A 72,089-nucleotide genomic window follows, 5' to 3' on the forward strand; every position below is an offset into this window, starting at 1 on the left:
ATGTCAAGGGTGTCCAATAAATTAATTTTAATTTGTCATTTTATGCAAATGAGGGAGATAATCCACGATTGTGAGAAAGCAAAATTCTAGGGGTTCAGTTGATATTCACAATCAACCTGAATTAGCCTTTTTTGTTTTCTAATGTTTTCTGAAATACTAACATAAATTAAGGTCATGTTCGTTACATTTAACCATTCATCATTCACCTTCAGGAAAACTATGGTGTCAAAAGCAAGCTCAGGCTTGGCGGCTTCCCTTGTACTTTAATTAGCATTAAACGAACTTTTTGGATCTGGCAACTTTTTCTCTAGGACAATTAAAAATATTTTTTGGAAGAATGTAGTCGTGTCAAGAATGGGCATTTCTGGGGGTGATGTATTATATGAAGGAAACGAGACAGTAAGAAATACCACTGAAGTTAGCTGTTTTTATTTTCAAAAAGTGTGGCACATAAGTGGGTTAGATTTCTTTACCCAAATGAATAAGTGTCTTACTTGAAATGGGCAAGACTAGACAGCGCCTGGAGAAATGACAAACATGTTCACATCAACTGCTTCTGTTCCGCATTAAGAAGGAGGAAATGTGCAAGCAGAGATGGCAACTGAAATATGTGCCAACAGGCATCCCAAAATCTTCACAGGAAAGCAAGTAGCACCCTCTACAGAGGAGATTGGAAATGTGCTGCTTTGGGACAATTACTTCAATATAAACAATAAAATAACTTTGTTTTAATTTGATATTTTCGGAAAAGAAAATTTCTGAAATGCAAGTTTATCATAAGGTCTGAATGCTAGGAAAAAGAACTAATAACAATGTCTGCAAAAGAATTAAACAGAAATGCTAGATAAGATCCAACAAAAAAAATGACTGTGCTTTACTATTCAATTGTAATTCAAAATTGATCAATAAATGATCATTTTGATTTTCCCTGGGATTTCAAATCGTAAGAATAGAGGTGGATAAATTACAGGAATCCATCACAACTGTAAGATGAATATTCTGTTAAAAATCTGTGCAAAGTAATAGAGGGTCACTGTGCAGAATAAATATGAACACAATATCTCATTCTCTAAGGAACTTTCACCCAGACTGCATCAAGGGAAAATAATAAATTAATTCTTTAGTTGCTGAAGCACTCTCACCTTATCCATCATATAATCAATCAAAATTGTGACACACTGTAAAAAGGATTGAGGATACAAAAGATTTCATATAAAATGAGTTATTAACAATATTATCTATAATAAATGGAGAGCTCTAACCAAACCATTAAAGTGTCATAAAGTGCAGAAATGGTGCTGCAGGCACTGTGAAGAATACAAGCCCATGGTCTAACACTCAAATATCAGACAAGAGAAAGATGGAGTTATATGCATGGTATTGTCAAAGCTATTTCAGGATGCAACCATGAGAGTGAATCCACCTGATATGAAGAGAGATAAATGCAGGGAATCTCCTCAGACACAACATAACATGTTTAGTAAGGAAGTAATCATGCCTAGCTCAGAGAAAATGCCATAAGGTACTCTCTACATAACATAATGGGACGGCTGGCAAAATGATTTATATTCCATGTCGCACTTGTATCTTTAAGATTACAATAGACCCATTTCTGTCTCTTGTTCTGAAATCAAGTAAATAACTAAAATTACATTGCCCCTATTTGAATTACTGCAATTACTACAATCTGGTCATTTTTCTTTTAAAAGATGCTTGCATTTTATTGCTGCGATAAGTTTACCAATGGCCTCATTCTGAGTGTCTGAGGAAACAGAAGCTACAAGTGGACTCATTTTTACAAGGCAATCTCTGAAGAGATTTACTAATAATTTATGCATACATATGCATCGTCTAAATATTAATAATGCCATACATCACAAAGTTGTTAGCGATACCACTTGAAAGGTCACAAGGTAACAATATTCACAACATAAGGATCACAAATTGATTATTTTGCACATCCTGATGTGTTAAATTTAAATTACATATATATTTTAGAGTAGCGATTCTTTTTTCTTGATTTCTTGCACAAGGCGCATCGTGCTGTTGCCATGGCACCAAGAACCTGCTAGAAAAACCGGTGCCCCATTTTAGTTACAGCACCTCCATATTTGCCAAAATCTGCATATGATCAAAGGCCTCTGCCATTGGACCTTCCTAAGATGACAATTCTCAACAGAGTTGTAGTTAATTCTGTTTCTATTTTCACAGATGCTCCCTCTGCTTTTATTTAAATCTCAAAATGTCCTGCTTGCTTTCAATACCATGCATCTGAATTTGATTGTATGTACCCTCATAGCTCATAAAAAGGAAATAATGGAGTTAGTAGGTGGTTGTTAAATCTTTTCCACCATGTTTTGCAAGTGCATTAATGTTCCTAGTATCTGCAGCGCCAGCATGGATTTATATAGTATGATTGATATAACAAAACATCCCTCATCGGGTTGCGCAGACTAAACAAAAATCTAACTTTGAAGGAATTGTCAGAGCAAGTGCCCAAACAATTAGCCAGCGAAATAGATTATAAGCAACTTCTAAAAGGAAGAAAGAAAGGTGCATAAGTAAATGGCTTTCAGGAGCTTTCTGGAATCCAGAAGTTGGATTTTTTTAAGTTGAAGGCTCTGACATCTTTTCTGAGTTTTCCATTAATTACTGTCACATGCTCTCTGGCTGTATATATATTTAACAGAAGCTGATTGAGTAGTTTTGTTCTTTAATCGAGGTGAAAATAAAAAAATTCTTACCACATGTGCAATTATCAAAAGTATGGAAAACCTGAAAGAAGTTTCCTGAATCAAATGTTAATGGAGACTAATTAAAATGAATAAATCAGTGCTGGCAATTGGAACAGAAAAGTTGGTCCATTGTCATGATATAATGCAGACTTAACGTGATTAAGCAACCTCGATATTGGTTTTATTATTGTCACTTGTACCAAAATACAGTGAAAACTTTGTTTAGCATGCATTCCAGCCAATTTATATCATACACAAGTACAAAAGGTAGGGCAACGAGAAAGGAAACAGAGTGCAGAATATAGTCACAAAATGCTGGAGTAACTCAGCGGGACAGGCAGCATCTCTGGAGAGGGGGAATGGGTGACGTTTCAGGTCGCGACCCTTCTTCAGACTGAGAGTCAGGGAAGGGGGGCAGAATGTAGTGCTACATCAACATGGAAAGTGCAGATTAAAAAAATGCAAGGGCCACCACGAGGTCGGTTAGATCGGAAAAACATCCTCAGCCTGCATCCTTTCCATAAAAAATATCATCTTCAGGAAAGGTGCATCATTGAACAGCATACTTCCTTGCAAGCTATTAGTTACATTTCCTTTGGTATTATTAAAAAATATTTGGTGCTTGAAATTCTCAGGTTGAGACCACAAATTAGGAAAAGGAAGCTGGGGTGGAATTTGCACCTGCCACTTTTCAGCTGCAATTCCTATCCATCCATCAGAATTCCTGACCTTATACATCCTCTTGCAGCAAACCACTTCTCATCCTCAAGCCTCCATTAATAAATTGAAATAAATCTGGATGTTCCAGAGGAAAATCGCACACCAGAAAAGTTATCATTCAACCAAAATCCACAGAGCAGGTCCGGGTTTGGTTGCTAATTTCGCAAAGATGCAAGGGGTTAAGGCAGCGCATCCATGCCTGTCCTCTGATTCTCTGCTGGGGAACAGCATTTTTATATCCTTAGCTTTTTTTAAATCTCTGTTTCTCCTAATCACCTGTGTTCCAAAATTAGAATGGCAGCTTTTTCATGTTCAACGATAACAATGCATCATCGTTAAAATTTGGAACAAAAACACAGCACAGACGTTCAGTTGGCAAGGGTCCTGGAATTCTAGTAATGATGATCAACAATTCAGTTATCTGGTTCTCTTGAGGTGGAGAGAAACACAAGTTTCCCATAATTAGTTACATACTTTGTAGTACAACCATTTTATACCCCTGCAAAATACTTTCCAGAAAGCAATACCTGAAAATAACACCCATCACACATTTCAATTCAAAGTTTTCATTTAATCAATAATTCTATTTGGTTTCCAGCACAATGAATTATGTAGTAAGGTCATCAAGGAACTTGACCAATCAACAGAGCAAATTTAAAGAAAACTTCACATCTCTCTGAAAACAGGGGAAGCCCAATGCATAATCCTTTTTCAGTGTAAAATACATTTGTTGGTTATCTAAGGTCATCAGAAGAAATGCATTATCTGAGATTAAACCCTATTGTCTGCCAACTGGTCAGCCGACATCTAACAGAGATGAAGAAATGACAATATTTTCAAGTCTTAACATGGGCACTGCCCCAAAAAGGCCACCAGCATCATCTCGGACCCACACCACTCTGCCCACGCTTTCATTTCACTTCTGCCATTGAGAAGATAGAGGAGCCCAGAAGAAATCCAGGTTCAGAAACAGCTTCTCCCCAACAACCATCAAGCTCCAATAAACTTCGAACAGCCTTGATTGCACTGGAGACTCGGTCTTTGTTTTTTTGCATTATTTTTTTTAATTGAACTTTTTGTTGTTTATTATGATGACTGCTGAGCACTGTATTTACATTTCTGTTGAGCTGCTGCCTTTAAGAATTTTGTTGTTCTGCTAAACACTCTTGACTCTTGAATTCGCAGGCAAGCAGTGTTTGTAAGTTGCCGGTTGCCCTTAAGTAAGTGGTGGAGACAAGGAGTTTGGGAAATTATGTGGAAAATGTAGTAACCATCTGCAGTGCAGATTGGTGTTAGGGACATCATTCACGTGCAATGGAATAGCAGCCAATTAATATAAACAACAACACAAGAGATTGCATCACCAGAATCTTGAATACAAATGAAATCCAGTTTTGCAATTTAGGAAAGGATAGCTGCTTGAATAAATAAACTTATCTGCAGAGATAAAGGCTGGTTTATGTGCCTGGATTCCAAACAATGAATGTGCAGGGTGTTCTTGGCAGTTGAGATGTCCACCCACTGAAAACATGCAGAGCCATTTGATCACAATCAAAATGTTGCCAAAACAGTATTTAATAGGTTGCTATATCTTTGAGTTTAAAAAATATAAAACCTCAGTGTTTTTGAGTTCAGTGAGTTTCTTCTGAGATTCTTCTGAGCTGGGGAAGCGACAGCAGGAGTCTGGAATTATCAGAGCTTGGGATCAAGGGTGATCAACGGGTATGTACTTGTTTGGACAGGTACATGAATAGGAAAGGTTTAGAAGGATTTGGACCAAACGCACATAGTTGGGACTGTTGGACACAGGGCATCTTGGTCGGTGTGGGCAAGTTGGCCAAAGGGCCTGTTTCCATGTAGTATGACTATATATCTAGGTTTCTTTTAGAATGTCTGCGTATCAAGCTGAATAAAACTTTTTACGTCTGCATTTCCCGTCAATTTGGCTCTTTCAAATTTACATCAGTTGGTATTACTGACAGTTAAGAGAATTGTTGTTTAGGACACAAAGTGCTGGAGTAACTCAGAGGGTCTGGCAACCTCTCTGGAAAACATGGATGGGTGATATTTCAGGTCGGGACCCTTCTTCAGAGATGTTGATTCTGGTTGATTACTGCGCAAACACCTCAAGTGGTTATCTCGCGCGGGTTGGAGTGGCCTGAGCCACTGAGTTACTACAACACTTTGTGTCTTTTTTTGTAAACTGGAATCTGCAGTTCTTTGTTTCTACTCTATGAATTGTTTTTTCCGTGTGGTTATGAGATGTTATGCAAGCAGGGTGTGGGGTTCTAATTTTTTTTAAGGTGTTGTTAGAACTGCACCCCATTCAAGTATGTGCACAGTATTCCATCACACTCCTGACTTGTGCTTTCTGATAATGGAAAGGCTTCATGGACTCAGAATGCAAGTCACAATGCAGCTTATAGCAGCTGAATTTGCCAAAACAATTAAATTTCTCGCTGATGATGAGGATGTTCATGGATTTGTTAAATATTGAGAGAAGATAGTTAACTTTTCTGGCCAGAACGAGAAGTTGAGCAAGCTAGGAGTCTATTCCTTGGAGTGCAAGAGAATGATGGGTGATCTTATAGAGGTGTACAAAATCATGAGAGGAATAGATCAGGTAGACACACACAGATTGCCCAGATTAATGGAAATCGAGAACCTGAGTTCAATGGTTTCAGGTGAGGGGAGAAAGATTTATTAGGAATCGGAGGTGTAACTTTTTTTACATAAAGAGTGGTGGGTGTATGGAACAAGCTGCCAAAGGAGGTAGTTGAAGCAGGTACTATCGCAATGTTTAAGAAACATATAGACAGGTACATGGATAGGACAAGTTTAGATGGATGTGGACCAAATGCAGGCAGGTGGGACTGGTGTAGATAGAACCTTTTGGCCAGTGTGGGCAAGTTGGGCCAAAGGACCTGTTTCCACGCTGCAAAATTCTAACTTCTCTCCTGTTGGGAGATAGTGATCTCACACAACATTGTGGTCCACATGTTAGGAAGGATATGTTAAACAGATCAGAAGCGGCTTCACGAGTTGCATGAAAGAAGAAAAATGAGCCAATCAGACATGGATTCCAACAAGGGCTTTGATAAAGTTCCAATTGACATTGTAAAGACAAAGAATAGAAAGAGGTGTGGCAAATTGGGTCTGAAATTAACTCAATGGCAGGAATCAAATTAAATGGTGTTTTTTGACTGAAAGACACTGATGGGGTGCTACAAGGTCCAGTGCATGGTCCCTTATTTTTGTCATCTATATTAATGAATTAGACTTAAGGTAGAATAACACAACAGCACAGGAACAGGCCCTTTGGCCTACAATGTCTGTGCTGAACATGATGCCAACTTAATCTCTTCCGCCTGCTCGTGATCCATAAACCTCCACAGTGGAGTGTCTCCCATACATATCATATCTTATCTAAAAGGCTCTTGAGCACCACTATTGCCACTAAATTGGGATTACAATAATGCTGTTTGTTTATGACAAAATGTGGCAGAGGTTGACAGGGAAGAGGAAAGCTTTTGACGTCAGGAGTACGTTGGCCCAGTCAGTTGCAGACAGAAGCAGCAGTGCATTTGAAGAGGTGGAACATGTTAAAAGAATCATATGATAAATGCAAGGATGTTACAAAATGCAAAAGAAGAAAGAAGTCCTAGAGAGAGTTCATTGATTCTTAACAGTAGCATACATGGATGGGGTGCCAACTTCATCTGTTCCGTCTGCTCATGATTCATAAACTTCCACACCCTACTTATCCATGTCTTATCTATAAGCTTCTTAAACGCCACTATCAGAATCAGAATTACCTTTATTGTCATCCAAAAAAAACAAGTCTTTTGGACGAGATTTCGTCACCCACAGTCCAACAGTAAGAGCAATAAAATAAGCAATTACACACACAACCACAAAACAACACAAAACAAAAAAAAGAAACATCCATCACAGTGAGTCTCCTCCAGTCACCTCCTCACTGTGATGGAAGGCCAGAATGTCTTTTCTCTTCCCCTGTCGTCTTCTCCCGCAGTCAAGCTGTTGAAGTTGCCACTTTCCAGGCCGCGTCGGACGGTGAAAGGTCCGCAGCGGGCCGACCCAAGCCCCGCGATCAGGGGCGGGCGAAGACGCTGCCGCTGCATGTCGGGGAGGTCGGGGCTCCCGACATTGAAGCCCCCGCCGAGCAGAGAAAAATCTTGCGGCCTATTTCAGGCTGTGCCGGACAGTGAAAGGTCAATAGACAATAGGTGCAGGAGTAGGCCATTCGGCCCTTCGAGCCAGCACCGCCATTCAATGTGATCATGGCTGATCATTCTCAATCAGTACCCCGTTCCTGCTTTCTCCCCATACCCCCTGACTCTGAAGAAGGGTCTCGACCCGAAACGTCACCCATTCCTTCTCTCCCGAGATGCTGCCTGACCTGCTGAGTTACTCCAGCAGTTTGTGAATAAATCCCCCTGACTCCGCTATCCTTAAGAGCTCTATCTAGCTCTCTCTTGAATGTATTCAGAGAATTGGCCTCCACGGCCCTCTGAGGCAGAGAATTCCACAGATTCACAATTCTCTGACTGAAAAAGTTTTTCCTCATCTCTGTTCTAAATGGCCTACCCCTTATTCTTAAACTGTGCCCCCTGGTTCTGGACTCCCCCAACTTTGGGAACATGTTTCCTGCCTCTAACGTGTCCAACCCCTTAATAATCTTATACGTTTCAATAAGATCCCCTCTCATCCTCCTAAATTCCAGTGTATACAAGCCTAGTCGCTCCAGTCTTTCAACATATGACAGACCCCCCATTCCAGGAATTAACCTAGTAAACCCACGCTGCACGCCCTCAATAGCAAGAATATCCTTCCTCAAATTTGGAGACCAAAACTGCACACAGAACTCCAGGTGCGGTCTCACTAGAGCCCTGTACAACTGCAGAAGGACCTCTTTGCTCCTATACATAGTACACAACCACAAAAAACACTACATCACATCTATACACTACAATTAAGACAAAAAACAACAAAAAACACAAAAGACAAACAGACCGCAGGTAAGCCGCAGCTGCTAGGGCAGCGCTGCCATCAGGTGCCACTAAATAGGGATTACAATAATGTTTATTTATGATACAATATTTGGCTGAGGTTGATAGGGAAGAGGAAAGCTTTTGACTTCAGGAGTACATAGGTCTGGTCAAATGCAGAGAGAAGTGGCAATGCATTTGAAGAGGTGGAACTTGTTAAACAAATTATATGATAAATGCAAGGATGTTACAAAGTGCAAAAGAAGAGTCCTCGAGAGTTCACTGGCTCTTATTGGTAGCTTACATGGATGGGATGGTTAAACTGACACACTGGATAGTTGAGCAAAAAACAAACTGCTGCAAGAACTCAACAAGCCAAACAGAATTTGTGAATAAAGAGACATTATGGGCCAAAATGCTGGAAAGGAGAGAGAAGAAAGCTGGAAAAGAGGAGAGGGTGTTGGGGCAAATGGATGAGAGAGAAAGGTGGGAGCCCAGGTGGGGCACAGGGAAGGGGGGGAATAATCTCCCAATACACCCACCCCTTTCTTCCTCCAAATCCCACCCTCTTCCCTCCCGTGTCTCACCTATATTTATTAGTTAAGTGGTGGGTAAGGCAAAGCAGTGCCTTTACCACCTCAGACAGCTGAGGAAATTCAGAGTGTCTCTGAGGATCCTTCAGTGCTTCTACTCTGGGGCTGTAGAGAGCATCCTGTCCGGCAACATTACAGTCTGGTTTGGGAACAGCTCTGCCCAGGACAGCATGGCCCTGGAGAGAGTAGTGCGTTCGGCAGAACGCACCATGGGAACTACACTCGTCCCCCTGCAGGACCTATACATCAGGAGGTGCAGATCCAGAGCAAGCAAGATCATGAGGGACCCCTGCCACCCCAGTAACGGACTGTTCCAGATGCTACGATCAGGCAAACGCCTCCGCTGTCACTCTGTAAAAACGGAGAGGATGAGACGGAGTTTCTTCCCACAGGCCATCAGGACTGTCAACTTTTATAACCACAGAGACTACATTTTTGTCTACACTATAGTAACTTATTAACTTTATTTATATGCTGTAACTGTAATTCTTTTTTGTGCACAATCCACAGGCATTACCACTTTCATTTCACTGCACATCGTGTATGTGTATGTGACAAATAAATTTGACTTGACTTGACTTGTATACTTTCCAGCCTCACCAAGCAGAGGGGTCAGCCCCCTATTCCTTGCAGGGTGGTTTTGACAAGCTGGGCAGGAACTTACAGCACGACAAACCATTTCAGTTCAGAAAAAAAGACTGCTGAAATATGCTCAGACTGATTCTAAGTCTGTCTGAGTCACCTATTATTTTTCTCCAGAGATGCGGCACGGTAGCGCAGCGGTAGGGCGGCACGGTAGCGCAGCGGTAGAGTTGCTGCTTTACAGCGAATGCAGCGCCGGAGACTCAGGTTCGATCCTGACTACGGGTGCTGCACTGTAAGGAGTTTGTACGTTCTTCCCGTGACCTGCGTGGGTTTTCTCCGAGATCTTCGGTTTCCTCTCACACTCCAAAGACGTACAGGTATGTAGGTTAATTGGCTGGGTAAATGTAAAAATTGTCCCTAGTGGGTGTAGGATAGTGTTAATGTACGGGGATCGCTGGGCGGCACGGACTTGGTGGGCCGAAAAGGCCTGTTTCCGGCTGTATATATATGATATGATATGCTGCCCGACCTGCTGAGTTACCCCTGCAATTTGTGTTTATTCAGGTGGAATACAAGGTGGATGGAGTCCCATTGCGTTCATCGAACAAAGAGTCCAGCACAGGAACAAATCCTTCAAGTTCTCATCCGCCTACACATGATCCACACCCTTCCATTCCCAACATACCAATCGCGTTGGCACATCCAGACTGGTTGATACTTCTGCCTGACACGTATTGAAGTTCAAACCGGGCAACTAAATCTCTGGGAACAATTTCTCACCCACGTTCCTCCCACCTACTTAAGTCCCGTGGGCTGAAGAAGATTCCTCACCGAAACATCACCTATCCACATGTTCCCCAGTCAGAGATGCTGCCGGACTCGCTGAGTTACTCCAGCATTTTGTGTATTTCTTTGAGTCCCGCGTATCCCGGCTCTCAGAGCAACCTGTTCTCTCCCTGAACTGTCTATAAGCATAAAAGGCAGCGCATTTAAAAGACAGGAGGATGTCCTGGTTTACCAGACAGCCGAGTGCTGACACGGCCACAACGGGGCGGCGGCAATGCGCAGGCGCATCGGCAGTTTGTGGGGGGGAGGCTGCCTACTGCGTATGCACACCCCCGGCACCGTGCCTGCGCGGGCGCAGTGAGGCCCCGGAGTTCCCTGGGAACGAGCGGAGGGCCAGGGGCGCATGCGCAGTGGGCGGGCCGGCCGGCCGGCAACTTTGCCCGGGTGATGACAGTTGGCCGCCGGTGAGGAAGTGGCTGCGCCGCCAGCCATTGCTGTCCGTGAGGAGGACGGGTGTTCAATGCGTTCACGATGCGGCTGTGAGGCGTTCGCCAAAGGCGGCGAGCTTGGCTTTGTTTCCTTGCGGTTTATTGCGGCGACTCCAAGCCTGAGGCCTGCGGCAGCGAGCGGGCGGGTGCCGACTGGATGGCGGAGATGAACGGCTCCAGGAAGCACATCTCCATTACCGTCCCCGACCAGCCCGACACCATGTCCCCGCACATCAAGTCGGCGGAGGAGCTGCGGGTGATCGGTTTCAACCTGAGCGATTTCACCAGGCCCATGCAGTTCGTCATCTGCGTGATCGGGGTCTTCGTTTTCTATCTCGTCTATGGATATCTGCAGGTCATTGGCAAGTTTAATCTACAATTGCCGCATGTTGTTCCGTACAATCCTGTGCCACGGTGTCACATGTCCGTGCCGATTGCGCCTGTTGCACTGCCCACTGTTGCATTGGCATTAATATCCCTTCTCTTGGTTCCCAGGAGCTCATTTTCTCACTGGAAGGTTTCAAACCCTTCGGGTTGTACCTAACTCTGGTGCAGTTTGCGTTCTATTCCACGTTTGGACTGATCGAGCTTCAATTTACGCAGGACAAGAGGAGGAGGTAATTGATTTGGAGTTGTGCCCCTGTTTGGGTGATCCCCATTGCAGTTTTAATCGGCAGACGTGAAATATTAAAAGTAAACAATAGTCATGTAGAACCACGTTGTTGAGAGTATTAAACCTGTTTGGCGTTTTGTGTAACATGGCAGTTCAAAATATATTCAATCAAACATTTTAATTCCAACACGGACTCGATGAGCCGAATGACGTACTTTCGCGCAGTTATTATTTTTGATTCTGCAACATCCGGTGATTGGATTATGTTCTTACTTAATGCATGGACATCTTTCATATCTATTATGTTTTACATCTATGATGGGTGGTGAATCTGGAATGCACTGCCACAGACGGTGATGGGGGTCATCCAAAGCTTCGCCTGAAATAGTTTCTAGTAGAGTTTATGTCCTAATTATTGTTTAAAAATTCAGTGGGTAAACCAAAATTTCACCGTTTCACACTGGGTAATTTCTGGTAGTTGCATTTGTGGACAATAAACATCATACAGTCATAGAATGATACAGTGTAAACAGGCCCTTCGGCCCAACTTGCCCACACCAGCCAACATGTCCCAGCTACACTAGTCCCACTTGCCTGAGTTTGGTTCATATCCCTCCAAACCTGTCCTATCCATGTACCTGTCTTAACTGTTTCTTAAACATTGGGATAGTCCCAGCCTCAACTCCCTCATCTGGCAGCTTGTTCCATACACCCACCGCCCTTTGTGTGAAAAAGTTACCCCTCAGATTCCTATTAAATCTTTTCCCCTTCACCTTGAACCTATGTCCTCTGGTCTTCAATTCCCCAACTCTTGTCAAGAGATTGTGCATCAATTGCACGTGAAATCCATTTTCAATAAGGTAATGTGCTTGTCATTAAAATTTACAGCAGATAATGACAATTAATTTAATGCACATAAGAATATTGTGAACTAGATGTGTTGTACTGCCTTTTAAAGCATTGAAACAACATTATAGATCACCCCAACACCATAAAAGCCAGATAATGATTGAGATCTCCATTTGCAAGATTCATGAAAAAATGTATTTGGTTCTTGCATTTCTTTCCACAAACGCTGTCTGACTTACTCAATGTTTCCAGCTTTTTCTTTTTTTTATTCCCTTGTAATGCAAAGATATGTCAATACTAACATAGTGTTTTCAATTCATCAATTGCAAGTTCTCACAGCTGCCAGCATTGATCCTGACAGGTGCGATGTCTGCAGCCAGCATTTAATGAGACATGCCACAATACAAGCAATGCTTTTCCAGCCATATTACAGTGCTGATGCTAAATAAATTATTGTTATCATAGGCGTGACAAGTTTTTTAGGCAGTGGCAGATACTATCACAGTACTTTTTAACCCGATACAGTGGACCAGACTGAAGTTGCACCTGAATTGCCTATTGCTTTTGCACTGACTTGGTCAACATTAGGAGAATTACAATTTAGACACAAGTACAATTAGTGGAAGCTCCAGAACAAATTCAAAGCATCTGCCTAAATTAAATCAAAATTGGCTTGGCAATAAGAGGTAGTGGTGGAAGGATGCTTTTCTGCTTGTAAATCTGTGAACAATGGTGCTACTCAAGGATTGGTGCTGGGACTATTAAGTTGATAGCAAGCTTGCAGAAGACATAAAAACTTGTGATGCTGTAGACAGTGAGGTAGGTTGCACAAAGTTAGTCAGATAGGGAGGGGGAAAGGTGCTGGCAAATTGAACTTTATTTCAACAGTTGTGAGGTGATCTGTTTTGGGAAGTCTCACTGGGTTAGACCTGGGGTAGTAAATGGTCATGTCCTAAGGTTGTTGATGAACAGAGGGATTTTGGGTTTAAGTTCCATAGTTTCTTGACAGTGGCAACATGAGATGGGTAGATAAGGCATATGTCACACCTGCTTTCATAGGTTAGGGCACAGAATAGAAAAGTTGGAATGTTATGTTGCAATTTTACAAAACACTGGTTGGACTTCACTTGGAGTATTGTGTACAGCTCTGGTTGCTACACTATAGGAAAGATGTGGTTGTGTTGAAATGAATGCAGGGGAGATTTCGCAAAATACTGCCTGGAATGGAGGATTTTTGTTATGGAAATGATTGAAGGAATTGGACATGTTTTCCTGGAGTGATGGAGGCTGAAGGATGACCTGATAAGACACATTTAAAATGATAAGAGGCATAATCTCAATCTTTTTTTCCACGGTAAGGGTATCGAAAGAAATCGGGCACAAATTTATGGCAGACAAAAAAGGTTTCAAGAGGATTTGAGGGAATTTGTTTTTCAAATGAGTGTGAGTGGAATATACTGCCAAAGGATGCAATGGAATCAGATACAATCGCCACGTTTATGAGACAGTCACTTAAATCACAATCATACATTATTACCCAAGTATGTTTTGCAACATACGAGGAATTTGTTTTGCCATACAGTCATTACCAATTAAAAGCAACAGAACACACAAAATACATTTTAACAAGGACATCCACCACAAGTGACTCCTCCACATTCCTCCCTGTGATGGAAGGCAAAAAAAAGTTCAATCTCTTCCCTTCTTTGTTCTCCCGTGGTTGGGGACCTCGAGCCTTCCGTTGACGGGACGATCTTTTCCCTTTGCCGGCGGTCAGGCCCTCTGTATCGGGGCGAACATGCTCCTGCATCGGGGGGAAATCTCATCTCCCCTGCGCTGGGTGATCTATCCCAGGACAGGGCTGGTCGAAAACCTTCTGTGATTTGGAGCTCCCGACGTCAGTCTCTACTCGAGAGCTGCTTTACAGCGAATGCAGCGCCGGAGACACAGGTTCGATCCTGACTACGGGTGCTGCACTGTAAGGAGTTTGTACGTTCTCCCCGTGACCTGCGTGGGTTTTCTCCGAGATCTTCGGTTTCCTCCCACACTCCAAAGACGTACAGGTATGTAGGTTAATTGGCTGGGTAAATGTAAAAATTGTCCCTAGTGGGTGTAGGATAGTGTTAATGTACGGGGATCACTGGGCGGCACGGACTTGGAGGGCCGAAAAGGCCTGTTTCCGGCTGTAGATATATGATATGATATGATATGAGAGTGCAAGCTCCTCGATGTTGAAGTCCGCAGGTCGTGGTTGGAGCGTCAACCCCAGATAAGGGATCACAGGCTCCGATGGTAAGTCCACACCCTGCGGTGGGGCTCAAAGTCAGTCCCAAGCAAGGCCTCCAGCTCCATGATGTTAGGCCGCAGAGCGACCGGAGATACGATCCGGAAAACAATCGCATCACCAGCAAGGTGAGAGATTGAAAAACAGTTTCCCCCGATCCCCTTCCTCCACCCCCCACATAAAACAAACTAGAGAACATTAACACAAACTTTTAAAACATGCTAAAAATAACAAAAAAGACAAAAAACAGACAGTTGGCGAGGCTGCCATCGCTGACAGTGCCACCCAGTGGTCACTAAATAGGAAATGCGTAACAGAATATTGGCCTGGAGCAAGCTACTGGGATTAGTCTAGATGAGCAAAAAGGTCAGCATGAACATGGTGGGCAAAAAAGCTATTTCTATGCCGTGCAACTCTTCAATTCTTTGACTGTGATCTTCCTGAGTTTTGTTTTGATCAGTTGTAAATGATATGAGGAACAGTCATAGGGGACAGGAATAGAATTAGGCCATTCGGCCCATCAAGTCCACTCCTAAATTCAATCATGGCTGATCTATCTCCCTCTAGACACCATTCCCCTGCCTTCTCCCCTTAACCTCTGACACCTGTACTCAAAGGAAATTGGTAGCATTTTATTTTAAACATTAATTACAGATATTTATATTTGGAAATCCATTGAATTTTGTGTTTATTATTATGTATGCACTTAATTTCTTATAAAGCATCGTTGTGGCCTTGTGGATGTCAGTAGATATATTTTCCTCAAATAACCTAACGAGTCCCTAGGCCAAGACTCCTCAAACAGGGGGAGAAGGCAGTAGGTTCTTCTGACCTGACCAGTGAGAGCATGCAGAGACCTAGCGCAAACAATCATACAGCAACTCAAATTATGCAGGTATCCTTCCATGCACGATCTACCCTCCTGTGGTCTATAAGTCTCCCAAGGGACTTGGAATGTAATTAGAAGCAAAGTACTTAACCAAAGGTCTGTCAAAGAAGTATTTATTACATTTTTTCTCAATTTTCTACATACTATACAGAGTGCTTAAATATAATCTAAATTTGTTAATTTTAATATTCACATTGTTTCAGTTTGGATCAATATTTGCACAAGACTGTTCGCAATTAATTTCAAACATAAATAGGAGCAAGAATAGGTCAACCAGTCCGTTTGAGCCTTCTGTAAGACTCATCAAGATCATGTCTGATTTTCTATCTCAGATATATTTTCTTCAGACAAGAAAAACAACTCCCTGCATCGAGCCCTATCAGAATTTTATTAGTTTCAATGGCATCACCTCGTACTCTCAAACTCTAGAAAACTCAGGTCAAATTTACTCAATCTTGCACAATTTACACAATCTTGCTTCCATGAACAAGTTTAGTGAATCATCCAGGCACTCACAATGCTGAGATTCTCTAGAAGAGAAGACCTAAATACACAAAATTCTAGGTGCAGTCTCACCAAGACCAACATAACGTTTATCTTAATACCTGGCTGCTTGTTAAAAGGACACCTCAGACCCTTTTGAACATCAGCATTTCTTATTTTGTCACCATTTAAATATAATTTACACCATGTCCTCTTTATTTGCAGGAGCACAGAGTTCCGATTGATACATAAAATTTCAAATTCAGTAAGATCACTGGTAATTGCACCTCCATAGATATAACAAACTCATTAAGTCAGGACAAGCACTGCAAACCCTGGCCCTGGTTGCATGGTCAGTCCACTCTCTGGTCCGTATTTCCAATCAGCACTTTACACTCCAGTTCTAACTCAACCTCTGGAGCCCAGTTCTGGACACATCAGCCCGCATTCTGGATCCCGGCTCCATCTATGCTTCTGATGCAGACCCGGGACCAATCTCACAACATAGATGCCCTTTAGTGCCTTTGGAGCAAATTTTAAATTATATCCGAGTTTGAACATGGAAATGTGCAGTTCAGATCTAGTAAGTTAGCAGATAACAGGGACATAGTGTTCTTGCAATTAGAAAGAAGACATTGGACTTGATTCAAACCTAAAAAGCGATTGTGAAAAAAAATGGAAACAAAAACTTTGAATATGGTCCAATGAGGATGAACCTAAAATAAACAGAATGCAAAAGATAATATTTTATGATTAAGTGTGATTTATGTATTTGCAGATTAGAATTTTTTACTGAAGCATTTTTAATTAAAGTCTAAGTGAACTGAAAATTACTATGGGATGACATTGTTCTTTTCCTTTACTGTAATATTTAAACATGTTAAGCAATGGTTACATGTTATGGTTTACAAACAAAGCATATAAAGTACCAGAATGTGTGCCTTATTTTACAGAATCCCTTGGAAAACGTATATGCTCATAGCATTTCTAACAGTGGGAACGATGGGTTTGTCAAATACCTCGCTGGGTTATCTGAATTATCCAACTCAAGTAATCTTTAAATGCTGCAAGCTGATTCCTGTAATGATAGGAGGAGTCTTCATACAAGGTACACAAAAGAGTTGTAAATTCTAAAATATTACAGTTCCCCAAATGCAATGTTATCTGAGAACTTTTGTTATCTTTTGAGTTTTAGTCTGAAACAATTCTCACAAACATGTCTCCAGTTTACACCAGTGGAGAGTAAACTATTTTAACACATTCTTGTGAATGTGGCCTTAGCAATTCTTTGCAAGCCTTTTAATTAAAATATCAATGAATGTAGATATTTGTCAGATTAGTGGAGTTAATAGTCAATTTATGCTTACCACTATGAAACAACTCCTCTTGGATTTTAGAACCTCTCACAGCAAGTAAAATATAAAATATATGGTGGGCCTTCATTTTAAATTTACACTGAAGTCTGCTAGTTAAATAGATGAGTATTGTGAGGTGTTTTTTACAGACAATGGACAATAGGTGCAGGAGTAGGCCATTCGACCTTCAAGCCAGCACTGCCATTCACTGTGATCATGGCTGATCATCCACAATCAATACCCTGTTCCTGCCTTGACTTCGCTATCCCTTGACTTCGCTATCTTTAAGAGCTCTATCTAACTCTCTCTTGAAAGCATCCAGAGAATTCCACAGATTCACAACTCTGAGTGTAAAAGTTTTTCCTCATGGCCTACCCCTTATTCTTAAACTGAGGCCCCTGGTTCTGGACTCCCCCAACATCAGGAACATGTTTCCTGCCTCTAGCGTGTCCAATCCCTTAATAATCTTATATATTTCAATAAGATCCCCTCTCATCCTTCTAGATTTGAATATTACACATAATTAAGACAGCCCTTCATCTTATCACGTCCATGCCAGCTTTTATGCCCATCAATACTAATAATATTTGCCCACTTTAGAATTGCATCCTTCTATGCCTTCCACATGCCTGTCTAAATTTCTTGCGAATACCAACTTCTATTTGACACAACCACAAGTGAGTTTCAGATATCGACAACTTCCTGCATAAAAAAAAGACTTGCCCCTTTAAAATCCCTGTTAAAACTCCTTCCTCTCAGCTTTAACCTGTGCCCTCACACTGATATCCCTAGCAAGAGGAAAAAAAGATTCTGATTATTTACCCTACTTATGCCTCATATGATTCTATATGCCTCATAATCTTATGTACCTGAAGCACATTACCTAGCAGCCTCCTGATATCCAGGGGAAACAAACCCAGTATAACCAGTCCCTCCCCATAACTAAAGTCCTCTAATCCTGGCAACGTTCTTTCCTTTGCACTTTTATATCTGATGGTTAAGTAAGAATGGGGTAAATGAGACAGTGCAGGTTAACATACAAGCCTCAGGAGATGAGTTACTATTATGAAAGCTGATAATGAGAATGTTGGAGAATGTGGGTGGAAGTTGGAGCTGAAAGTAAGCAGTCTTTATTATGAAAACATCATGATCTAAATATTCATCATGGGTTGAAACTTTGCTAGCCCGTTGCCAAGACTGATTATTCAAAAGAACAAGTGAGCTTGAAGCAATATGCACATGTTTCACAAAATACTTCCTGGACAATAAAGTCATAAAAAAATATAGTTATTGAGATTAATGCAGCAAGGTCTGCAAGTAACATTGAGTTAAATGATCGGGAGTTACATGTTGGCAAGATGCCAGTAAAAGAGTGGAAAGATGCAACAGTTTTTAAAACTGTTTCTATCCACTTTTCCATTGATATATATTCTATATATTTTAAGCTGGATAACACTTTACATACAATTAAAGTATCAATAGTTCATTAGTGCTTTATTTATCACATATGCAACTGCACAATGAAATTCTTTTTGCATATGTTACACATGTGGGCGCCACCAGTTTTGGCGCCCTCATTCAAAGTCCATTTGGCCCACACCCTCGGTGTGTGGGGCAGTTCCTGCGAACCAATGTCCTTCTCTCCATGTCTGGCCATCTTTCTGTCCTAGTGGCGCCTCCTACAGCCTACCTTGAAAGCGCTGGAAGCATTACCCCGGTTCTAACTCCTACCGGCCCTTGCTCCTCGTGTCTGACTTCTCCAGCTCCTTCCTGGTTACATCGTTCGCCAAGTCTTCGGGCAGGTTCCTGGTCCTGTGAATGAAGCTTCGGACGGGTTGCCAGTCCCGCTGACCGACGAGCTTTTGGGCAAGGTCCCAACGAGCTGATATATGGGGGAAATGTTACAAAGGTGTGGTTAAAAGTTGTTAGTATTTTTAAATAGGCTGTACGAACAATTATTTTTCAAACTGATCCTTATCTCACATACTTTGTTTGTGTACTTATTAGATATTGGTTTTGTTACGTTTATGATTAGAAGAATTTTTGTTATATAAAACAATGCACCAATGTACATTTCCTCTGTGATCTGTGTAACCTGTTATTTCACTCTAACAGGAAAACGCTACAATTTCACAGATATATCCGCTGCACTTTGCATGAGTTTTGGTCTGATTTGGTTCACTTTGGCTGATAGCAAAGTGGCACCTAGTTTCAATTTGGCAGGTAAGGCATGTTGAAAAAATACTTTTATTAATTACTTGACTCTTGCTGTTCTTTATCACTTCTGAATATATTTTCCCTCCAGGGTGCCATAACATTTGATATTTAATAGTTGTGAACCTGTGTACAAAACCACTTGGGTCTAATTTAATTCATTTATATTTAAAGTAGCATCTTTTGAACTTTCATGCTATTGATGAAAACCTTGAATTCCTTTAACTGTCCAATTCTCATTATATGTATTTATCTATCATTATATAAATTTTAAAACTACTGTTTTAAATTCAACGTGGAATATGATACATATTCAAAGCAGTGATATGTGAACATTTTTTATCATATAAACAAAATTAGAGTACAATTAAGGCATGTAATAATTAATTTTCATGCAGAAGGTGTAAATGTTTTCTTTAATCCACATTTTCGATTGAAAAAACAAGCCAATTTATTATTGACTGAACCTTCCTGGTTGCTCCCTGGAATTGGAGATTATTCATGTAAACTGTTTTGATATACTGAGTATTAAGTTTCATATGGTGAATACACGAGGTCAAGTGCCTTAGGGCAGATAAAGTGGCTGACAGTCACTTCAGAGACTAAATTTACTTTCCGAACATATATTCGCAACTATTTTTTGTATCTCCGGGCACACAAAATAATACAGAAGCACCTGGCTTTTCACTGACCAGCAGTTTCCTTGGAGGAGTAAAATGTCTTGACATTCATATAATCTTGGCTAAATCTCATTTGTTCTGGACAATTTTGCCTTGAGAAGCAAAATTCTGTCTTCAAAGTGCAGTGGTGAAATAATAATGAAGTAAAAGTAGCCTTCTAGACAAAAGTCAGTTGAAGCAATCGAAACTGGTTAAACTAATGGGTTAGGGAATTGCAGTCACCCAGTGGCCATGAGCACGACTCTGTAATGGCTTCTCCTGGAATTCGACACAAGACTTATTGGGGCAGAAGCCCTTGTCTTTTGATAGACAATAGATAATAGGTGCAGGAGTAGGCCATTCGGCCCTTCGAGCCAGCACCACCATTCAATGTGATCATGGCTGATCATTCTCAATCAGTACCCCGTTCCTGCCTTCTCCCCATACCCCCTGACTCCGCTATCCTTAAGAGCTCTATGCTCTCTCTTGAATGCATTCAGATAATTGGCCTCCACTGCCTTCTGAGGCAGAGAATTCCACAGATTCACAACTCTGACTGAAAAAGTTTTTCCTCATCTCCATTCTAAATGGCCTATCCCTTATTCTTAAACTGTGGCCCCTTGTTCTGTATTCCCCCAACATTGGGAACATGTTTCCTGCCTCTAACGTGTCCAACTCCTTAATAATCTTATACGTTTTGATAAGATCCCCTCTCATCCTTCTAAATTCCAGTGTATACAAGCCTAGTCGCTCCAGTCTTTCAACATATGACAGTCCCGCCATACCGGGAATTAACCTAGTAAATCTACGCTGCACGCCCTCAATAGCAAGAATATCCTTCCTCAAATTTGGAGACCAAAACTGCACACAGTACTCCAGGTGCGGTCTCACTAGGGCCCTGTACAACTGCAGAAGGACCTCTTTGCTCCTATACTCAACTCCTCTTGTTATGAAGGCCAACATTCCATTGGCTTTTTTCACTACCTGCTGTACCTGCATGCTTCCTTTCAGTGACTGATGCACTAGGACACCCAGATCTCGTTGTACGTCCCCTTTTCCTAACTTGATACCATTCAGATAATACTCTGCCTTCCTATTCTTACCACCAAAGTGGATAACCTCACAGTTATCCACATTAAACTGCATCTGCCATGCATCCGCCCACTCACACAACCTGTCCAAGTCACCCTGCAACCTCATAGCATCTTCCTCACAGTTCACACTACCACCCAGCTTTGCATCATCTACAAATTTGCTAATGGTACTTTTAATCCCTTCATCCAAGTCATTGATGTATATTGTAAATAGCTGCGGTCCCAGCACCGGGCCCTGCGGTACCCCACTAGTTACTGCCTGCCATTCTGAAAGGGACCCATTTATCCCCACTCTTTGCTTTCTGTCTGTCAACCAATTTTATATCCATGTCAGTACCCTACCTCCAATACCATGTGCTCTAGAACCTTGTCGAAGGCTTTCTGAAAGTCGAGGTACACCACATCCACCGGCTCTCCCCTGTCAATTTTCCTAGTTACATCCTCAAAGAATTCCAGAAGATTAGTCAAGCATGATTTCCCCTTCGTAAATTCATGCTGACTCAGAACGATCCTGTTACTACTATCCAAATGCTCCGCAATTTCATCTTTTATAATTGACTCCAGCATCTTCCCCACCACTTTTTTCGGGGCTATTGATCATCCAGCTCATCATCACATTGGGCGGTATTGGAAGTTCAATTGTTGTTTATCCCATTCCTCATTTCCTTTCAGAATGTCTGTTATGTACAAGGTCATCTTTATCTACCTTCTAATGAACAATTCAATGGTTCTGATTTATACTTGGCTCATTGGTTCTGATGCCTTGCATTGACTGAAACTTACATTCTATGCTTTGCTTTTGAACAACTGTTCAACCGTGAGTGCGATGTGGTTTTCATCACTGCGATGTGGCTAATATCCCCAAATTTGGCACCTTTTTCAAGGACAGCTCATCTTCAATTCATTTTGCCTATTTTTTTAAAATTCTACTTACCTCTTCCCAAGCCAACAACATAAAATATAATTCTGCCCCTTTTGCCTCTGCAATGAGTACTGTCATCCTGGTTAATTTAATTTCCCCTTCAGCCATAACTTCGCTGTCCGCCCTTCATGTAAATTCAATTACCAATGCTCATGGCTAGTGACTCAACCTTGTCATTGAATCATACAGCATGGAAACAGGCCCTTCAGCCCAACTTATCCATATCAATCACAATATGCAACCTAAACCAGCCACATTTGGCCCATATCCCTCCAAAACCTTTCCTATCCATAAGGTCCAACTGTGCCTTCCCTTGTTTCCCTTGCCCTTCATTTCCCACTTCCTTGTACCTCTTGCCCCATCCTCTTCTCTAAAATAGTGTTTCTTTTACAATTTGGAATCAGCTTCTTCCTCACTGACTCTTGAGTTTCAGTTATGAATTCCAACCCTCAACTCAAGGTATATGTTTTCTGAAGCCCTGTGTAATGGCAGTTTCTATACCTTCTCAAAGTCCAACTTCGATAGCCATTACTGCTCGGGGATATGGTGGAGATATAACTTACGCACACACCACACTCTCAGATAGCAAAAACAATCTTCCAAATGCTGTTTCTTGATTAATTGGTCTTTATTAAAATAGCACAAATCAAAAGAATAATTCATAGCTTATTCTTATCAACTGTTTCCTCATTAAACAACACTACCGTGTGGTAAAAAAACTGTTTCCTCTCCATCCTCCAAGACTAAACTGACCACCAATCTCTGTGGCCACGCTAGCCTCAGATGTAGACGTGCCCATCTTCATATCAAATCCCACCTTACAAAGTACAGACAAATAGAAACACAAAATATTAAACATGGCCATAATATAATAACAGTAACTAATTTAAGCGTAAATAGCTCCTACACCCTGAATATATCATCTCTGCTTTACCCACCAATATATTTCCATGCATATCTTTCCTTCTACTCCCAACCTTGAATCTGTTAATCTTGGCTTCCAGAATGAAAATGTACCACTTCAGAATTACAATATCAGTTCACATTCTCTGATATTAACCATGGTACAAATGTCCTGTTGGCCTTACTTCATTAATTGAAACCTATAGTTTGAAATGTCCTACCTAAATTCCTCCCTGTTACATTTCTACCTTTTTCTTTATCACCACCTTTAAAGCCTGCTTCTTTCACTGAGCTGCTGGATATCTTTTGCTTTTTCTATCATTTCTGTCAGACTATAATTCTAGGAAAAGACTTTGAATGTTTTTCTTATTCTCCATTTTTCACATTGTGCCATGAATTTAAAACCAATAAACTGCAAATGTTGAAAATCTGGAACAAAAAGGAAAATGTGTAAGAAGGAACTGCAGATGCTGGTTTAAATCGAAGGTAGATACAAAATGCTGGAGTAACTCAGCGAGGCAGGCAGCAGCTCTGGAGAGAAGGAATGGGTGACGTTTCAGGCCGAGACCCTTCTTCAGACTGAACCTCATCGAAGAGAGGAGGGGAACCTCTTCAAGGTAGACATACCTTGAGATTTTGCAGTGGAACAGACAAAATGTGTTGGAAGGAACTGCAGATGCTGGTTTAAATCGAAGATAGATACAAAATGCTGGTTTGAAGATGGGTCTTGACCCGAAACGTCTCCCATTCCTTCTCTCCAGAGAAGCTACCTGTCCCGCTGAATTACTCCAGCATTTTGTGTCTATATAAAGGAAAATGTTGGGAATACTCACCAGGTCAGGCTATATCTGTGAAAAGAGAACTCGTTAATATATCATGTACATGGGGCCTTTCATCAGTACTGGCAAAATGAGAAAGTAAGCAGGTTTTAAATACGGAAAGAAATGCACGGAATGTAAAGAACGATAGGAATATCTGTAACAGGGTGGAAATCTAGAGAATCCAGGTAACACAAATGCCATCCAAGAGATGATGATGAGAACTGATCTGATTGGAGGAGTATATGTAGAGGGCGAGGATAGAAGTGTGAAAACAAATAACTGTTACTGCAACTGTGAGACGCGATATACACCATTAACAGAAAATCTGAAATATTAGTGAACTCTGGAAATGCACAACAGATCAGATAGCATCAGTAAAGAGAGAAAAACTAAGTTAATGCTAGGATACGTTACGATACGATTGAACTTTATTCCAGGAGGGAAATTGATCTGCCAACAGTCATAAAAACACAAAATACATGAAACATGAAATTAAAATGACGTGGAAAGGATTGGGAATGCGGAAAGATTGGGGAGAGGGGGTGGAACGAGTCTATTGTTGAAGGTACTCCTCAGGTTGACCATTGTGTCATGGAGGGGGTGAGCTGTATTGACCAAGATGCTCTGCAGTTTGAGGACCATCCTCCCCTCCAAGACCACCTCCCATGAATCCAACTCTGCCCCCAAGACGGAGCCAACCTTCCTGATGAGTTTGTTGATCTTATTGGCGTCCGCAGCTTTTGCCCTGCTGCCCCAGCAAACAGCAGCGAAGAAGATGGCACTGGCTACCACCTATTGGTAGAACATCTGCAGCATTTTACTGCAGACGTTGAAGGAGCAGAGCCTTCTCAAAAAGTACAGCTGGCTCTGTCCCTTCTTGTACAGGGCCTCAGCGTTCCTGGACCAGTCCAGTTTACTGTCCATGTACACTCCAAGGTACTCCCTGGGAAACTGCACATCCACACCATTGATGGAGACAGGGAACAGGGGTGTTTCTCTCCAACTGAAGTCCACCACCAACTCCCTAGTCTTGTTGGTGTTGAGCTGCAGGTGATTCAGCCCACACCACTCAACAAACACCTCTTTATTCAGCTTCCCTCCCCTCACTGATGCATCCCACAATTGCAGAGTCATCTGAAAACTTCTGCAGGTGGCAGGAGACGGAGTTATATCTGAAGTCTGAGGTGTAGATGGTAAACAGGAAGGGAGAGAGGACCATCCCCTGTGGGGCCCCTGTGTTTCTCACCACCATGTCCAAGACATGTGGTGTAGCCTGACATTTTGTGGTCGTCTAGTCAGGTTGTTGGTGATCCAGGACACCAATGGAACATCCACCCGCATCTTCGTCAGTTTGCTCCCTAGCAGTGCAGGCCGGATGGTGTTAAAAGCACTGGAGAAGTAAAAAAACATGACTCACTGTGCTTCCCGGCTTATCCAGGTGAGCATAGGAACAATGGAGCAGGTGGATGATGGCGTCCCCAACCCCCATCTTTGTTTGTTAAGCGAACTGCACCTGGACAACCTTGCATTAGAACTGGTTTCTTTGAACACAAACTGGAATGGTGGGTTGTCTGAAATTACTGAATTCATTATTAAGTTCAGAGGTCTGCAACATGCCATGGTAGAAGATGATTTGCTGTTCTGTGGGCTTTGTTGGAGCAGTGTAAGGAATGTAAGATGGGGAGGTCAGAGTGGAGGTGAAATAGGGGATTAAACTACAAGCAGCTGTAATCCAGGGTCAATTTGGTGGGCCGAATGGAGGTGTTCTGCAAGGCAGTCTCCCAATCAGTATTGGAAGAAGTGCAAATGAAACACTGCTTTATCTTGGAAGGACTTTTCAGATGCCTGGAGGATGGACAGGGAATAGATGAAAGAGTGAATGTTACATCATGGGAAGGTGCCTTGAGAAGAACATTGGATATTGGCAGATATTGACAATGGGAGCCCAGGGACAAGGCCAACATAGTGGCACCGCAATTGGAAATGCTGCCTCACAGCTCTAGGGACCTGAGTTTAATCCTAATTCAGTGCAGTATATGTAGATTTTGCATGGTGATGCTTTGCATATTCTGTGGAGATGATGGTAGATAAATTGGCTGCTGAATCAAAAGTGGTTGTGGGCAGGGGTAGGCAAGTAGGGGAGGGAGGAAGGCAAGAAGGGCAGGCAGGAGTTTGAAGGCCATGAAAAAATTGAATTGCCAGACTACAGGGAAGTAGGGAGGGAAGAATGGCACTGTTAAAATTGAGCTGAACAGCTGCTTTCTATGTTGTAATAAGTAGCACGTGTTTCCTTATGACATATAAGGAGGCCATTTCAGTCCATGGAGTCTAGGTCAACTGATGGAACAAACCCATTCCTCCACTAATTTTACCTATAATCTATTCTCCCATTAACTCTGTCCAGCTTCTAACTGCACATGAGGGACAATTTGCAATGGCCGGTAATAGACAATAGAAAATAGGTGCAGGAGAAGGCCATTCGGCCCTACGAGCCAGCACCGCCATTCAATGTGATCATGGCTGATCATTTTCAATCAGTACCCCGTTCCTGCCTTCTCCCCATACCCCCTGACTCCGCTATCCTTAAGAGCTCTATCTAGCTCTCTCTTGAATGTATTCAGAGAATTGGCCTCCACTGCCCTCTGAGGCAGAGAATTCCACAGATTCACAACTCTCTGACTAAAAAAGTTTTTCCTCATCTCTGTTCTAAATGGCCTACCCCTTATTCTTAAACTGTGGCCTTACTACTTTGCACCTCTTTCGGATGTTGGAGGGAACCGACTAGTTACAATGAGAACATCATCAGAAGTGAACATTAAACTCGAGTCAGAACAAAATGCTGGAGTAACTTGAGTCCTTGGAGTAGCGAGGCCGCTGATCTGTGCCATCCTAACTGTGCCACACAGACTTTCCCTTTTCCCTGCTGCTAAAAATACGTACTTTTACTGAAGAAAAAGGTCATTAATCTGAAACTAGCTCTGTTTTATTACAGATGCTTATTGAATTGCTGAGTATCTCCAAAAACCTCTATTATTCTTAACCATGAATAAACACAAGCTGATTTTGATGTTTACCACCTATAAATGCAAGTTTTTTCCATGGATACGAAAACTATATCATTTTTAACCTTGTTTGTTCTTAAATCTCCACAGCCACAGATTACTTAACTATTTGCAGGCAATTTGGGCTGATCAAGTGTTGCTGTAGAAATTCTAAGCAGCAAAACATTATAAAATGTGTTTTAAACATACTGAAATAGAAACATAGAAAATAGGTGCAGGAGGAGGCCATTTGGCCCTTGAGCCAGCACCACCATTCATCGTGATCATGGCTGATCATCTACAACCAGTAACCTGTGTCTGCCTTCTCCCCTTATCCCTTGATTCCACTAGCCCCTAGAGCTCTATCTAACTCTCTTAAATTCATCCAGTGAATTGTCCTCCACTGCCTTCTGTGGCAGAGAATTCCACAAATTCACAACTCTCTGGGTGATAAAGTTTCTTCTCACCCCTCAGTTTTAAATGGCCTCCCCTTTATTCTTAGACTGTGTCCCCTGGTTCTGGACTCCCCAACATTGGGAACATTTTTCCTGCTTCTAGCTTGTCTAGTCCTTTTATAATTTTAGCTTTCTTCACTGTCTGCTGTACCTGCACGCTTACTTCCAGTGACTGGTGTACAAGGACACCAAGATCTCGTTGCACTTCCCCTTTCCCTAATCTGACACCATTGAGATAATAATCTGCCTCCTTATTTTTGCCGCTAAAATGGATAACTTCACATTTATCTACATTATACTGCATCTGCCATGCATCTACCCACTCACTCAACCTGTCCAAGTCAGCCTGCAACCTCCTAACATCCTCTTTGCAGTTCACACTGCTTTGTGTCATCTGCAAACTTGCTAGTGCTACTTCTAATTCCATCATCCAAATCATTAATATATATTGTAAATAGTTGTGTCCCCAGCACCGAGCCTTGCGGCACTCCACTCTCCACTGCCTGCCATTCTGGAAAGGACCCATTTATTCCTACTCTTTGCTTCCTGTCTGCCAACCAATTCTCTATCTATGTCAATACCCTACCCCCAATACCATGTGCTCTAATTTTGCTCACCAACCTCCCGTGTGGTACCTTATCAAAGGCTTTCTGAAAGTCTAGATAGACTACATCCACTGGCTCTCCTTCATCCATTTTACTCGTCACATCCTCAAATAATTCCAGAAGATTAGTCAAGCATGATTTCCCTTTCATAAATCCATGCTGACTTGGACTTATCCTTTTACTGCTATCCAAATGCACCGTTATTACCTGTTTAATAATTGACTCTAGCATCTTCCCCACCACCGATGTCAGGCTAACTGGTCTATAATTCCCCGTTTTCTCTCTTGCCCCTTTCTTGAAAAGTGGGATAACATTAGCTACCCTCCAATCCACCGGAACTGATCCTGAATCTATTGAACATTGGAAAATGATCACCAATGCGTCCACGATTTCTTGAGCCACCTCCTTGAGTACCCTGGGATGCAGACCATCAGGCCCTGGGGATTTATCAGCCTTCAGTCCCATCAGTCTACCCAATACTATTTCTCTTTATTCACAAAATGCTGGAGTAACTCAGCAGGTCAGGCAGCATCTCGGGAGAGAAGGAATGGGTGACGTTTCGGGTCGAGACCCTTCTTCAGACTCAATACTATTTCTCGCCTAGTGCAAATTTCTTTCAGTTCCTCTGTCTCCCTTGATCCTCAGTCCACTAGTACATCTGGGAGATTGTGTCTTCCTTAGTGAAGACAGATCCGAAGTACCTGTTCAACTCTTCCGCCATTTCCTTGTTACCCATAATAATTTCACCCGTTTCTGCCTTCAAGGGACCTACCTTTGTCTTTACTAATCTTTTTCTCTTAACATACCTAAAGAAGCTTTTACTGTCCTTCTTTATATTCTTGGCCAGCTTCGCTTCGTACCTCATCTTTTCAGCCCGTATTGCCCTTTTTGCTATCTTCTTTTGTCCTTTGAACGTTGCCCACTCCTCTGGCTTCCTGCTACTCCTTGCTATCTTATACATCTTTTAGTTTTATTCCATCTCTAACTTCCCTTGTCAGCCACGGTTGCCTCTTACTCCCCTTAGAATCTTTCTTCCTCTTTGGGATGAAATGATCCTGCATCTTCTGGATTATGCCCAGAAATTCCTGCCATTGCTGTTCCACCGTCATTCCTGCTAGGATCCCTTTCTATTCGACCTTGGCCAGCTCCTCTCTCATGCCTTCATAGTCCCCTTTGTTCAACTGCAACACCGACATTTCTGATTTAACCTTCTCCCTCTCAAATTGCAGATTAAAACTAATCATATTATGGTCACTACCTCCAAGCGGTTCCTTTACCTTGAGTTCCCTTATTAAATCTGGTTCATTGGACAACACTAAATCCAGAATTGCCTTCTCCCTGGTAGGCTCCAGTACAAGCTGCTCTAAGAACCCATCTCGGAGGCACTCTACAAACTTCCTTTCTTGGGGTCCAGAACCAACCTGATTTTCCCAGTCTACCTGCATATTGAAATCCCCCATAACTACAGTATCATTACCTTTGTTACATGCCAATTTTAGCTCCTGCTGCAGCTTTCACCTTATATCCAGGCTATTGTTTGGGGGTCTGTAGATAACTCCCATTAGTGTCTTGTTACCTTTATAATTCCTCAACTCTATCCACAGTGACTCTACATCGTCAGTCCCAATGTCAACCCTCGTAAGGGACTGAATTCCATCCCTCACCAACAGAGCTACCCCACCTCCTCTGCCCACCTGCTATAGGACGTATAACCCTGAATATTCATTTCCCAGTCCTCATCCTTCTGCAGCCACGTCTCTGTAATCCCCACAATGTCATTCCTACCAATCTCTAACTGAACCTCAAGCTCATCCACATTACTTCTTATACTTCGCGCATTCATATATAGTATTTTTAACCCTTTGTTCATCTCAGCTTCCACATCGAGTCCTATTTCACTTGGCCATTCTCTCCTAATGCTTCGTGAGCTTTCTGTCCCATTAATTGTTGGGTGTTTCTTAATTATTCCTATACTCTCTTTCCCTTTAACTCCATCCTTGTCTATCCCATTTGAAACACCCCGCCCCACTATTAAGTTTAAAACCACCCGTGTAGCAGTGGCAAATCTGCCTGCCAGAATGCTGGTCCCCCGCCTGTTGAGGTGCAACCCGTCCCATTTGTACAATCCACCCTTACCCCAAAACAGATCCCAGTGGTCTAAGAATCTAAATCCCTGCCCCCTGCACCAGCTCCTCAGCCACACATTCAAGTCCCGTATCTCCCTGTTCCTGCCCTCACCAGCACGAGGAACTGGAAGCAAACCAGAGATAACCACCCTGGAGGTCCTGCTTTTCAGCCTTCTTCCGAGCTCTCTAATGTCACACTGCAGAATCTCTTTCCTCTTCTTCCCAACATCGTTTGTGCCGACATGCACTACCACCTCCGGCTGCTCACCTTCACCCTTGAGGATGCACTGCATTCAGTCCGTGATGTCCTGGATCCTGGCACCAGGGAGGCAACACATCATCCTTGAATCCCACTTGTTGCCGCAGAAACCCCTGTCCGTACCTCTCACGATTGAGTCCCCTACTACCACGGATCTACCTGATGTCAGTCTCTTCGGCTTTGGTTCAGCCTCGCAGACTGATATTTACAGAATCAATGTTTTGAGATGTTCACATTTTCTACAGTCACTGCAAACTGCATTGCAGACTTAATCAAGTATTTCTTTCTCTTTAATAACATAAATTAAAAGACAAACATTGTTTCTTATGCTTACGGTCATTTAAAAAAATCTGTGTCCTTTAGGAATAACACTTATCTCAATGGCACTCTGTGCAGATGCAGCTATTGGAAATGTACAAGAGAAAGCAATGAAATTGCATAATGGCTCAAATTCAGAAATGGTAGGTAACTTTAATTACTAACTGGTTGTCCTGTTATTTCAGTAGCTTTGTAACAGCATTACAGAGCACATCCTTCTCACATTATTGAAAGATTATTAAATAATCTATGTTCTGCATGCTCTGCATTTTGTATTTAGATCAAGATGGTGCTTTGAAGTTGAAGCATCCAGTGTGGTTGGATTTTAAAATTGAATTACTGCAATGCATTCTATTTCAAGTTTTTTCTACAGATAATTTTATTTTCATGCACAATTCAATATGAACATATTGAATATAATATTGAACAGAATATGAAAAGTTATTTTTCTGTGAAGGTTAATCACTAGACTAGGTTTGGCGTGAATAGATGTCACAATAATGGGAGTGGAGTAAGAAATTGTCCATAGGGTACAGAGAGAACTAGACACGCTTGGAAAGAACATTGTCTGCAGTAATATTCTTTGATAGGGTAGAGCACTGTGCAGTTCAGGCTGCCACACTGTAGGAATGATTCGCTTATCATGAAGAGAGTGCAGAAGAGCTTCACCAGAATGTTGCCTTGGTTGGCGACTTTAGTAATGAGAAGAGATTAAATAGGCTGGACTTGCTTTCTCTGGAGCAAAAGAGGCTGAGGGGGTGACCTGATAGAAGGATATAAGATGATGAGAGGTATAGAAAGGATAGATAAACAAAATCTTTTTCCCCATGGTAGAGGTATCAAAAACAGGAAGGCATAGTTTTAAAGTGAGCAATTGAAGATTTAAAGACGATTCGAGAAGTAATTTTTTTGCACAGAGTAGTTGATATCTGAAACACGCTGTCAGAGGAGGTGGTGAAATCAGATACAATTACTACGTAAATGAGGCATTTTGATGACACGAATTAGCATGGCATTGAAGTATGTGGGCAAGTGAGATGAGTATGGAGGCAGTTAAGATTTATTCAGGCAGTTAAGATTTATGCCACCAAAGTGCCAGACAAACACCAGGGGAGAATAAATGTTTACCCTTGTCATTTGTTGACAATACCAGATTCCCCATTATCAATGTCCTGCGTCAGCAAAATCGATCATCGCTCATCAGAACAGTATTAATCTAAAATGTTAAGGAAGGAACTGCAGATGCTGGTTATAACTGAAAAAATACATAAAATGCTGGAGTAACTCAGCTGGACAGGCAGCATTCGAGATGTTACCCTAGCATTTTGTGGTCTACAATTTAAAATGTTAACTCTGTTTCTCTCTCTGATGTGCTGAATATCTCCAACATTTTCTGGTGTTATTTCATATAAATATTGTGGCTAAAACAGCAAGTCAATGGGGTGTCACAAAATGCTGGAGTAACTCAGCGGGTCAGGCAGCATCTCTGGAGAGAAGGAATGGGTGACGTTTCAGGTTGAGACCCTTCTTCAGATTGATGTCAGAGGGGACGGGACAAAGAAAGGATATAGGTGATAATAATAATAATAATAATAATGCATTTTATTTATATAGCGCTTTTCATATACTCAAGGACGCTTTACAGAGATTTTGAGAACATAGGGAAATTAATAAATAGATAAATAAGTAAATAAATAAATGAACAGAGAAAGGAGACAGAAGGTGAGGTGACCTTCAGTGGCTGAAGGCAGTACTGAACAGGTGAGACTTCAGTGATGTTTTGAATGTGGTGAGTGTGGAGGAGTCTCTAACGGTTTGGGGTTGTGAGTTCCATAGGATGGGAGCAGCGATGGAGAAAGCCCTGTCCCCCCAGGATCTGAGTTTGGTCCGGATGTGGGGGGATAGGAGATTGGCAGCGGCAGAGCGGAGGGTGCAGGTGGGAGTGTGCCTGTGGAGGAGGTCGGTCAGGTAGGATGGGGCCAGGTTATGGAGGGCTTTGTATGTTATGAGGAGGATTTTGTACTGGATTCTCTGGGGGATGGGGAGCCAGTGGAGTTTATAAAGGACGGGGGTGATATGGTCACGGATCGAGGTGTGTGTGAGTAGACGGGCAGCCGAGTTTTGAATGTATTGAAGTTTATTGATGATTTTTGAGGGTGCGCCATAGAGGAGGCTGTTGCAGTAGATAGGAAGACAATGGGAGAACTGGGAAGAGAGGGACAGAGCTATCTAAAGTTAGAGAAGTCAATGTTCACACCGCTGGACTGTAAGCTGCCCAAGCGAAATATGAGGTGCTGTTCCTCCAATTTGCAGTGGGCCTCACTATGACACTGGAGGAGGCCCATGACAGAAAGGTCAGACTGGGAGTGGGAGGGGGAGTTGAAGTGTTCAGCCACCAGGAGATCAGGTTGGTTAAGGCGAACTGAGCGAAGGTGTTGAGCGAAACGATCGCCGAGCCTGTGTTTAGTCTCGTCGATGTAGAGAAGTTGACATCTGGAACAGCGGATACAATAGATGAGGTTGGAGGAGGTGCAGGTGAACCTCTGTCTCACCTGGAAAGACTATTTGGGTCCTTGGATAAAGTCGAGGGGGGAGGTAAAGGGACAGGTGTTGCATCTCCTGCGGTTGCACGGGAAAGTGCCTGGGGAGGGGGTGGTTTGGGTAAGAAGGGACGAGTGGACCAGGGAGTTTCGGAGGGAACAGTTTCTGGAAAGCAAAAAGGGGAGGAGATGGGAAGATGTGGCTAGTAGTGGGATCCCGTTGAAGGTGACGGAAGTTATGGAGGATAATTTGTTGTATATGCTGGCTGATGGGGTGGAAGGTGAGGACAAGGGGGACTCTATCCTTGTTATGAATGGGGGGAGGGGGAGTAAGAGCGGAGCTGCGGGATATAGAGGCCCTAGTGAGAGCCTCGTCTATAATGGAAGAGGGGAAGCCCTGTTTCCTAAAGAATGAGGAGATCTCTGATGCCCTAGTGTGAAACACCTCATCCTGAGCGCATATGCGGCATAGACGGAGGAATTGGGAGTAGGGGATAGACTTTTTGCAGGAGACACGGTGGGGAAGAAGTGTAGTCCAGATAGCTGTGGGAGTCAGTGGGTTTGTAGTAGATGTCGGTCACTAGTCTGTCTCCTGTGATGGAGATGGTGAGATCCAGAAACGGTAGGGAGATGTCGGAGATGGTCCAAGTATATTTAAGAGCAGGGTGGAAATTAGTTGTGAAATGTGTGAAGTCAGTGAGTTCTGCATGGGTACAAGAGGTAGCAGCAATGCAGTCGTCAATGTAGCGGAGGAAGAGTTCGGGGATGGGCCAGTGTACATCTGGAACAGGGATTGTTTGACGTAATGGGGTGCGTATCCTTCAGAGATTGACATCTCCTCACAAACCATACCTCTGTATAGCAAATATCATAAGTTTGATGGAATACTCAACACTTGCAAGGATGAATGCAGTTGCAACAATTCTCAGGAGGGTGATATCCAGATAAAGTAGCCTGCTCGATTGCTACCCAATCCATTACCCAAAACACTCATTTCCCTCACTATCCCATACCAGGAGTGCAGTATGTACCATCTGCAAAATGCACTCCAGTTATTCACCATGACTATTCTGGACAACACCTCCCAAATCACTGCCAAGAAGAAGCACAGGGTTTTTGGGTGAATGAGAACACCATCACCTGCAGATTCCACACTCGGTTGCATATCATGTTCACATGGTGAACCATTCTTTCATCATAGCGTGGGACGTCAGGGTGGCACAGCAGTGAGCTGCTGTCTTACAGCGCCAGTGCCCCGGGTTCAATCAAAGCAATGTTTTACAGATTCTGGAAACAAAAGCAAGAAATACTGGAAACACTCAGATATATTGGAAATACTGGAAACACTTCTGCGAAGGGGAAAATGTTTAAGATTGAAGGTGTTTGAACGGAATCAGGAAATGTGAGAAATGACAACACAATAGTGCAGCAGGCATTGCTGGTGCTTTATAATCCTGACCACCAGTAGTATCTATGTGCAGTTTTCACATTCTCTACGACTGCATGGGATTGCTCTGTGTGCTCTGGTTTCCTCCTACGTCCCAAAGATGCATTGGTTGGTAAGTTAATTCGTGACTATAGAATGCCCCTCGTGTAAGTTGGTGGTCAGGGAATCAGAGTCCAGTTGATCGATTGAATATGTGTTTGTTCTGGGAATAATGAGCTGACTGACTTCCTACATTGTGAGAAAATATGAGAAATCTACAATAAATGAAGAGATGGGGAAAAAAGTCAGGGAGAACAGAGGAAATGTCAATGCTAGGAGACATTTTGAGACCATGAGAGATGTTCCCACGGTTGATGCCTGAAAGATGATGATAAAGATGCGAGGAGGAGAGAAAAATGAAATCTGAACTATTAGGAGAGTAAATGACAAAAGTTAATTTCGTTTAGAGAAATAGCGTAGAAACTGGTCCTTCGCCCCACTGAAGATCTCTCCAGAGATGCCATCTGTCCTGCTACGTTACTCCAGCATTTTGTGTCTATCTTCGGAGTAAACCTGCATCTGCATTTCCTTCCTACACATTAGTTCCCTACTGTTGATCATATCGGAATTTCTCAGCGCACATCAATTAATATGTGACTCACCAGTTATATGTAAATGTGTTCTACTGGTGAGAGTCATCTTATTTATCCAAATTTTATACAAAAGGATCAACCATTATTTATCTCAAGAATTTCTTGTTAATATAAGAGTCATGTATTGAAAGGAAATTCGGATCAAACCATATATTTTAAGCAAGGTTCCAGGTGTTTGCCTTCTGGCACCTTTGTTGCCTCACATTTATCACTTGCACCGTTCTCTAGTTTGTATACCAGTATAAGTAACGGCTTTCATTTTGAACAGCTGCACATCCAGGATTGTTAATGTACATGTCTCCTCTTGCTCCTAGGTTTTATATTCCTATTCAATAGGTTTTCTGTACATATTAATGGCTTTGTTTTGTACCCATGGACTGGGCCCTGCATTTGTCTTTTGTTCTAGGGTAAGTCTGCTTATCCATATATATTCTTAATGTCTGCCTTTAAACATAGTTCAAAGACAGTGAAATGTTTATGTTTACCCAATTGGACATTTTTGATTAAATGATTAAAACTGTTCTGTCCGTGTCACATTTAAAGTGCTTTGTGCTTCCAATTCTAGTTCGCTTGTATGCTGTATGATCAATGAGTCTGTGTACTAGTTTTCCTTATTTAGGAGGTATCACAAAATGCTGGAGTAACTCAGCAGGTCAGGCAGCATCTAGGAGAGAGGGAACGGGTGACATTTAGGGTCACGACCCGAAACGTCACCCATTCCCTCGCCTAGATGCTGCCTGATCTGCTGAGTTACTCCAGCATTTTGTGATACCTTCGATTTGTACCAGCATCTGCCGTTATTTTCCTACACTTCCTTATTTAGAATGTGTTTGTGTTGTTCTATTTTACCTTTTACTGTTGTACAGAGACTCGCTGCAGTGATGATTGACACATTATGGATAAAATTTGGCTGAACTAAGTGAAGTATATGTATTACTTAAATCCAATGACCCAATTCTCCATTGTATTCCCCTTCAATGTCTTTCCAATTTACACACCTTTACTCTAGTGGGCAGGCAATGTTCTGTAGATATTACATTGCTCAGGTGCTTTGCCAAAATGATATGAATCTAAGTAGTGTATTAAAAAATACCAAACATCAAAGTTAAATGATCATTATCCTTGTCCATAAGAAAGTTACTAAAAGTAGGAAATGAAGCTATTATTAGATCAATCAGATTAATGAGAATATGAAGTGTAGTTTCGAAAGGCTAATAAACAATTATATAGAATGCTGTCCAGTTTAAAAACTCTGCAGACGGAATTGTAACCGGTGTCCGTGCCTCTTGTCTTATTGGGTATTGTGGTACTGATCCATTGATGGAAACTGTTGTACGATAAATTGTGTTTCCACACCAGTATTTAAATTCAAGTAGGTGTGAATTGCTGCTTGGGGAGCAGTGGGTAGGGAAGGGTCCAGTCTTTTCAGAATGGAGTTAAGCTGTGAGTAGTGTGAATTGCTGCTTAGGGAGGAGTGGGTGGGGAAAGGGTTCAGTCTTTGCAAACTGGAGTCAGTCTGTGAGTACGTGTGAAGTGATGATTGGGGTGGGGGGGCGGGGGAGGGGATCCCAGGATTATGTTTGTTTCTCAAACCTGCAGTAAAACCCATTCAGGTCGTTGGTCAGCTGACGATTGTCCAAGGAGCAGGTTTTCCTCTTGTAGCTGGTGATTTCTTGCAAGCCCTTCCAAACTGAAGAAAAGTAATTAGCTGAGAACTTGCTTCTCAGCCTCTCAGAGTACCTTTCCTTGGCAACTCTGATTCCTCTTCTCAGCTTGTACTTGGCCTGCCTGTAGAGGTCTGTATCCCCGCTCCTGTAGGCCTCATCTTTTGACTGGCGGAGCTGTCTGAGTTCATCTGTGAACCAGGACTTGTTGATGAACCAGATCCGGGTCTTCGTGGGAATGCAACTGTCCTCTTTTCGTTGTCCACCTTTTCGTCGTTTAGCAGATTTTAGTTTCTGCCTGTAGGTCGGAATAAGGTGAACTAAACAATGATCGGAGAGACCCAGAGCCGTCCGAAGAACAGAGCGATATGCGTTCTTGATTGAAGTGTAGCAGTGATCAAGTGTCCTCTCCCCTCTGGTGGAGCAGGTAACATGAAGTTTTGTACTTTGGGAGCTCATGACTGAGGTTGGCCTTGTTAAAGTCCCCCAAAACAATGACCAATGAAGTCGCTCTCTACTCTCATTACCTGGTCAGCGAGTTGCTTTGGCGCCTCACATACGCAGGCTTGGGGGGGATGTAAACTCCAGCGAGAATAAAAGAGGTAAATTCCCTCGGAGAATAAAAGGGTTTGCAGTTGATAAAGAAAGATTCTAGATTGGGGGAACAGAAGTTAGACAGTACCGTGATGTTGCTGCAGCAGTCCTGGTTAGTGTAGAAGGATATTCCACCTCCTCTTGATTTTCCCGCTGCCTCTGCGTCTGTGTAGTTGAAAGCCAGTCAGTTGCAGCGCGTTGTCCGGGGTCGACTCACACAGCCAGGTCTCAGTGAAGCACAGGGCAGCGGCTCGAGAGAAGTCTTTGTTAGTGTGGCACAGGAGTTGTAGTTTGTCCTGATTCCTGATCACATTTCCTGAATTGTAAATTATAAATAAATAATATTGAATATTGGTCTTTATCATATATCAAAAGTTTTTTTTTAAACAACTCTGAGGATGCAAAACACAAAATGCAAAGTGAGTTTGTTATAGTCCACTGAGTCCCACAGCTAACTTGACCACACCTCCTCCCTCCCAGCCATTGGCGAGGACGCCATTACTTACTTTCAATTCCTCCGTCTCTGCCACATCTGCCCCCAAGATGAAGCTTTCCACTCTTGGACATCCAAGATGTCCTCTTCCTTCAGTGAATGTAGTTTCCACTGGCTTTAGTTCCTTGGTGATAGAAAATATCTCAGTCCCTGCTGAAGTCCAAAGTGCATTTTTATAGGAGTAATATTTAAACATATGGTTACAAAACTGATTTAACCATTCTTTTAAAATAAAGTAGGTTGATAAAGACAAGCTGGTACATTGAACCTCTTTTATTACAGCATTGTCATTTTTGTACAGTATGCTCCTGATGGTTCAATTCCCTCCTGCCAGCTGTACCGATGTACAGTCCAGTTGAAGTGGCACATTAAAGTTGTATTTTTTGCATGTTGAACATCATACCATTTTGTAATACGTTTATAAAAGAAAAGATTAAGCCTGCCAGTACAATTTTCAGCATAACTGTTCACATGTGATTGTAGTCCATAACACACACTTCTGAAATTCAATTGTTGAATGATGGTTAATGTCCTTTAATAAGACATCTCAAAGGCTTTTGATATTTGCATACGGTATTTGTGATTTTCAAATTAATCTCTGTGGATTTGTCTCAGCTAACTCACTTAAGGTTTCATTGGCAGTGTCACTCACATATTTTGCCTTTCCAATGCCAGCTCAGTTCATTCCATTCTACCAACTGTGTTTATGATTCTTTTATAGAAAAAAAAGTTACACCAGGTAAGTAAAACAGAAAATGCTGAAAGCACTCAGCTGGGGAAAGATAAACAGAGTTAACGTTTCAGGCCGAAGGCCGTTCATCAGACCTGGGGAAAAGAAAACAAGCTAGTTTTAAATTGCAAGAGAAAGGAGGAGGGATGGATTGGACAAAGGGATAAGAAGTGGCCAGGATTGTCGTGGGGGTAACTTGTAAATAGGTTTATCAGGCGAAAGGTTAGAGAGATCTGCTGGGGCTATCCTACTATAGCTTTGTATTTCGCAACTTTCATGTACGTTTGTCTGTATTCTCACTCTCCAGACGTACCCTCAATTCGTATCTCTTATTCTCCTTTGTTTAGTTTAGAGATACAGCATGGAAAAGGGTCTTTCAGCCCACGCACTCCATGCCGACCCGTTCACATTACTTCAATGTTATCCCACTATATTATCCACTTCCTACACAGTAGGGGCAGTTTACAGAGGCCAATTAACTTACAAACCATTAATCTTTGGGATATGGAGGAAGCAGGAACACCCGGAGGAAATCCACATGGTGACGAAAAGCATGAAAACTCCACACAGACGGCATCAACGGTCAGGATCGAACCTGGTTCTTTAGCGCTGTGAGGCAGCAGCTCTACCAGCTATATCTCTATCCAATGCCAATAACATATCAACCATGTAATAAAGTTTACAGATTAGCTCCATGACAACCCTGGTCTCATCTTATCGGAGTTACTCCCTTTCTCCTAATCCGCTCGCCACTTCTCTGCAGTTTAAACATAACTTGTTTGCTTTGATTCCCAGTTCTGTTGAAGGGACTTCAAGATGAAATGTTAACTCTGATTCTCTTTCTGCATATGCTGTCTACTCTCCTAAGTGTTACAGCATTTTCTGTTTTATTTCAGATTTACAGCATTTGCAGTTTTTGATTTTCAAATAATTGGTAAGTGCTTTTATCACACTGCTTGTAAACGAGGATGAGGATTAGTGCTTCCCCTCTACCCCCACCCTGTCCAACCTGTCGCCCATTAAGTGTGTTCTTCCCCGACCTCAATTAATCACCTTATTGCACAATATTCACTCCCCACCATCTCACCCACAACTCCTGACAACTCCTGATAATGTAGTTATAAGTTCCACAAATGCTTCAGCATCCCATCAATGCATTCAATCAAAGCCTATTTTGCAATTCGATAATGTACTTGTGCATCTATTCATTTACGAAGAATTACAAAGAAAAGAAAAAGAAAATTGTGAGCAATTTTGGGCACCATATCTGAGGAAGGATGTGCTGGCTCTGGAGAAAGTCCAGAGGTTTACAAGAATGAGTAAGTTAACCTATGATGAGCGTTTGTCAGCACTAAGCCTGGTACTCGCTGGAGTTTAGAAGAATGAGGGGGGCCTCATTGAAACATACAGAATAGTGAAAGGCTTGGATAGAGTGGATGTGGAGAGGATGTTTCCTCAAGTGGGAGAGTCTAGGACTAGAGGACATAGCTTCAGAATTAAAGGATGTTCTTTTAGGAAGGAGGTGAGGAGAAATTTATTTAGTCAACGGGTGGTAAATCTGTGGAATTCTTTGCCACAGAAGGCTGTAGAGGCCAGGTCAGTGGATGTTTTTAAGGCAGAGATAGATAGAATTTTGATTAGTACAGGTCTCAGAGGTTATGGGTAGAAGGCAGGAGAATGGGGTTGGGAGGGGGAGATAGATCAGCCATGATTGAATGGCGGAGTCGACCTGATGGGCCGAATGGCCAAACTCTACTCCTATCACATGACCTTATAACTGAGTATCAGATTGTTTATATATTCCTGCCTGTTTCAAAATGAAATGACCTTAAATATCCTTCTCACCTTTTTTCCCTATTCATTGAACTGATGTAACTTTGCTCATACAAACAAGATATTTACAGTTGCTCAGTTATACCTTTAATTTGCTAACTTGATAGACAGCAACCTTTTAACAGTTTAAACCAACTTCATTTTCATTGCGCTACATGAGAATTTTGTTTCCTCCTTGATTTTTTTTTGTTCCACTTAATCATTTAGATGAAGAACTTCATCGTGTTTAGTTCAGATGATATCCTTTTGTGCATGGATCCATGCAGGAATGTTATGTTACTCAGAAGAAAGTGAGCTTATGGATTTTTTTTAAATGTGGTTACATCACCCATAGAGAGGTTATCCGCATATTTACCCTAACATTCTTACTCATTGACAAAGTTAGAAGTATTCTTTTTCTATGGCTAGACATAGATTAATAGAAATATAGGTTAATTACAAAAATGCAGATGGTAATTGAAAAGTTGTTATAATTTAAGTCCCAAGCCCACCCACTTCCAGGTTAATAGATGCAAAGAAGATGTTAGGCAATCAACTTTCTTTGAAGGTGGATTGGCTGTGTTAATTTTACAGTTCCTCATTGACCCATTCTTTCAGAGTTGACTATCCATCCATTGTGTCCTGCCCCTCAGGAGCCTCTTCAGTTAAAGTGAAAATCCGTGCTTTTGCAAGAATAGATATGTCAGGAGTGCAGGGCATGCTTGTCCCCAGCCCACAAAGTATACTTCCTTCCTTCTCCTCTCAACCTGTAAAAACCCACTGCCATATGTTCAAGGCCAGTTCTGGAATACAACTCGCCTAATATCAAAAATATTTTTACACCGGGTAACTAGCATTCCTAACCTACAAGGGAGGTGGTTTTAAATGCACTTTGGTAACCCTATGCAGCATGTAAATAGCTTAGCACCTTCATGGGCCAAAATTACAATCACTATATCTGTGCATGCAGTTTTTAAATGGTCCTAAAGGAATGGAAATATGGAATATATTTTTCCTTTGTCCTGACCCTCTCCCACCGCACCCTCTAACTTACAATTGTATTAAGTTCTCTTCAGCAAATATGCTTCCTGTTATATTGCCACTGTTAAATTCAAGAACATTTATACAGTTTCTTGCTTTTTTTTTGAAGCTCATTTTCTCTGATTTGCTACATTATTCAATCGAATAATGCTTGAGACTTGATATCAATTAATCAATAATTACTAACTTATCTGGTCTGGTAACGTTTTGAACGTTATACTTATTACAAATCTTTCTTTTTCAGATATCAGTGCCAGCTGTTGTGTTTTCCATGTGAAGGGCAAGAATTAATTCAAATTAGTTCATTGACTTAGCTTGGAAATTTTACTCTTCCAAAGACTAATGCTTTACAAGCTTTCAAGTTACTTAATGGCCAGTGTCACAGTTTAACATTGTAGAAAACATCCTGAATCTGTGTAGTTTGACATCATTAATGACTGTAATTTTTGGTTTCCATATTTGTTTTCCAGCATCCAATGCAGACCTACGGATATGCATTTATATTTTCATTGACGGGATATTTAGGAATTTCCTTCGTACTAGCCTTGATAAAGCTTTTCGGTGCACTAGTTGCTGTAACAGGTAATATGCAATTAATATTGGTAATCACTATTAAGATTTACTACAATGCCAAATTTGTTGAAAATGTTACATTGAAGCCTGCCAGCCTGTTGTAATTTTAAGCAAAAGCTTACTAAACTGATTTTTTCCCCTGATAAGGTTACACACGACAAACTGAGACTAATGGTAAAACCGGTCAAAATAAGCAAAAAGACAGGCCACTTTCTTTTGAGCTATTAAGGCAGCAAAGTGATGGTTGCTAGTCATCAGTGTAACATTTCTGTGTATTACAACCCATTAAGAATTTTTATTATCCATGTTTGGTTTTCAACAGGATAGAAAATCTATATACTAAAACCCTTGTTTGTTTGTTTGTTCCTGAACTACAGCCAAAAAGGTACACGATAGCGTGACAATTTTAGGCCCACCTTACTCACCGTCACTGTCGGCTGAAAAGAAATCTGAGGGGGAATACATTTTTTTAGTTTCCTAAATGTGGCCACGTTAGAAGTTAGTCAGAAGTTTGGTGCTAATGGAAGAAGTTTCATTGAAATTGGTGTTATATTTTTAAAGTTATTCACATTTTAAAGTTTAAATCTAACTCCTAGGGAGGGTGGGGAAGGGAGGGAGGGGGGTGGGGGGAGGGAAAGAGGTGGGGAGGGGGAAGGAGAGGGTACTGCACCAATGCAGGAGAGGTTTGGGCCCAACGGGTCCACTTGGTCTAGTAATACTCTAAATTTCATCTGTTCTGCACAATGTGAATTACCTTATATGAAATAAAATCAAGTCCTCTCGATCAAGCCCCACTCTGTCTACCATTAAATATATGGACTGTGCAGCCATTGCAGTGTTGCCAGTTATTGATATTTGTTGATTGATCCAACAGTCTGTTCAATATTCTTGATCATCTACTCACCACTGGTTAATTATGATAAATCAAAGGTCAATCTGCGTTTATAAACTAGTGTCAGTTGTTTTTTATTGCTTAGTGCTAGAAATAAAAACCAAACCAAAATTTTGGCCAATGAACAACTGGAAACATTATGCATCCACAATGAGTTTCTAACGGTTCACATAACCACTAAATATCTTAAAAGGATACTGATGCTGCTTGAAATCAAATCTGTTCAAAGGCAAATTTGGCTGAAAAAAAACATAAGTGAGGGGAATACATTTTTTTAGTTTCCTAAATGTGGCCACGTTAGAAGTTAGTCATTTAAGTATAATAACAAAGAGGCAGCTCATGCTTACCATATCCTCCATCATTAATACAGCCTACTCTCCAATAGTTAGATAAATTTAATTCTAAACTCCACGTTTGAGATTTGTAGTCTTGATTCTGGCTAAGGTTCGAGTTAGCCCAAGTGATTGGAAGAGGAGAGGAGACGTGGAAAAGTATTGTCATACATTTCCTACACAAAGCTTTCATTTTGAAATTGTACCATTTGATTTAATCGAAGGTTTGGAGAATGTGAAAGAGTCTTGTTAGCTGATGGGGAAGTGGTGATTCTTTATTCAAGACAATCCCACAAGGCTATACAGTATCTTCCTTACGAGGAAATGCATTTTGGTGCTATCTTTGATCTGTGAATCAAAATCTGTTTGTTATATCACATGAAATTGATATTCCGGTGCATTAATGAAGACATCTCAACATGTCAAACATTAGCTTGAAAATATTTTTGTCTAATCGTACTGTTCTTGTTTAAACTGACTCATTGGCAGATCTTCCATTTAAAAGTTAGTCAATCTGCTCAGATTTGCTGGCTTTAAAACATCTAACTGAACGGAATACCTCAGCACAGGCTGAAACAGTAGTTAACATCCAGGTCCCTGGACAGCTGTGCTGTGACGGTCAACTCTTTGTTGAAATCAAGGGGAAAAAGTTCTTAAATTTCTCGGCTCTTGGCCTGGGAAATCTGCTTCAGAACCATTTTTGACAACAGTTCAATTGAAATAAATTAGAGGAAACGTACTAGAAGATTGGTATGAAGCTTTTTATTTGATTTATTTGGTTTTCAAGTGTGTGGAATGTTTTAGGCTTTTTTTTAGAATATTAGAAGTTTTCATTGTTTTTGTTGTATTTTATTCTAATTGTTAATATTTTTGGATATTTGTGAATGTCAAGAGCACATACAAAAATTAAATTTAAACAATCTCCAGCAGCCAGTGAGCTCTTGCTAAGCCATTCTGAGAGTGCAGCCTGCTGCTTGCATTCTTGAGAAGCCCTGCATAATGTTGTGCCTTGCTGATCATCAGCTCCTAGAGGAACATTGCAAAGACCACCCTGATACAAGAGCAAGCAATCTGTGACCTTATCTGTGCCACTAATCTGTTGAAAATGCAAGTAATTGAATGTTTTCTTTAGGCTTTACAGATGCAGCGTGGAAACAGGCACTCGGCCCACCAAGTACATTGAGACTAGTGATCCCCATACACGAGCACTATCCTACACTCGAGGGACAATTTACAATTGTACCAAAGCCAATTAACCTACAAACCTATACATTCTTGGAGAGTGTGAGGAAACCGGAGCACCCAGATAATACCCATACAGTCACAGGGAGAACATACACACTCCATACAGACAGCACCAGTAGTCAGGATTGAACCAAGGTCTCTGGTGCTGTAAGGCAGCAACTCCGCCTCTGCGCCATTTCATTTAGTTCAATAGGGGTATGAATGCAGGGGAAATTGTGCTCTTGCCCCATTTCAAGCACTCTCTGTCTTAGGTACAACACAGACAGATAGCAGTCCTCCCGATAATATGCATTATTCCCAACCTCAGGTGATTGCAGTTTGTTCATTACTGATATCTTTTTCCTCATTTATCATACTTGTATATGAGTGGGGTTGTCAGTTTTGTATTTTAGTTCATTTTCCTTAATAAAAATGAACTGCATCAAATCTTCACACATTCATTTAGAAAGGCCCTCAAAATTAACAGAAAGCAGAAACTAGTTGTGGTTGGACATAAATTTGAATCTCGGCTTAAAATGCTAGGGTATAAGTCATACACCACCCAGATCAATTGTTTTACACTTGTCCCCTTTTCCACTACTTAGAGCAAACAATATCCCATTTATCTCCTATGGTATTATTTGCCTGGATCATGTAAACTTAAAAGCTTTTCATCGTATCTTGGTACATATGACAAACCAATACCAATATCTAGATTTCTGGAAGTCAATTGTATAGCATGGGGCATCTCAAGGAAAATGTTACTGCATGTAAATAATATAAAGGATTGGAGCTTGGGTATTGAGAAACCCAGTTGAAATCTATATTTTCCGTAAATTCAAAGTCATTTTAATACCTCTTCAACTTTAAGAGATGAATGAAAGAACAAGTGTTCACAGTCATGGCCTGATTCTGCACGCTCTTTTATGTTATAGCCAGTCTTTGTTGAAGATTCAGCTTATTAAAAGTAATGACAGCTGTGGATAAACAGTGCCAATTAGGAATTCTGCATTCTGATCTTAAATTAATTTGATCTTGTAAATAGAAAAATAAAATACAAAAAGGTATAATCGCATTGGTTAAATCACAATTAGAGTACATTGAAGTATTTTAGATTTGGGCACCTTAATATAGAAAAGATGTTGAAGAGAATGGCATTAGTGTATAACTACTGGGGAAATTAATAGAACTGACAGGCAATAAATCTCTTGCACGTGATAACCTACATTTTGGTTTTGAAGGTGGAGAACGTAGAGGTGGAAGGTGAACTAATTGTATTCTTCCAAAAAAGAACTTCCAGTTCTTGAATGGTTCCCACAGCTTGGAGAGAGAAACTAGAGAATTATTGATCATTTAGTCTGGCATCATGAATACATATAATACTGGCATCTATTAGTTGGAAGCTAATAAGAGGATTGAGCAGATACAAAACATATTTATGAATGAAGATCATGTTTAACAAATGTGTTGACATTTTTAGTGATACATTTGGTGTACATGGACTTTCAAAAACTTTCAATAAACTGCTTCGCAAGAGATTATTAAAGTTAGAGTCAGTCATATTAAGAGTAATATACTCATGGATTAAGGCTTCGTTCATGGACAAAGTGGAATAGGAAAAAACAGGTTATTTTTATTTTGGGAAATTGACCAATGGACTGCCGCAGAGATCAGTACTGGAGCCCCAGCTGTTCACAGTCTATCAGTGATTTGGATGAGAGGATCAAATGTAATATATTGAAGTTTGGTGAGGATACAAAACTGATTTGCAATATGAAGAGGTAGCAGAGAGCCTTCAAACCAATATCAACTAACTAAGTGAATGGGCAGGTAGATGTAGTGTGGAAATATGTAACATCATCCAATTTGGAAGAAATAAAACAAATACATATTTTTTTTAATGATGAGAGATGGAGAGTTGTTTTTCAAAGAGACCTGAATCTTCTTGTATTCAAGTGAGGTTGCATCTGGATAACGGTCTGGTTGTCCTACTTAAGTAGACAAATACATGCGACAGATGGAGGACAGTAAGGTTTCACCAAGTTGATTCTTTGGTTGTGGAACTTTCTTGTGAGGAGAGAATTGGTAGGCTTGGTCTATACTAGAATTTGTAGAATCAGTGATAATCTCATTCAAATGCATAAACTTCTCAAGTTAATGTGTAAATTGAGTTTTCTTTGCTGCAATGCCTGGAACTAGAAGGCATCTTCTCAAGGGGAGAGCAGGGCTTTCAAACAGAGATGAGAATAAATGTCTTGCTCCAGGGAGTAGTGAATCTATCCAAGAAGCTGTAAAGCCTCTGCTTCTTGAGTATATTCAAGAACGTGATCAATAAATGTTTAAATGTTAAGGTTGTGGCGTGCGTCGGTGAACCCGAAATAAGGCGAGCAGCCAGGAGGGTTAAAGGGAAGTATATTAATTGGCAAATCGCTAGCCACTGTAATACTGGGCGGTTGGACGTTATCTCTGCTCCACAGGCTATCTGGAGACTACTCCAGCGCCAAAAACTCCCCCACTATATAGACCCAACACCTGGGCCGTCCCAGGACTATACCAAGTGCCGAGGGGTTCGATGCACAGGGTAGCATGACCTCTGAGAGGCGCCACGTGACCGACGACCGGTTCGCGTACATATGTCCAAAGACGTTGGGGCCGGCGAAGGCGGAGTGGGCCGTGCGGGTGGATGGCCCCGCGGGCGAGGCTGGGCAATGTCCAGGTGAGCCAGCTTGAGGCGACCGACTTACATTGTCTCACGCCGACCCCCAATGTCCAGCGTGAAAGCTCCGGGCCCCAATGTCCAGCGTGAAAGTGCCCTCATATGGCCGTTGGTGCGGCGCCCGGTGAGCGTCCCGGAGCAAAAAAATGTATTGACAGTCCTGCAGGGCCGCTGGCACGTGCGGGCGAAAAGTCCCATGGTTCGACGTGGGATCAGATGCGAGCTTACCCACCTGCTTGCGGAGGTGCTGTAGGGCGATTGAGGGTGGTTCTGGATGATCCGTCGCCGACGGTACAAACTCCCCCGGTAAGGTGAGCGGGGCCCCGTAGACTAGCTCCACCGAGGAAACCGCCAAATCCTCTTTGGGGGGCGGTGCAAATTCCCAGCAGGACCCACGGCAGTGCGTCTAACCAGTCGGGGCCGGTAAGCCGCGCCTTCAGAGTGGTCTTGAGCTGCCAGTGGAACCTATCCACCAGACCGTTCACCTGCAGGTGGTTGGCTGTGGTGTGGTGAAGCTGCACACCCAACGGGCGAGCCATAGCCGACCACAGCTGGGAAGTGAACTGTGGCCCATGGTCTGAGGAGATGTCCACCGCACCCCTTAACGGGCTATCCAGTGAGTTGAGAAAGCCCAGGCACACGTGGCCGTGGAAATATCGGCCAGTTGAATGGCCTCTGGCCACCGAGTGAAGCGATCCACCACCGTGAGGAGGTGGGAGACGCCATGGGATGGAGGAAGCGGGTTCACGATGTCCACGTGGACGTGGTCGAAATGGCGTTGCGGTAAGTTGAACCGCTGCGGAGGCGCTCGGGTATGGCATTGAAATTTGGCAGTTTGGTAAGCGATGCAGCACTGGGCACAGTGACCGACCTGCTTACGCAGGCCGTGCCACATGAAACGCGAGGCCACCAATGCTGTCGTGCCTCGGATGGAGAACGGAGATGGTAGGCCAACACCTCGTCATCGTCCCGCTGGACGGCCGCTAGGGCTGAGTAATCAATTCCTAGACACATCCCTTGGACGACATAGACGGCTGGGCAAGACAGAGGATCGGCGACCCTCTCCTTCCCTTCCACGAAAAGGATATCTACTGAATTCCGACACAAAGGCGAGTTGGCGCAGCTGCCGAGCAGCCCACGGATCGGAAATCTTCACGAAAGCGAACGTAAGTGGTTTGTCGTCCGTGAAGGCAGTGAATGCCCGGCCTTCCTAAAAATAGCGGAAGTGACGCACCGCGAGGTAGAGGGCGAGGAGCTCCCGATCGAAAGCGCTGTACTTGCGCTGGGCGTTAGACAGATGTTTACTAAATGCCAAGGGCCGCCAATACCCGTCCACGAGCTGCTCTAGGACTGCACCCACCGCTAATTCGGAAGCGTCCACCGTCAGGGCAGTCGGGGCATCTTCCCGTGGGTGGACGAGCATCGTCGCCCTGGCGAGGGCCTCCTTAACACCGTTGAATGCGGCCACGGCCTCATCGTGCCACGCTATGGTCTTCTGCTTACCCGCCAGGAGGTTGAACAAAAGCCGCATGATGCGGGCCGCAGCTGGCATGAACCAGTGGTAAAATGCCTACAAACACCTGCAGATCGCGTACGTTCGACGGCCGTGGAAACTGGCGGATAACGTCCATTTTCGCCGGTAATGGTGCTGCACCCTGCGAGGTTACCCGATGACCAAGGGAGTCGATGGAAGTGACATTTCGCCAGGCTGATGGCGAGGCCATGGTCACTGAGCCGCTGACAATGTTCCCGGAGATGCGCGACATACTCCTGTCGCGACCGACTTGCCACGAGGATGTCGTCCAGATACACGAAGACAAACGGGAAGCCGCAGCACACCCAGTCCATCAGGCGTTTAAAAGCCTGGGCAGCGTTTTTCAGGCCAAAAGGCATCCTCGTGAACTCCCACAGGCCGAAAGGAGTAATTATTGCCGTCTTCGGGATGTCGTCCAGGTGGACCGGGATCTGGTGATACCCTCGCAACAGTGCCACCTTTGAAAAAAATTTAGTCCCCGCCAGGTGTGCACTGAAATTCTGTATATGCGGGACTGGATACCGGTCCGCGGTCGTCGCATCGTTGAGGCAGTGATAGTCGCCGCAAGGCCGCCAAACTCCGCTCGCCTTGGGCACCATATGGAAGGGGGGACGCCCACGGGCTGTCGGATCGGCAGATAATACCCAGGGCCTCCATAGTGCGGAATTCCTCACGGGCAATGCGGAGTTTGCTGGGTGGGGGTCGGCGATAAGATAAGACGCTTGACGTCTACAAGCAGGGAGTGCGCCCGCAGGAAGTCGGCGCCCAATAGCGGCTAGGAAACATCTACCACTGTAAAGGGCCAGGTGAAGTGGCAACTGCTGAAAATGAGCGGGATGGTACGAACCCCGTAGGTTTTGATGGGGCTGCCACTTGCTGCGGTGAGCGAGGCCCCCTGCTTGCCGGAGTGGATGTCCTTCGAGGAAGTGGGGAGGACGCTCACCTCCGCCAGGTGTCTACGAGGAACTGGCACACGGAATGTCGATCCCAGGCGATGAGGCGGTGAATACGGCAGGCCGCCGCAACGACTACTTGCGGCAGGCCCTGGCGTTTCCCAGGAAAAAGCTGGGCTGACAGCACTGACGGGCTTCGGCACCCCAGCGCTGGTGGAAGAAACACCAGCGCCGCCTGTCGGTGGTGCCTGGTACTTGTTGGGGCGGGGCAAACTCCCGGGGCAGGGCTACCGCGGACGAACTCGCGGCGGCCGCAGGGGGAAGTCTCGCAGGGGGAACCCAGACGACGGCTGCACCGATCTGCTGGGCAGTTTCGGGTGCCCTGGAGCCAGCGCCAGCGCGCCCACGTCGCTGCGCCTGGCCAGCCACAACTCGTCCAGCGCTCTCCAAGCGCCTGAAGGTCATCAAAAGAAGCCTCGGTCAGCTGCAGACGGACATCGTCGGGCTGCTGTTGGAGAAAGCCTATTCGAAAAGGAAACAGGGCCGATGCCTCTCCATCAGCGTCATCATTTCGCCGAGCAATGTCGCCGAGTCCCGACATTCTGAAGATGCGCGCTACACGCTCCATGCGGCTGCGCCCGAAGGTCCACAGCAGGAGAGTCTTCAGGCCGCCGTACTTGTTATCGGCCGGGGGCGCGTTCAGATAGATGATAATGCGGCCAGCCGTCTCCTGGTCCAGGGCACCAACAACATGATAGTACTTTGTCTAGTCAACGGTGATGCCCCGGAGGTGAAATTGTGCCTCCGCTTGGTTAAACCATACGTTTGGTTGCACGGTCCAGAAAATTGGAAGTTTGAGTCCTACCGCATTGAGTTGAGCCGAGTCGAGTAACTGGGCCTGGTCGGCAGGCTGCGCGTTGTGATGCATCATCTTCGCAGTAACTCATGTCGGGGTCTCCAATGTGGCGTGCGTCGGTGAACCTGAAATAAGGCGAGCAGCCAGGAGTGTTAAAGGAAGGTATTTTAATCGGCAAATCGCTAGCCACTGTAATACTGGGCGGTCAGACGTTATCTCCGCTCCAGAGGCTATCTGGAGACTACTCCAGCGCCAAAAACTCCCCCACTATATTGACCCAACACCTGGGCCATCCCAGGACTGTACCAAGTGCCGAGGGGTTCGATGCACAGGGTGGCCTGACCTCTGAGAGGCAGCACAGGGTAATCATAGGATGCCTGTGCTGAGGGGATCGGTCGTGATCTTACTGAATGTTGAAACAGGCTCAGGGGCAAAATGTCCTACTGCTGCTTCCATGTATTATTGAAGCCATAGCACCCTACCCTTTAGCTGGCATGAACTCTTTGGTTCAATGGTAGCACTCTTGTTTCTGGATTATGGATTAAAGTCTCACGTCTAAAATTTGATCTGAAAAATGACATTCAAATGCAATATCAAAGAATATGGAAATCGTAATTTTATTCTGCAACTGTCAACTAGGATACCTTCTGAGTCTCAGGTGGAAGTAAAATATGGCATGGCATTCTTTTGAAGGACCAAGAGTTAATAAAAAGGAACTGCAGATGCTGGTTTATACCAAAAAAGCTAAAGTAACTCCGTGCAGGCAGCAGAAAATGGACAAGTGACGTGTTAGACTGCATTTTTTTTAGAGTTATACTGGCCAGTTTTTTTTTCAGTCAACAACATAAAAATTGTGTATCTATGTCTATCGTATTCTCCTTAGTGGTAGACTGCAAATTGGCTGTAATGTTTCCAGTTTTACAGTAGTGACCACACTTCAACAAATGATCTATTAGTGTTTTGGGAAATTATGTAACCTATTTTACTTTGTTAAATGTTTGGTGGTTCTTTAATCATATAGTATAACTAATAATCATCTTCACTATAGAGTTTGAAATAGGTTATGTAATTGGTATGCTTTTTTTGGAAAAAGTAATGATTTTCTGGCAAGCTGTTTAGAGAGCTATTCATTCACTGTACCTTTGTGTGTGTCTTTTTTTGCTAATTAACTATAAATATTGCTATTTATTGCTTTCTTGGAGAAACATTCAGAACATTATGTCTCTTTTGATGGATTAAGACGCTCCATGTCCTTAATAGAGGTAAACATCTATTTTTTTCTTTGCAGTAACCACTGGAAGAAAAGCTATGACAATTTGCCTTTCATTTCTCTTCTTTGCCAAGCCTTTTACCTTTCAGTAAGTAAATCGTCTTTTCATGTACAAAAGTGGCACATTTGATATATGAGATCTCGGAAGTGGTAATGCAGTCTGATATCAAAGCTGACGTTCTTCCCACACCACTCAAGCAACTCAAATAGGTATATTGTTCCTGGCAGAACATTGCCCGTGTTCATTTTTTTTCATAGATAATCTTACTTTTTTAATTTTTCAATGTTTCTCAGTAAGGTTCCTTTCTCTAGGGAAGCATGTATTCTCCTCAAACCCATTCAAAACATCTTGCACCTGTAACATTTTACATTTTGAGGATGAACGTCTACTTCTTGCTCCCAACCAACACCCTCCCTCGCTGCTCCCCTTCCGTGATTCCTCCTGCTCTCCAGCTCTATGGATCACTGTTTGCTTTGATTTGTCATTTTTTACACCTTACCCTACCATATCTTGAGTCTCCCCCTCCCCTAACTCTCAGTATGAAAAAGGGTCTCAACCCAAAACGTCACCTATTCCTTCTCCAGAGATGCTGCCTGTCCCACTGAGTTGCTCCAGCATTTTGTGTCAATCTTGCCAATTTAAAAATTGTCCCATTGTATTTGGACTCTTTATCATATTTGGCTGGATAGTTTTTGTCAGCTTTATCTTCTTTTTCCACAAATTAAAAGCAGTCTAACTTGTATAACCTGTTCTGCTAACATGAATTATTGATAAATGGAATCAGCTTTGATTCTCAAAGTCAAGCAATTTAATTCCATGACTAATAGCTTGTGGAGTAACCATATATCCCTTTAAGATTTGTAATTTGTCCCTTGTTAACAACATCCAGTATAATAATCTTTATTATTATTACTTGAATTAAACACACTGCTGAATTTGTAAATGTAGCCCAATATAACTCCTGAACCTATTGAATGGCATGTTATAACAACTATTATAGTTGTTATGTTACCCTTTAAATTTATGTCTCTCATATAAATTTATTTAATTGGAATTATGTTACTCTTATCATTCTATGGACACTAAAAAAGACCATGGTTGTAGTATGTCTGTACAGCAGCTTCAGGATATCATTGGTGATAGATTATCACAGAGAGAATTAGACCACAAACAGTTAATGTGGATTCATTGATATATGACCACTAAATAGTTTCCCTCCATCCTTACCATTTATTTGTACTCACTAATAACATTTACTAATCTTCCTCTGCTATTTTTATTTAGTTTTCTTCCCCTCATCCCACTCTATTCATTTTGAAAGAACTTGCGATTGGTTGACAGAGATTTATTCGTTTTTATTTTGTACTTTTTTATTACTGTCATCGTAGAGAACAGTAAGTTGATAGGCTACTCAGAGAGATACAATTGAATCAATTTTCAATGTATTTTTCAAATGTAATAATACAGAAATATAATTCTCTCTGTGGTAATCTACCACCAATGAAGCTGCTGTACAAACATACTACAACCATAGTGCTCACTGACATTGATAGGGTGTTACTGATCTCAAAGTTTAGACTTTCTGGTGGATCATTAGAAGTTCCACATTACTAATTATATATTTTTGTTTCCCTTCAAGCTATGTATGGTCAGGTCTTCTGGTCCTAATTGGAATCTTCCTGAATGTTTACAGCAAAAATAAGGACAGAATTAGGCTGCCTTCACTTCGTAACATTTGGAATAAAATTCAGAAAAAACAAGTAAGCTCACTGTCCCAGATGGTGTAGATCCTATACTGGTTTTCACTTCTGACTTGATTGAGCAAAGCCGTCACTGGTTGGCCTTCACAGGACATTCTGCAGAAGTTCACTTGTGATATATGCCCATTACTAATACAACCGATGATGTTAGTTGTATGATAAAAACAGACTTAATCAAAACTGGGGGAAATATGAACTGTACACATGTGGAAAAGGGAACCATGTAAGGTTTGGACGGTGTTTTCCATAAATATCACAATGATTGTTTACTAATAATGCGTACAAAATTCCAGATTTATAAATTGCAATTCTTTCACTTGGTTCCTCTGTACTTTGTTCTTCATTTGAATTCTGGGCAGTGGCCTGTGGTTTTTAAGTTTTGTAAATGAATCATATATGTGTTTTGCTTTTGCTTTTCTTCAATGGAAATTACAAACTGGGATCAATTATGGCTAAATGTGTGTGTGTGTGTGTGTTTTTTCATCACATGTGTGTACACAGTTTAATTGAAGTAATTAGTATAGTAGTACATAAAGTTGTTATTTATCATGATTGTACAATTCTATATATATATATATATATATATATATATCTTTTAAGTATTTTTGATGCAAATTGATTGTATTAAGTTCCTAGATCAATCCACAGCAAGAATGAGGCATGCATTAGAAAATGTGCATTAAATTATATAGTTACGATGAGGTATGTCATGTTCATTGGATGGTGACCCTAGCTCAGTCAAAAGTTCTTTATTGTATTTCCTACATTGCAAAAAAAGGTAGTAAAACATGATTACCATACATTGCCAAAATATTTTATATCACCTAGTGCCTCAAACCTAGTCTACTGTTTACCTTTCATTAAGAGCATGAGAAAAAGCAAGGGCCAGAAAAGTACACACATTGCAGTGTTCCTCAAACTACCATTACCAAACCAACTGTGTGTTATGATCTTTACATCTTTCTGTTTTTGCACAATGCCTTTTTAATCCTTAATGATTTTTTTAAAAAAATTAAGTTGTATTTCAACGTGTTGGAGTTTAGATGTATTTTGATACAAAAAGAAGAAATTAAGTAAAGCATATTACTGAATTTTTTTGCAGTTAGTACATTTTTTTGTGCATTAATACAAGTTTATTGGAAGAATTGACATCTATTTAATCATCGTTATTTATGTAGCAGACATTTTTATGTGGGATATGAACAGGCTTATATTTCCTTAGGTTTAAAATATTGATAACACTTTTCAATGACTGGATCATTAACAATGAATATACAACATTGTATTTGTAGCCTATATACTGTTACACATAATATCATTATATCTATGTGCATGTTGCTGCATTTTAAATAATTTCAGAGTGCAAATCATAAAATGGGGATGGAGTCAGACTATGGATGAGTGAACATAATTGGTTTAATTTGTTGCAATCTTGCATTCTGACTGGCTGATAATTTGCCAATAATTGCCATTAAACATCTATTTTTTAAATTTTCAGTGTAATCCAAAGAAATGGCATGTTCAGATATTTGTGTGGAAAATGTCACAATACAAAAGTTGCACCACGGATATAAAGACATTTTGTTTTATTCTGATGATAGGTTGAAAGTTCAGGTGGAAATTTGCACTTGATGTGCTCCACAAATATGTCTTATTGGACATAAGGGTAATTAAAGTCAATAACTGTGTTTCTAGCTTTTAAAAAATAGTTTTGCCTTTTTGACCATGACTCTTGGGGAAAATAAATAAAAACAAATTTGATATTTACTTCTAGTCCAGCGCTATTTTAGAGCACTTTTTTAAGTTCAATATTTTCAAAATGTTTATTCTTTTTGAGATATATTTCATATATATTGTCATATTTAAACTTATGCTATCCAATTAATCTCAAGTAACATTAATCGCTGATCAACGTTGTAAAAAACGGTTCTGGTTGGTTGGACAAATGTTATTTGCATTTCCATTCCTACAGCTCACATTGAAGATTGCCACAGTTTTCAGACTGCAGTTGATCATTGTATTTTGCTGGAGGTAACTGCATCGTCAGAAGTAAGAAGAAGAGAATTAATCAAAACAAATAAACATTAAATAATTTCAAGACACCTTTAGTTTAGAGATACAGCTTGGAAACAAGCCTTTCGGCCCACCGAGTCCGCGCTGACTAGCGATCCCCGTACAGTAATATCCAACGCACATGACGGCCAATTTTCAATTATACCAAGCCAATTAACCTATAAACCTGTACGTCTTTGGAGTGTGGGAGGAAACGGGAGATCCGAGAGAAAACCCACGCGTGTACATTCTCCGTACAGACAACACCCGTAGTCAGGATTAAACCCAGGACTCTGGGACTGTAAGGCAGCAACTCTACTGCTATGCCACCCAAGCATTTACTTTTTAGCAATGTCCGTATAATACAATAGTTATATATTTTGTTTCAATCAAAAACAATATAAATGATAACCCAATGGAATGAGGGTGAAGATCCGTCGACATCCTCACATCTGTTTCACTGGTTTGGTCTGTTTTTCTGTGATTTAATTCATTTCTACCAATATCTCGACATTTAGAAGTAAATCTACATCAACACTGATTCATAATTTTAATATTTATTTTGTATTTCATAAGGTGACGGATATTGATGCTTGGGAATTTGAATATATTCATTTAGTTTCTTATCCTTTGAATTAGAATCAGATATGGACCAAAACTCTTTCCAGCCTCCATATTCAGTGTACCACAATTCCAACTTTAGAGAGCCTCAAGTGCACTGTAATAGTGATTTTATTTCCATTTCTTTCCACCAACCATCCCGCAACCTGTTAAAGTGACCTGTTCATTGGACACTTTATAGATATCATCCAGCTTGGTCAAGTTAGTGCAGGTTTGAATTCCATTTCAAGAGATGAAAGGCCATTTTCTTTACAAAGGTAAATGGTAAGTACCCTTAGTCGCTCAATGTGAAGAGATTTTGCATCTGCTTAGTCTAGACTTTGACCAACATCTCCCTTTTTAATCATAGTCAAACAGCATAGAATAAGATCTTTTGACTTGCTGTATCTATAGTGATCACCTATACTAAATACACAAATCCCTTTTCTTTCTTTAACATCCGCACTAAACCATTTCTGCTATTCATCTACACATTTACAATAACCAATTATCCTATTAAATACAATGTCAGAAGAAATATATTCAATCACACGGAGAATATGCAAACTCCACAGCGACAGCACTCAAGGTCATGAATGAATCCAGGTCCCAGGAGTTGTGAAGCTCTAGTGCTAAGTATTGTATCATAAGTATCATAAGTGATAGGAGCAGAATTAGGCCATTCCGCCCATCAAGTCTACTCTGCCATTCTATCTCTCCACTCTAACCCCATTCTCCTGCCTTCTCCCCATAACCTCTGACACCCGTACTAATCAAGAATTTACTATCTCTGCCTTAAATATATCCATTGACTTTGTCTCCACAGCCTTCTGTAGCAAAGAATTCCACAGATACACTAAAAAAAAATCCTCCTCATCTCCTTCCTAAAAGAGCATCCTTTAATTCTGAGGCTATGACCTTTAGTCCTAGTCTCTCCCACTAATGGAAACATCCACTCTATCCAAGCCTTTCAATATTCTATATGTTTCAATGCGGTCCCCCCCTCATTCTTCTAAACTCGAGTAGAAGCCCAGTGCCATCAAATGCTCATCATATGTTAACCTACTCATTCCTGGGATGATATTGTGCTGCCCCTTGTGTGAATCTCGGTTTTATGCTTGACTGAGATATGATTTGGAATAGTTCATAAGCACAACATTCCTACTGATGGTGCTACTGAATCATTGCACAAGTAAGATAATTTTATTGCCCTGATTGCACAGGTAAGATGCATAGTAATGTTCAGGCAACAGTACCTATACTGACGCTTTGAAAAATCTATCCAATAAGTGTTAACTTTCATGGTTTTAACCCTCAGCCTTACCATTTTTACGGAATCGTAGAAAAGGTGGAAAAAAGGCATTTAATCCATCATATCAATGCATTCGTTCCGCCAACTAGGCAATCATTTTTCCATACAGTGTCCATAATATTTGGAACAAAGACCCATCATTTATTTATTTGCCTCTGTACTCCACAATTTGAGATTTGTAATAGAAAAAAATCACATGTGGTTAGAGTGCATATTGTCAGATTTTAATAAAGGCAATTTTTACACATTTTGGTTTTACCATGTAGAAATTACAGCAGTATTTAAACATAGTCCCCCCCCCCCCCCCCCCCATTTCAGGGTACCATAATGTTTGGGACACAGCAATGTCATGTAAATGAAAGTAGTCATGTTTAGTATTTTGTTGCATGTCCTTTGCACGTAATGACTGCTTGAAGTCTGCGATTCATGGATATCATCAATTGCTGGGTGTCTTCTCTGGTGATGCTCTGCCAGGCCTGTATTGCAGCCATCTTTAGCTTATGCTTGTTTTGGGGGCTAGTCCCCCTCAGTTTTCTCTTCAGCATATAAACGGCATACTCAATTGGGTTCAGATCGGGTGATTGACTTGGCCACTCAAGAATTGACCATTTTTCTCGCTTTGAAAAACTCCTTTGTTGCTTTAGCAGTATGTTTGGGATCATTGTCTTGTTGTAGAATGAACTGCTGGGCAATGAGTTTTGAGGCATTTGTTTGAACTTGAGCAGATAGGATGTGTCTATACACTTCAGAATTCATTATGCTACTACCATCAGCAGTTGTATCATCAATGAAGATAAGTGAGCCAGTACCTTCAGCAGCCATACATGCCCAGGCCATGACACCCCCACCACTGTGTTTCACAGATGAGGTGGTATGCTTTGGATCTTGGGCAGTTCCATCGCTCCTCCATACTTTGCTTTGCTCTTGCCATCACTCTGATATAACTTAATCTTCGTCCCATCTTTTTCCAGAACTGTGGTTGCTCTTTTAAGTACTTCTTGGCAAACTAACCTGGCCATCCTATTTTTGCAGCTAACCAGTGGTTCGCACCTTGCCGTGTAGCCTCTATTTCTGTTCATGAAGTCTTCTGCGGACAGTGGTCACCGACAAATCCACACCTGACTCCTGAAGAGTATTTCTGATCTGTCAGACAGGTATTTGGGGACTTTTTTTTAATATAGAGAGAATTCTTCTGTCATCAGCTGTGGAGGACTTCCTTGGCCTGCCAGTCCCTTTGCAATGAGTAAGCTCACTCTTTCTTCTTAATGATGTTCCAAACAGTTGATTTTGGTAAGCCTAAGGTTTGGTTGATGTCCCTAACAGTTTTATTCTTGTTTCTCAGTCTCATAATTACTTCTTTGACTTTCATTGGCATTACTTTGTAGTGCAGCCATCTTTAGCTTATGCTTGTTTTGGGGGCTAGTCCCCTTCAGTTTTCTTTTCAGCATATAAAAGGCATGCTCAATTGGGTTCAGATCAGGCGATGGACTTGGCAACTCAAGAATTGACCATTTTGTAGCTCTGAAAAACTCCTTTGTTGCTTTAGTAGTATGGTTGGGATCATTGTCTTACTGTAGAATGAACTGCCGACCAATGAGTTTTGAGGCATTTGAACTTGAGCAGATAGGATGTGTCTATACACTTCAGAATTCATTATGTTACTACCATCAGCAGTTGTATCATCAATGAATGTAATTGAGCCAGTACCTTCAGCAGTCATACATGCCCAGGCCATAACATCCCCACCACCGTGTTTCACAGATGAGGTGGTATGCTTTGGATCTTGGGCAGTTCCTTCTCTCCTGCATACTTTGCTCTTGCCATCGCTCTGATATAACTTAACCTTCGTCTCATCTGTCCACAAGACCTTTTTCCAGAACTGTGGTTCTGGCCATCCTATTTTTGCGGCTAACCTATGGTTTGCATCTTACAGTGTAGCCTCTGTATTTCTGTTCATGAAGTCTTCTGCAGCCAGTGGTCATTGACAAATCCACACCTGACTCCTGAAGAGTGTTTCTGATCTGTCAGACAGGTGTTTGGGGATGTTTCTTTATTATGGAGCGAATTCTGTCATCAGCTGTAGAGGTCTTCCTTGACTGCCAGTCCCTTTACGATTAGTAAGCTCACCAGTGCTCTCTTTCTTTTCAATGATGTTCCAGTTGATTTTGTTAAGCCTAGGCTTGGCTGATGTCTCTAACAGTTTTATTCTTGTTTCTCGGCCTCAAATACTTCTTTGACTTTCATTGGCACAACGTTGGTCATGTTGATAAACAGCAATAAAGGTTTCTAAAGGTGATGGAAAGACTAGGTGCTGAGAGCTCTCTTATACCTGCATTAAGGAGGCAATTAAACACATCTGAGCAATTACAAACACCTGTAAAGCCATGTGTGCCAAACATTATGGTGCCCTGAAATGGGGGGATTACGTATCAATAGCTGTAATTTCTGCATTGTGAAATCAAAATGTATAAAAATACCCTTTAATAAAATCTGACAATGTGCACTTTAATCACATGTGATTTTTTTCTATTACAAATCTCAAATTGTGGAGGACAGAGATAAATAAATAAATGATGGTTCTTGTCTCAAACATTATGGAGGGCACTGTATGTTCAATTCTCTTTTCATGACCACAATTAAGCCTCCACATCTACGTGCAGTGAAACCCAGTTTCCAACCACTTGATATGTAAAAAGGATCTTCCTCATCTCATTCTTACCTCAACTCACCTCAGCAGTGCTGAACTGCTAAGTCCTTGATGTCCCTCAGACTATACCTTGGTACATGTGACAATAAACTAAACTGAACTGAATTCTCTTCGCTTTAAGTTCATACCTGTGACTTCTAGACCTTGATCCCTTCACCAAAGGAAACAGCTGCCAGATCCCATCATCATTTTATATACCTGTCAAAACACCCTTCAACCTTTGCAAAGAAAATAGTCCCAGCCTATTGTCTATAGGCAGCCTATCGACTATATTCTATAGTCTTTCATTCTAGCTAGAAAAACGATGACAACATTTCTCTGCTTCAAACGTCATCTGCCCATTCCACCAGGCTATTAATATCCTCTACAATCTACCCTTATTCTCTTCGCAGTTTATAGTACTGACAAGTCTCATATCACCTGCATTTCCTCTTTCTGAGGTGTATATTGAATCTGCTTCAACCACCTTTTCATTGCAGCAATTTTCAGGATTTAAAACAAGCTCCACTTTTGAAATGCTTTTACCAATTACAACATATTTGAACCCTTTGGTTACAACCTTCCTGCCAGTAGATCCAGTATAATTATTTTTTAAATAATGACTTGATGCATAAAAAGATATTTTTTAATATATAAAAGAATCCTGATTAGGGAGATTTTTTCCCCCATAGAAGCCAGTAACACATTATTCATGTTTGGCCAGAAAAGTGACATTCAACGCTTCACAGTGGAGGCATTGAAAGCCACTGGTGTACTCAATTAAAATATAGACTTTAAAGGGCCATTATCAAAGGGTTTGATATGGGTTGTCTCTTTTACTGCCCTGTGGATCATGTTTTTAATCCTGCTAATTTAAACCTTCCAAAAATGAATTATTCCTTTCTAAAGCTCTGAATACAAAAGAAAAACTAAATTCAGAAATATTTAGTGCAAATTTTAAAGAACTCTATGCCCTGAATGTTTACTGGGGGTGTGGTACTGAGGCCACCCTCTCTATTAATGTCAACTGCATCAGTTAGATCAGTGACCTATGGTTTTTTTCCTTACTGGTTTCCTTGCAATAAATAATGGTGATGTCTGAAGCTCATCACAACCACAAATAGAGTGGTACATAATACGTCGCCTTCTCAAAGTTGCCACAGCAGGGAGTGTTGGCAGCCCATCCATTATTTGGTTATTTCAGGCAAAAGGTTTTTTTTTTGTCTGTCCTTGGACTTGAAATGGAATCGACAAACTTCATTTTGTTAGAGAACCATCCTTTAAACCCTACGAATTTCCTGGTTTTATCACTACATTCTGAGTCTGAAGTTCGGTTGTCCTTCATGACCCCTCCCAGCACCAAAACTTAAAATTCATAGGAGTTGATTGCCATTTAAAAATTCGCCAGATTTCCTTCTAAAGCAATAAAACACGGCAGCGTTTTTACCGCACACTTTTAAAGCTGGTGAATTTGGGTTTTCCAAAGACTTGATTTTTTTTTTAATCTAGCAAAATCTGATCCACTGCCTGTTTAAAAAAATAATGAACAGCAAACTGGATAATACTGTAGTCACCTGTTCTGTATAATCTTGCTGGCACTGAGTATTCCAACAGAATAGGTGATGAACCTTGGTTGGAGATTTGCTCTGTCAGCATGCAAGAAACAAATGAGCTCTATCCACTTCATTCATGTCAGAATTCAACAGCTTGAGTTGCATGAACATCCTGCAGTCACTCATGAAGAGAAATTTTTAATAATAAATATATAATAATTAATGGCCTAGTAGCTGTAGTTGTCTTCAGGGCATAATATCTAATTTCCTTGCAATGTTTCATATTCTTACTTTTCACGCTGCAAGAGTCTATCATTAAAACCAAATGTAGGTTTCTATCACTTTTATTTATTTTTCAAATCAACTTATAAATCAGTGCCCGGGCTTGTTACAGATGAGTTCCAATAAATTATCAGTTGTGGACAAATTCCGAATGTTAAATACTTTCTTTTCAATGTCGTTATGGTAAGTCCTCAGGGTCTAATTTGTGTAGATAATTCTGTTTGATGTAAAGCCATACATGAAATTAATATTACAAATAATGCTTGTAATATTTTATGGGTAAAAATGTTATTTATTTTGCATATGAAAAATTAAAATAAGAAGGTTCTTCAACGATTCCCAGAACATAAATACAGTAATAACTTTACCAGTTGTGTCTTTTCCGCAAAACAAGAAGCAATTTAACGCATCGGTGGCAGTTGCCTAGTAATTTGACTAGAAATACAGAAGCCTGGAAGGGTGGATTTAAGGGACAATATGGCATCAGAAAGTATTATGTATTGCTTCTGATGTAAACAAGCATCATTGATGCAGTTATATTCCAAATCTGACACGAGTTTCTACAATGAAGAATTGTGCCGTGGAAACAATCAAAGAAATGAGTGCAATGTCAGGAACACTTCATTTAACCCCTTCAGTCTGAGCCTGAAGGGTTACAACTAATAACTGGCTGAAAGAGGTCTCACATAGCTTTGGTGCATTTTGCCTTCAATAATCTGAAATCTTATTATGTTCACTTAAAGCATATTTTGGATTTATTTCAAAACACTTAAGAGTAACAGGAGAAGAGATTTAAAGGTACTTGAAGATTTTTTTTCACCCAGAGGCTGATTAAAATCTGGAATGGGAAACCTCAATGGTGGTGGAGGCAAAGATTCTCCCAACATTTAAGAAGTATTCGGGTAAGCACTTGGAACACCATGACACAACACTGTGGGCCAACTGCTCAGTGTAGTTAGGTTTCGTAATGGGCAGCACAAACTCAGTTTGAAACAAAGTTCCTGTTTCCATCCCGTATAATTATTACTCCATGACAATGTTTTAACTGTATTGATTACTTATACCATTTTTCAGATCACTATGATGTCTGCTGAGCTGAACAATAAACAATAGGAATAGGAATACTTTATTGTCACATGTGACTAGGCACAGTGAGATTATTTGCTTGCATACACAATGTATTCAAATAGCAGCCACCTACGGCTCTGACAAAGTTACAAAGTACGCCGGTTCCTCCTTTTGTCCCCCCACCCAACAGTTTCCCTTAGGCCGGGTCCCCATTGTCCTTTGCCCCCCCCCCCCCCCCTTTGCCAATGTCTTCCCCCCACCTCCCTCATGGCGGTCCCCCCAAGCCAGGTCCTCCATTGTTTTTACCCTCCACCTTCCTGGCAGTCCCCTCACGCCGGATCCTCCAATAGTGAACTTCTAATGGTTAATAAGGGATCCTGACACAAATCAATCGTCTCAAATTAGGCTCTGCTCTGAGTCATGGTACAGTTTCATCAAGAAAGTTCAACTTACTTGGCCAAGAAGATGTAAAAATTGGAGAGCCACTTTAGGAGTCATAAGTTTCTGCCTAAAACCTGATATCATTGGGGCCATAGCTATGAAGCTGTTACTCTGTATTTAAACCAACCACCATTGTGCAGGAGCTTAGGAACAGAGGTCAATTAAGCATCCTAAAGCTACCCCCTTAGAATACATGGGACCCAGCAAAGTTAGGTTACATTGAGATTTGCTGGCATGCTTTCTTGGACATTAATGCACAATCAAATGATATGTGGCCACCATAATATATAAAAGATTGGAAGAAAACTCAGACCTTGCTTAAATCAACCAATTCCAACAGCACCTAGCAGGGCATGGAAGATTAAAATTGAGCAGGGTGACATTTTATTCACTTACCATTTTATCTGGCATGTGATCAAGATTATTTAAACTGAACTAGGCTTAAAATGGCTGAGATCTAATTTGATATCACTCAAGATCAAAATCATTCCAGGAATGTAAAAGGCACGTCATCATAAGCTCCATGCAGAGGCAGACCATATAGGTGTATGTATCCATGCTAGCTGATAGGGGCTCTTCAAGAATGTCCTGCCACTGCCATGTTTTCACCAATCCACCAATGACAATAGACAATAGGTGCAGGAGTAGGCCATTCAGCCCTTCGAGCCAGCACCGCCATTCAATGCGATCATGGCTGATCACTCTCAATCAGTACCCCGTTCCTGCCTTCTCCCCATACCCCCTCACTCCGCTATCCTTAAGAGCTCTATCCAGCTCTCTCTTGAAAGCATCCAACGAACTGGCCTCCACTGCCTTCTGAGGCAGAGAATTCCACACCTTCACCACTCTCTGACTGAAAAAGTTCTTCCTCATCTCCGTTCTAAATGGCCTACCCCTTATTCTTAAACTGTGGCCCTTGTTCTGGACTCCCCCAACATTGGGAACATGTTTCCTGCCTCTAATGTGTCCAATCCCCTAATTGTCTTATATGTTTCAATAAGATCCCCCCTCATCCTTCTAAATTCCAGTGTATACAAGCCCAATCACTCCAGCCTTTCAACATACGACAGTCCCGCCATTCCGGGAATTAACCTAGTGAACCTACGCTGCACGCCCTCCATAGCAAGAATATCCTTCCTGGCCCTGTTTTGATGCTAAACTTTCCATTGAGCTCAGCCCACCAGCTCATTCTGCGTTAGCCAGTAGGCCTACATCCGTTAATACAAGCAGCACCATCCTCGAAGAAGCTCAACTGCAGGAAGATAGTGAGCACATCCGTGCCTTGACAAGCATTTCCTCTATTAGGCTCTAACAACTTAGATAAGCCTCACTTCATCTTCACTTATGATCTGAACAAACAGAAAAGCAAAGCAGCTAATTTGCAGAAACTCCCACAAAAGGCAATGAGATAATCAACAAATAATCTGTTTGAGTGATGCTAAGAGATAAATATTTGACAGCAATAACTCCTTCATGTTGAAAATGGTGCTATGGGTTATTTTATATTTACCTCATAAAGCAGACAGGCCTTTGTTGTGAAGTATCATCTGAAAGACAGGACTGCCAACTGCAGGACAGTCTCAGTACTGTGCTCAGTTGGTGGCTAAGAGATGAAACGAAGAAAACTAACTACAAGCTCTCACTTCACATAATGCTACACCAAAAATACAACCTCTGGAAGAAATTAAACCGATTAAATTTCTTGTGTCTGCAAAACATTTTGCCTTTATGAGTTACTGGATTTTTTATGAGGGAAATTATATATGGCAAAGGCGTTGAGAATCTATTGGAATATTTTTTTTAATACTTGCTTAAGATGAAATGGCACACATATCTATCCACAGCCGTTGATAAAGAGTCAAAGTCAGTTGCATCCAATCCTTTGATAAGTGCGTCTGAGTAGCTACAGAGCTTTGCAGTAGGTGATCCCACAGCCAAAATGATCATTTGTGTCCACTGCAAAATGGGTGCACTGCAATTTCTATGTGATGATTTTGCCACTGTGTCTTCAGCAGTGGATAATATCAAGAATGATTCCTTGCACGGAAAATCTAGACTGGAGTCCAACCTGCACGCCTGATTTTCACCATCTCTTGCTCCACAACAAGGGCAGTACGGTGGCGCAGCGGTAGAGTCGCTGCCTTGCAGCGCCGGAGACCCGGGTTCGACCCCGACTACAGGTGCTGTCTGTACGGAGTTTGTACGTTCTCCCCTTAACCTGCGTGGGTTTTTCCCCGAGATCTTCGGTTTCCTCCCACACTCCAAAGACGTACAGGTTTGTAGGTTAATTGGCTTGGTAAATGTAAACATTGTCCATAGTGGGTGTAGGATAGTGTTGATATGCGGGGACCGCTGGTCAGTGCAGATCCAGTGGGCCAAAGGGCCTGTTTCCGCACTGTATCTCTAAACAAAAACATAACATTTGCAATGCAATATATATAGCTTAATGTTTGCAGAGGAAAGAGGACTGGAATCTTTAGAATTCTAGAAGAGGTCACAATGCTTGTTTAAGATCTGAAAGCATGCATGTTGATAGGTTAATTGGTCATTTTAAAATATCTCCGAGTGTAAAATAGCCGGTGAGTGGTAGAAACTGGAGGGTGCTGACAGAAATGTGGGGAGAATTTACATAGGATTACTGTAAACGAGTGATTGTGGTTGGTGTAAGTCAATGGGTTGAATGACTCTGTCCAACTTCTGCTGCAGCAAACCTAAGTTTGGAATGGTACAGATAGCTTGTTGCATCTTTAATGGCCTAAAAATCAATTGAAACACATAACATCATTTCCCGAGAGAAACTATTCCCAAGTAACCGCTACTAACTGCCCACTTTCAGATGTATGGGGGATCCCTTGGATCAGATAGCCTGTGTAAGCAACATGACAGTGTTTGAAGTTCACCCTGAAGATCTCCATGGGACGTACAGGTATGTAGGTTAATTGGCTGGGTAAATGTAAAAATTGTCCCTAGTGGGTGTAGGATAGTGTTAATGTACGGGGATCGCTGGGCGGCACGGACTTGGAGGGCCGAAAAGGCCTGTTTCCGGCTGTATATATATGATATGATAACAGTTGGAGAAATCTGAACCCATTTTGTGACATGCAAATCATTCTAATTTCCATGTTACAATCCTGGTCAGGAAAAGAACCAAAAATGTAATAATTAGACATGGAATGATCAGAGTTCCTCTGAACGCTTTTTCTAATGCACTGGTTAATGTATTTGAATTAATTAGGTTAATGTGCCCATTTTGGTTCCGTTGCTAACCCATATAAAATAAACAGGATGACAGTAAAATATCACACTCAATAGTTGCATGTAAGCATATCAAACAAGGTCATTGCATTATCCATTGGATATTAGACTCCTGGTTCTTGCGGGAGAAAAGGTTATTCCAGGAGTCTCTACTGCATTAGATTCTGAAGGTGTAACAGTAGGAAGACTCGCAATTATATTACTCCTCTCATGATTTCAAGGGTCCTGACTCACAACTAAGTACATTTAGCTGTTCATAAGCAACTTTCAAAGAATACTCTGTGACAACATGGGAAAGACAGCAGCAAATTCCATAAGTGGCAATGTGAAATGGCCAGATCCAGTAGCAATTGCCCTGCTCTTTTACAAAATAACACCATGGTATTTTTTTTATACCCTGGCACCTCTGAAAGTGAAGCACTTTCAGAGAACTGTGGTGGTATGGCCACCTTATATTTTATAATCTTGGGAGTTGGGAATAATGAAGGAGTGGCAAGAGTGCCATGGATGACAATGCAATGTTTATTCAGCCTAACTTAAAGTGATTTGTCTGAAGTAGGGTCACGACCCGAAATGTCACCCATTCCTCTCTCCAGAGATGCTGTCTGTCCCACTGAGTTACTCCAGCATTTTGTATCTATCTACGGTTTAAACCAGCATCTGCAGTTCCTTCCTACACCTAAAGTCATTTTTATCAGGTGTCAATAGTGGATACCTTAGCAGCATCTCTCAACATGATACTTTACATCACGTGGCAAGACAAAATTCAAGACACACAGATTCTATCCCAGACAAACTAACCCAGCATTTACATATTTTGGAAAGAATCAGAAATCAGGTGGTCAGGATATATCAGAAGTCTGTCTGATGACAGAATACCACAGCAGTTACTTTAGGGATAGCTGAGGGCAAACGATCACGCGTTGGGCAGAAAAAAGAGATTCAAAGACTCTAAGAACATCCATGAAGAATTTCAATATTGGCACCGACCATGAGGAACAACAAACATTGAATTGCCCCATTTAGCATATCTGCATTAAAAAATTGTGCTCATTCATGTGAGAAAGTTAGAATAGAAAAAACGAAGAGGAAAAGGAAATCTTGAAAATCAAGAATCACCGATACTATTACTATACTCTGCAACCGGTATGGAAGGAATGTTTGAGCCTCGATTGGTCTAATCAGCCCCTCTGTACACATGCCAACACTGTGGATTAGATGTCATGGTCTTACTCAAGAATGAGTGTCGAACAACAAAATGTCCAAAGTCCGACCGATGTGCTGGAGCTGCTCCCAATCCAGGTAAAGCCCAGGCTACTGCAGGGCCTCCTCTGTCACCCTCAGCCCGTGAACCGACGTCTCTCTCCTGGCCCCACTGCCTTTGTGTCCCGAGGGCGCCTCCTGCAGCCGATCTTGAAAGCACTGGAGGCAAAACCCTGATTACTGGCCCACTCCTCGCACCCATCATCACCAGCGATTGCAAGTCCTGCAAGGTATCGACAGGATTCCGTTCCTGAGAACTGTTTGTAACCCGAACACTGTGCAAGTTGGAAATGCCCAGCAATATGTTCAAATCTATGGGCTAACCAAGGGCAATAATTAGTTTAATTAGTTTAACTCAACCATTCAGATATTGCCAGTCCCCACGTGGCAAAAGAAGCAAATTCATCTCGCCATTCTTCGAAACACCCATTCTTATACATGGGCTGTGCATAAGTTGGGCTTTCATAAGCTGGGGAAGAGCTGTACAATGGAAAAGCTATCAACCAAATTCATCTTCTGTTTATTTAACACTACAGTAAGTCATATTTTGAGTAGAGGAAATCTATAATGCGCTTGACCAGAATTTACAATTTGGTGTCACATTCTGATTTCACAAATTATTATTTGAATTCAAACTCAAATTAGAACCTTCATTGTCTGATTTTTATACAAAAGCATTAGGTAGCCAACGGTATTCATGTGCTTCACCTAAAATGGCATTCTCTATTGATGAATTCATTGTGTGTGGAAATGTTTCTAACTGCAAGCAGGGTCTGCTGATTTAGTTTTAGATTTAGAGATGCAGCACGGAAACAGGCCTTTTTCGCCCACCAACTCCGTGCTAATCAGTGAACCCCGTACACTAGCACTATCCTACACATTAATAGAAACATAAAAAATAGGTGCCGGAGTAGGTCATTTGCCCCTTCGAGACAGCCATTCAATATGATCATGGCTGATCATCCAAAATCAGTACCCCATACCTGGTTTTTCCTCATATCTGGATTCCGTTAGCCCTAAGAGCTAAATCTAACTCTCTTTAGAGTCTAGGGACAATTTACAAATTTTACTGAAGCCAAATTAACCTGCAAACCTGTACGTCTTTGGAATGTGAAAGGAAACCAGAGCACCCGGAGAAAACCCACGCAGTCACGGGGAGAATGTACAAACACCTTACACACAGCACCCACTGTAAGGTTCGAACCTGGGACTCTGGCACTGGAAGGCAGCAACTGTGCCATCTAAGTCACTGAGGACTTGGATGCCTAGGCTGGCCAGATGTTGGAGCTGAAGAAGACATCTCAGACAACACCTTGGTATTCAGATACCAAAATCTATTTTTTCCATGTTTCCATAAAGTAGACAGAACCTTTTTCTCGGGGTGGAAATAATAATAATAATAATAATAATAATAATAATAATAATAATATTCATTTATTGTCATTGCAACGAGTACAACGAAATTAAAAAATAGCCAATCCTGACGGTGCGTACAAACATATATGCAATAAATGCAAAAACAAATAAATACATAAATACAATTAAATACAATTATGTTAAGTACAAAGATTTTTTAGTGTTGCCTAGTGCAAAGGTAGTGTTCAGTTCTCGTATGGCCCTGGGGTAAAAACTGTTCTTAAGTCTGTTTGTTCGGGATTTTATCGACCTGAAACGTCGACCAGAGGGCAGATGAACAAACAGACGGTGGCCGGGGTGGGATGGATCTTTTATTATTTTGCCTGCTCTACTGAGGCAGCGTAGGCTGAACAGGTGCTCCAGGGAGGGCAGTGAGCAGCCGATGATTTTCTGGGCCGTCGTGATGACCCTCTGAAGGGCCTTCCTGTCCTTTTCTGAGCAGCTGGCATACCATGTGGTTATACAGTATGCCAGCACACTCTCGATGGAGCAGCGATAGAAGGACAACATGAGCTTCTCCTGCAGGTTGGTTTTCCTGAGGATCCTCAGGAAGTGGAGTCTCTGCTGTGCCTTCTTTACTGTGGTGATGGTGTTGGTAGACCAGGTGAGATCCTCTGCGATGTGCGTACCCAGGAACCTGAAAGCTGGTACCCTTTCCACACAGACCCCATTGATGTAGAGTGGGTCGTAATCTCCACTGGTTTTCCTAAAGTCAATTATAAGTTCCTTTGTTTTGGAGGAGTTCAGGACCAGATTGTTCACTGAACACCATGCTGCCAGCCTTTGGATTTCATCCCTATAGGCTGTCTCATCTCCTTCTGAGATGAGTCCAACCACAGTCGTGTCATCCGCGAACTTGATGATGGTGTTGGTGGGATGGGTGGGGGCGCAGTCGTGAGTGTAGAGGGAGTAAAGGATGGGGCTCAACACACAGCCCTGTGGTGAGCCGGTGCTCAGTGTAATGGTGGAGGAGAGGTGAGGGCCTATTTTGACTGTCTGGGGGCGGTTGGTCAGAAAGTCCTTGATCCATTTGCAGATGGTTTGGGAAAATCCAAGGTCGGAAAGTTTGGTGACCAGTCTGCTCGGGATGACCGTGTTAAAGGCAGAGCTGAAGTCGAGGAAGAGCATCCTCACATAGCTCCCCTGGTGTTCAAGGTGGGTCAGTGCAGTGTGAAGAGCAGTGTCGATGGCATCCCCTGTAGACCTATTTGCTCTGTAGGCAAACTGGTGTGGGTCGAAGGTGGGTGGGAGGCTGGCTTTGATGTGCTGCAGGACCAGTCTCTCGAAGCACTTTGTGATGACCGGTGTGAGTGCTACCGGACGGTAGTCGTTAAGACTGCTGATGACAGACTTTTTCGGCAGTGGGATGATTATGGCGGACTTCAGGCAGGGAGGGATGGTGGATTTTAAAAGGGACAGGTTGATGACTAAAGGGCATAGCTTTAAGGTGAGAGGGGTAAAGTTTAAAGGAGAGGTGCTGGGCAAGCTTTTTACCCAGAGGCGGTGGGTGCCTGGAATATGCTGACAGGGGTGGAGGTGGAAGTGGAAGATACGATAGTGGCATTTAAGAAGTTTTCAGATGGACACATGAATATGTTAAGAAAGGAGGGATATGGATCACATGTAAACAGAAGAGATTAGTTTATCTTGACATTATGTTCAGCACAGATATTGTGGGCCTAACGGCCTGCTCCTGTGTTCTGTGGTCAATGGTCAATGTTCTCTCCTCAAATTGTGCTTAATAGACAGCTTTTGTTTGTTACATTCAAAGACCAAAATCCTTTTCTGAAATTTGTGTGAGGAGTCATTTATTTTGACTTGCATTAATTGTCTAAACGAGGCTGATTTCATGAAACCCACCAGGAAAGAAACTGAAATCTAAGCATTTATTAAATAATATAATGATGCAGAGTAAACATATGGTTGGGTTTTGCTGGTAAATCCATAGTGAATTGCAAATGTTTACTCAGTTTAATTGTCAGGAAGTTGAGAACTTAACAGATCAGATATGAGCTCATATCCAGAAATCTTTCAAGTACTTTAGCAACCTCTAGATTCAAAACTCATTTTACTTGTGTAAATTCCTTCTCTCTGCCACTTCGAAGTAAATCGCAGCTCTTTATTAGAACCCAGGGTTTGATCTGTCTAACTGCTGATGCCAACATTGTGCTCAGAGAGTTAATCACAGAATGCCAGTCTATTTATATGTGAAGATTTTATTTTGCCTTTGATTAGTCATGCAGCACAAGATTTCTTCATCAACCAGCTGCTTTATCCCAAAAATATGTGCCAAGATTAAAGCATGTGGGGTCACAACTGAAATGCTGTAGTGAAATTCCAAAGCGCATGAC

At 41.8% G+C, this 72,089-nt stretch overlaps 1 protein-coding gene across 2 annotated transcripts; it reads left to right on the forward strand.

Annotated features, from left to right (window-relative positions):
* The first annotated feature begins 10,832 nt into the window (after positions 1-10,832).
* Positions 10,833-55,541, forward strand: slc35b3 (solute carrier family 35 member B3). 2 transcript variants are annotated; one of them, XM_078398637.1, is made up of 9 exons: positions 10,833-11,271; positions 11,412-11,533; positions 16,988-17,142; positions 19,505-19,612; positions 30,852-30,949; positions 35,740-35,832; positions 42,230-42,341; positions 52,068-52,137; positions 53,690-55,541. In XM_078398637.1, the coding sequence occupies exons 1-9, from the start codon at positions 11,074-11,076 to the stop codon at positions 53,835-53,837; spliced, it is 1,104 nt and encodes a 367-aa protein (XP_078254763.1). In that variant the 5' UTR covers positions 10,833-11,073; the 3' UTR covers positions 53,838-55,541. The 2 variants fall into 2 exon arrangements, with proteins under 2 accessions (XP_078254763.1, XP_078254764.1); XM_078398638.1 differs by having other exon boundaries at positions 11,115-11,278.
* The last annotated feature ends 16,548 nt before the right edge of the window (positions 55,542-72,089 follow it).

Source organism: Rhinoraja longicauda, chromosome 4 (genome assembly GCF_053455715.1).
Source record: "Rhinoraja longicauda isolate Sanriku21f chromosome 4, sRhiLon1.1, whole genome shotgun sequence".
Classification (NCBI taxonomy): Eukaryota; Metazoa; Chordata; class Chondrichthyes; order Rajiformes; family Arhynchobatidae; genus Rhinoraja; species Rhinoraja longicauda.

Bases quoted from the DNA above. Each gene is read 5' to 3' on its own strand.
- slc35b3 (XM_078398637.1), top strand. From the start codon at position 11,074: ATGGCGGAGATGAACGGCTCCAGGAAGCACATCTCCATTACCGTCCCC. The intron at 30,950-35,739 runs GTAGGTAACTTT...TCTTGCTCCTAG, and splicing joins ATGGCTCAAATTCAGAAATG to GTTTTATATTCCTATTCAAT. The intron at 35,833-42,229 runs GTAAGTCTGCTT...TTTGTTTTCCAG, and splicing joins CATTTGTCTTTTGTTCTAGG to CATCCAATGCAGACCTACGG.